The sequence below is a fragment of the Ambystoma mexicanum genome, chromosome 13, assembly GCF_040938575.1.
Source record: "Ambystoma mexicanum isolate Mex_15411 chromosome 13, UKY_AmexF1_1, whole genome shotgun sequence".
In the NCBI taxonomy this organism is placed as follows: domain Eukaryota; kingdom Metazoa; phylum Chordata; class Amphibia; order Caudata; family Ambystomatidae; genus Ambystoma; species Ambystoma mexicanum.
The window spans coordinates 631893822-631963731 of record NC_090938.1 but is presented as its reverse complement, the minus strand read 5'-3'; the positions used below and the strand labels follow the sequence as shown (position 1 = coordinate 631963731).

The following is a 69910-nucleotide window of genomic DNA, read 5'->3' as shown; positions in this document are numbered from 1 at the left end:
CCCAGTAAAAAGCCAACACCTGCTGATTAAACAATGTTTGCCATACAATGCATCGTGTGTATTTAGCAGTCTTGTTGACCTGCCCTATGGCAGACAAAAATGTCTTCATGTCTAAAATTCTGTCATCTTCAGTTGGCTGTCAATACTTATAGCAGTGCTGGGCATATCAATGGGCCCCACTTAGGCCAGAAGTTCTATGGCAGAGCTGGCATCAGAACCCATAGTGGCTAGCTTATTGTGCACAGTTTCTATGTCACAAGCATATAAAGCTCCTGCAATTAATGAATCTAGCTCCCTAGCTACGCGCACTCTAGTGATGGGCCATAGAAATGGACTCCATTTGTAGCAGCTTGGTAGTACTAAGGAAACATTGCCTCATGATAAATCTATGTCTAAGTGTATCACTGTAATTATGGAGGTGTGCATTACCAGTCTACCTATTGTGACTTGGAGAATACTCTTCTTCAAGTGGGATATCTACCATATACAATATTAACTTTAGCCACAAACACCATACTACTATCCGGCAGTGGCTGTTTCATCACATTAAACAAATTCATTTAGTCAAGTTATAGTCCATAAAATCTTGGCGAGAACACTCGCTGCAGTTCTTGGTCAGAAAAACATCACATTAGACAAATTAAACAAATGGTATCCATTCAGTGACAAAAGATGCCTGACAATGTGCCAGGCCAGTACGCTAGCAATTCCATGTGGATACTCATTTGTAGCGCTTTTCCAAAGAATTATTCCAAATGTCTACAATCAAAAGGTGACTCTTTGCATTAGTGTGCTGGAGACAGCTGTCCCCACAAAACATGAAACTGGTTGGTTTAACAAAAACCGTGTCACACTCTGTGTCATAAAATCAAACATCAAGTCAGTCATGGTTTCATTTACCTGCCTTAAGCTGGCTGTAAAAGTATCCAGTGTTTCAAAGATTACCATTTCAAATTATAGCTCATACACTTGGCAGCATTACTTCAATTAAGAATCTTAACCTACGCACAGGTGACTTTGATGTGCGCACTCATCTTATCTCAAAAGAAATTACGCTCCTGCTTGCATAATTCTGCTGCCCCAACAGTTCATAAATCATTCTCCTGCCTACGTGCAATGTAGAATATTTTTTTTTCTTCAAAAAACAAAACATCTCTGGTTAAAGCAATTCAGTTGGAAGAGTAAAACCATTTCGTTTTTTTTCAGATTCATCTCAACAGTGCATTTAAAAACCATTTTTCAATGTGTTAGCATTCAATTGCTGTGTCACACAGCTGTATGTGGTGCCTGATGTTACAGTCCACCACTCATTGTCCATAGTCCATTAAACAAGAAAGGGCAAAACATGTCAATTAAGTTATTTCCAGCAACTGAGTCATTTGAATGTGTAGCATCAAATACTTGATAATTAGCCAAGTCTGCATCGTGCCAGTTCAGCAAGAGTTATTACTCTGTTGGACACTTCTCACAGGTTGCAGCAGCATTGAGTGCGGTGCAGGGCACGTTTAAAGTTGAAATAGCATGTCGCAGTGGCTCGCTTTCTCTGAGAATGCGTCTGACCCTTCTTTGATCAGTGTCACCCGGCATTTGCACACGTCTACCCCCCAATCTATTTCTTGGTTATTTGCCTAGGCAAAATACAAACAGAAATGTTAGGATTTCATCAAAAGTTCAATATCATTATTCTTCATGTTAGGATGTCATCAAAACTTCAATATCAGCGTTATCCACCCCTTCCCATAATACCACCCCCATCTTCAAAAAGTCTCATCAGGTAACTACACACTTTATCATTGCTACTGCAATTATTTATCACCCTGCTGCATGTTTCTGGGGGCTTATTTACACTCAACCATACGGGGTGTAACTGCCTAATCACAAACTCATTTGTGCAATGCAATCATAGTTGGTCAATGGTACCTCAGACTGATCTGTGCTTTTACAAAGCCATATAGTAAGTACCCAGATCGCACAATGCTTTTCTTTTTCACCAAAGCGATCACAAATGCCAGGCGCCAACTTGCTTCCAGTGTCTCATGATCTTGATTTAGTTTGCCCTGCTGGCATCACTCCATTTTTCAAAGGTAAAGTCTTTCAGTCCAATACCGCCTACAGTTGTACAAGCAGCAGCTTTGTTTATTCTTCATACAGGCAGTGTCTTTCAGGCCTCTGGTTTTTTTCACTTGTCATTTTTTCAAAGGGTGTTTGCTGTTTCTTGAACCACCCCTTTGAGTGCGATAGTCTAAGTCAGTTTCTTTTGTTGCTTCAACAAATCATTCATTCTTGCACTAAGCCGTGTGGCTTCTGGATCATGGCTAATGTGCAGTGTTCATGTTATACTCCAAAGCCCCGCTCTGCATGTTGTCTCTTGCAAAACGGCTAAGCACTTTTGTCAGTTTTGCTTCCATCTGGAATGCCATAATGTCTTTGTCAGTTACTCCATCCCCTGGCAATGTAGCTTGCAGTTTGCCAGATGTGTATTTTCTCTTCTCAAAGCGCCTAGAGGTCTCTTCTCCAGTGCACAGCGCTTTACTTCAGTTCACATCACATGGAGCATTGGAATGCAGCTTGCACAGTAATAGCGTTTCACTTCACTTCACATCACATCACATGGGAATGCGGTTTGCACAGTAATGTCTGTTGGAATGGGCAGCTGTCTTTTCTTGGCCCATTCACAGATGCATAGGTAAATGTTCAGATGTGATGTGCCCGTCTGCCATCCTGCATGAAGCCTTTGCTCCGTACCACAGTTTACTGGGCAAATTCTTTACTTCTGAACAGCTCTCTCTTTGCTCCCCCTTCCTCAGGAATGCAGGCATTGTTTATCTTTCGTGTGCACCTGGCAGCGCCATGAGCACGCAGCTTATCTCTTTTGCCTATAACTCTTATACTGTGGCGGCTTCAATGGGAAGCACTCGTTTCAGACAGTTCATCCAGATTAACTCTTTCTTGTACTGTTTCTGCTTTTGTTTGCCTTCACGCACCTCGCCCAAGACAGCTTCAAGGCACAAGCTCTGCACACACAGCAAGACTCTTGTTTTCAAAAGCGGCACTTTTCTTGTCATCAGATTCTACTCCATGTAATTTTGCAAAATGTCAAAGCGTCTTTTTTTTGCCTGTTTTAACCTGATTAATGTTCCATTTAAAACCATACGTTTTTTTCTTGTAATGTGCGATCTTTCAAGAGAACTCACAACCCATTAAATCTTTGTGCTATCTTATCACACACAGATGTCAATTCTGTTGTACCATTGCCAAACTATAACCACTCAGTTCAGTGCATTTAAAAAATAAAAATGCCATATTTAGTGCAGCTCCCTGCACGTTTTCCTGCAAGAGCAACCCACACTCTATTACTTGTGGGCTGTTTAATGTGTCAACAACATTTTTTCACCATGTATCACAGTCAACAGGTTACTATTTCCAAATCATACATCACTTATAAGGCAACAGCACAAATCCATGGCATAGCATGGGATCAAAAATACTCCAGGGGCAATTTAGAAAAATATAAATTGTTTTTTCCCCCAAACCACTGCAAACTGATTCTGCAAATTCAAATCAATACACAAGAATCGAAAATCCAAATAACATTCACTCACTTTCCTTTTTAAGTGAGTCTCTCACCCATTAAAAGCATGGCACAGCTTAAAATGCAATATAACCATTTTAGTGTGTTTCCTTTAAAACAGAATTCGCCACCACCAGCACATGGAATTTTACAGTTGCCAAAAGAAAAACAAACCCTTTAGGCTCTCAGCACAGATGTTACTCATTCTCCTAAGCATGGCTCCTCATTATTCAGGAATGCCAACATTCAAAAGCATACATCAAAAAAGCGAACATTCGCCTCCGAACATTACAGCCCCCACTCGCTGGCACACTGGGGCTGAGTCAATGGTTAAATCACTATTCATAATTTGCATGTCAAATCCCTGCAATTATTTTTTCCCTGCCCTCATGACAGAATAGAGATGAGAACTCCGTCTCACTATGCATTCCAAATTACAACTTTAAACTGGGGAAACCGCATGATAAAATTCTTTTCTAATTGAGCATACATCTTTCTTAACCATTCATCAGAGTGCTTTAAACAAAGCCATTTCCCGCTCGTTTATCGCCTTGTACTCCCTGGCACCAATCCCATGCAATAAGTCAGTCACGACTGATTTACTGAAGGGAGTCTTAACCACACAAGCTATCGGCCACGGCAAGCCGACACAACATTGCTGCCTTTTTGAAGTCTCAGAGCTGCAGTGAGACCACCAAGGAAATGCGACAGCCTGCTCCCCACTCTACACTGTGTTCTCTCACACCATTTGTCATGTCAGCATGGCACTGCTCTTCACAAATCCCACAAAGCTGCCACCAAATGTCTTGATATGGGCAAAATCTTCCTCGGGGCCAGCCCTTTGAGAGCAAAAATACCCAATTCAGCCCAAAATACAGGTTCTATTGTGCTGAGCAGTGATCTCATGCTAGTGACAAATGACACTTTCAAAGTTTTAGCATATTTATTCTAAGCAGTGAATTTCATATACATTTGGGATTCAAGTTAAAGAATATTACAAAGCATAAACTTAGACCAATGCAAAATATAGTGAAACATGGAACTTAGATAAACATAGAGAAACATAGAGAAATATAGAGAAACATAGAGAAACACAGTCTTACGTCCCTTTAATCAGCACTGGGAGACCTTGGCTTTTCATAAACTAGCTGTAAAAACAAGCCCCGCTCAGAAAAACAATGCTGGAGGACACCGTGAGAGCCAATTCCGGGCACTTGACCGTGCATGAATCAAGTCCACAGGACGATCTCCCCCCGAGTCATGTGTGCATGGATATTTTATAATCTCTTGCTGTCAGTCACCATGACGCACAGTTCCAGAACTTTCCCTGTGCAACTGGCTCATGGAAAAAACCCAACTCTCTCTGAGAGGCACCCTGCTCGCTCCTACCCCTCCCTGGTTCCCATCTGCGCTGGCTGAGGAATGTCTTATCAGTACCTTCCCAGAGAAAAGGAAGATTAGCTTGGAGCCAGGGCTACCGTTAGTGAGGCTGAATATTCTAAGGGAAGCAGGGATGTATTAACCCCATCTGCAAGCTCTAAAAGGCATGCACTCATAGCTTAGTGTTTATAGCGCTTAAGACTGGCTATCTAAGCGCTATATAGGTGCCATGATGTTCCAAACACTCCAAAAATACCTATTAGCTACATAGCTAGGGTCCCTCCCCCTGCCTGTCTATCAACAATGCATAATGTGACCTATTTCATACTAGGCCTGCATATCCCTTGTAGCTCACTACTGCATAATGGAAGTGCTACAACAGACTACTGTCAGCATTTTTAGCACATACTTTGAATACACTATTGGCTTTCAGCGGCTAATGCTGTCATCTAAAGCCCTGATTGGCAAGGTTGCAATTTCGTGTATCACTACAGCCAGCTAGCAGGACTAGCAATGCTGACTTTGAGAGGGAGATGATGAATGGTGGTCTATGGTGAGATGGCTTAGGTTAGCCATCAGGGATAGCAATGCTGACTTTGAGGGTGGAGAGGATGAATGGTGGTCTGTGGTGGGATGGCTTAGGCTAGCTAGTAGGACTAGCAATGCTGACGTTGAGAGTGGAGATGAAAGGTGGTCTTTTGTGAGGTGGCTTAGGCTAGTTAACAGGGCTAGCAATGCTTACTTTGAGAGGGGAGGTGATGAATGGTGGTCTGTAGTGGGGTGGCTTAGGCTAGCTAGCAGGGCTAGCAATGCTGACTTTGAAGGGGAGATGATGAATGGTGGTCTATGGTGAGATGACTTAGGCTAGCTAGGAGGGCTAGCAACGCTGACTTTGAGGGCAGAGAGGATGAATTGTGGTCTGTGGTGAGATGGCTTAGGCTAGCTAGTAGGACTAGCAATGCTGATGTTGAGGGTGGAGTTGAATGGTGGTCTGTGGTGAGGTGGCTTAGGCTAGCTAGTAGGACTAGCAATGCTGACGTTGAGGGTGGAGATGAAAGGTGGTCTTTTGTGAGGTGGCTTAGGCTAGTTAGCAGGGCTAGAAATGCTGACTTTGAGAGGGGAGATGATGAATGGTGGTCTATGGTGAGATGGCTTAGGCCAGCTAGCAGGGCTAGCAATGCTGACTTTGAGAGGGGAGATGATGAATGGTGGTCTATGGTGAGATGGCTTAGGTTAGCCTTCAGGGCTAGCAATGCTGACTTTGAGGGTGAAGAGGATGAATGGTGGTCTGTGGTGAGATGGCTTAGGCTAGCTAGTAGGACTAGCAATGCTGACGTTGAGGGTGGAGATGAAAGGTGGTCTTTTGTGAGGTAGCTTAGGCTAGTTAACAGGGCCTGCAATGCTTACTTTGAGAGGGGAGGAGATGAATGGTGGTCTGTAGTGGGGTGGCTTAGGCTAGCTAGCAGGGCTAGCAAAGCTGACTTCGAGAGTGTAGATGATGAATGGTGGTCTATGGTGAGGTGGCTTAGGCTAGCTAGCAGGGCTAGCAATGCTGAGTTTGAGAGGGGAGATGATGAATGGTGGTCTATGATGAGATGACTTAGGCTCGCTAGGAGGGCTAGCAACGCTGACTTTGAGGGCAGAGAGGATGAATGGTGGTCTGTGGTGACATGGCTTAGGCTAGCTAGTAGGACTAGCAATTCTGATGTTGAGGGTGGAGTTGAATGGTGGTCTGTGGTGAGGTGGCTCAGGCTAGCTAGCATGGCTAGCAATGCTGACTTTGAGAGGGGAGATGACGAATGGTGGTCTATAGCCAGATGGCTTATGCTAGTTAGCAGGGCTAGAAATGCTGACTTTGAGAGGGGAGATGATGAATGGTGGTCAATGGTCAGATGGCTTAATCTAGTTAGCATTGCTAGCAATGCTGACTTTGAGAGGGGGAGATGATGAATGGTGGTCTATGGTGAGGTGGCTTAGGCTAGCTAGCAGGACTAGCAATGCTGACCTTGAGAGGGGAGATGATGAATGACGGTCTGTGGTGAGGCGGATTAGGCTAGCTAGCAGGGCTAGCAATTCTGACTTTCAGAGGGGAGATGATGAATGGTGGCCTATGGTGAGGTGGTTTAGGCTAGCTAGCAGGGCTAGCAATGCTGACTTTGAGGATGGAGATGATGAATGGTGGTCTATGGTGAGATGGCTTAGGCTAGTTAGCAGGGCTAGCAATGCTTATTTTGAGAGGGGAGATGACGAATGGTGGTCTGTGGTGAGGCGGCTTAGGCTAGCTAGCAATGCTAGCAATTGTGACTTTGAGAGGGGAGATGATGAATGGTGGTCTATGGTGAGGTGGCTTAGGCTAGCTAGCAGGGCTAGCAATGCTGACTTTGAGCGTGGAGATGATGAATGGTGGTCTATGGTGAGGTGGCCTGCTGACTTTGGGAGGGGAGATGATGAATGGTGGTCTATGGTGAGATGGCTTAGGCTAGCTAGCAGGGCTAGCACTGCTGATTTGAGCGTGGAGACGATGCATGGTGGTCTATGGTGAGGTGGCTTAGGCTAGCTAGCAAGGCTAGCAATGCTGACTTTGAGAGAGGAGGTGATGAATGATGGTCTGTGGTGAGGCGGATTAGTCTAGCTAGCTGGGCTAGCAATTCTGACTTTCAGAGGGGAGATGATGAATGGTGGCCTATTGTGAGGTGGCTTAGGCTAGGTAGCAGGGCTAGCAATGCTGACCCTGAGGGTGGAGGTGATGAATGGTTGTCTATGGTGAGATGGCTTATGGTAGTTAGCAGGGCTAGCAATGCTTATTTTGAGAGGGGAGATGACGAGTGGTGGTCTGTGGTGAGGCGGCTTAGGCTAGCTAGCAATGCTAGCAATTGTGACTTTGAGAGGGGAGATGATGAATGGTGGTCTATGGTGAGGTGGCTTAGGCTAGCTAGCAGGGCTAGCAATGCTGACTTTGAGAGGGAAGATGATGAAAGGTGGTCTATGGTGAGATGGCTTAGGCTAGCTAGCAGGGCTAGCACTGCTGATTTGGGCGTGGAGACGATGCATGGTGGTCTATGGTGAGGTGGCTTAGGCTAGCTAGCAGGGCTAGCAATGCTGACTTTGAGAGAGGAGATGATGAATGATGTTCTGTGGTGAGGCGGATTAGTCTAGCTAGCAGGGCTAGCAATTCTGACTTTCAGAGGGGAGATGATGAATGATGGCCTATGGTGAGGTGGCTTAGGCTAGGTAGCAGGGCTAGCAATGCTGACCTTGAGGGTGGAGATGATGAATGGTGGTCTATGGTGAGATGGCTTAGGCTAGTTAGCAGGGCTAGCAATGCTTATTTTGAGAGGGGAGATGACGAATGGTGGTCTGTGGTGAGGCGGTTTAGGCTAGCTAGCAATGCTAGCTATCGTGACTTTGAGAGGGGAGATGATGAATGGTGGTCTATGGTGAGGTGGCTTAGGCTAGCTAGCAGGGCTAGCAATGCTGACTTTGAGGGTGGAGATGATGAATGGTGGTCTATGGTGAGATGGCTTAGGCTAGTTAGCAGGGCTAGCAATGCTTACTTTGAGAGGGGAGGTCATGAATGGTGGTCTGTAGTGGGGTGGCTTAGGCTTGCTAGCAGGCCTAGCAATGCTGACTTCGAGAGGGTAGATGATGAATGGTGGTCTATGGTGAGATGGCTTAGGCTAGCTAGCAGGGCTAGCAATGCTGACTTTGAGAGGGGAGATGATAAATGGTGGTCTGTGGTGAGATGGCTTAGGTTAGCCATCAGGGCTAGCAATGCTGACGTTGAGGGTGGAGAGGATGAATGGTGGTCTGTGGTGAGATGGCTTAGGCTAGCTAGTAGGACTAGCAATGCTGATGTTGAGGGTGGAGATGAAAGGTGGTCTTTGGTGAGGTGGCTTAGGCTAGTTAATAGGGGTAGCAATGCTTACTTTGAGAGGGGAGGTGATGATTGGTGGTCTGTAGTGGGGTGGCTAAGGCTTGCTAGCAGGGCTAGCAATGCTGACTTCGAGAGTGTAGATGATGAATGGTGGTCTATGGTGAGATGGCTTAGGCTAGCTAGCAGGGCTAGCAATTGTGACTTTGAGAGGGGAGATGATGAATGGTGGTCTGTAGTGGGGTGGCTTAGGCTTGCTAGCAGGGCTAGCAATGCTGACTTCGAGAGTGTAGATGATGAATGGTGGTCTATGGTGAGATGGCTTAGGCTAGCTAGCAGGACTAGCAATGCTGACCTTGAGTGGGGAGGTGATGAATGGTGGTCTATGGTGAGATGACTTAGGCTAGCTAGGAGGGCTAGCAATGCTGACTTTGAGGGCGGAAGGGAATGAATGGTGGTCTCTGGTGAGATGGCTTAGGCTAGCTAGTAGGAATAGCAATGCAGATGTTGAGGGTGGAGTTGAATGGTGGTCTGTGGTGAGGTGGCTTAGGCTAGCTAGCAGGGCTAGCAATGCTGACTTTGAGAGGGGAGATGACGAATGGTGGTCTATAGCCAGATGGCTTATGCTAGTTAGCAGGGCTAGAAATGCTGACTTTGAGAGGGGAGATGATGAATGGTGGTCAATGGTCTATTGGCTTAATCTAGTTAGCATGGCTAGCAATACTGACCTTGAGAGGGGAGGTGATGAATGGTGGTCTGTGGTGAGGCACTTAGGCTAGCTAGCAGGGCTAGCAATGCTGACTTTGAGAGGGTAGGTGATGAATGTTGGTCTGTGGTGAGGTGTCTTAGGCTAGCTAGCAGGGCTAGCAATGCTGACTTTGAGAGTGGAGATGATGAATGATGGTCTGTGGTGAGGCAGATTAGGCTAGCTAGCTAGGCTAGCAATTCTGACTTTGAGAGGGGAGATGATGAATGGTGGCCTATGGTGAGGTGGCTTAGGCTAGCTAGCAGGGCTAGCAATGCTGACTTTGAGAGTGTAGGTGATGAATGGTGGTCTGTGGTGAGGTCTCTTAGGCTAGCTAGCAGGGCTAGCAATGCTGACTTCGAGCGTGGAGATGATGAATGGTGGTCTATGGTGAGATGGATTATGCTAGCTAGCAGGGCTAGCACTGCTGATTTGAGCGTGGAGATGATGCATGGTGGTCTATGGTGAGGTGGCTTAGGCTAGCTAGCAGGGCTAGCACTGCTGATTTGAGCGTGGAGATGATGCATGGTGGTCTATGGTGAGGTGGCTTAGGCTAGCTAGCAGGGCTAGCAATGCTGACTTTGAGAGAGGAGATGATGAATGATGTTATGTGGTGAGGCGGTTTAGGCTAGCTAGCAGGGCTAGCAATTCTGACTTTGAGAGTGTAGGTGATGAATGGTGGTCTGTGGTGAGGTCTCTTAGGCTAGCTAGCAGGGCTAGCAATGCTGACTTCGAGCGTGGAGATGATGAATGGTGGTCTATGGTGAGATGGATTATGCTAGCTAGCAGGGCTAGCACTGCTGATTTGAGCGTGGAGATGATGCATGGTGGTCTATGGTGAGGTGGTTTAGGCTAGCTAGCAGGGCTACCACTGCTGATTTGAGCGTGAAGATGATGCATGGTGGTCTATGGTGAGGTGGCTTAGGCTAGCTAGCAGGGCTAGCAATGCTGACTTTGAGAGAGGAGATGATGAATGATGGTATGTGGTGAGGCGGTTTAGGCTAGCTAGCAGGGCTAGCAATTCTGACTTTGAGAGGGGAGATGATGAATGGTGGCCTATGGTGAGGTGGCTTAGGCTAGCTAGCAGGGCTAGCAATGCTGACTTTGAGGTTGGAGATGATGAATGGTGGTCTATGGTGAGATGGCTTAGGCTAGTTAGCATGGCTAGCAATGATTTCTTTGAGAGGGGAGATGAAGAATGGTGGTCTGTGGTGAGGCGGCTTAGGCTAGCTAGCAGGGCTAGGAATTGTGACTTTGAGAGGGGAGATGATGAATGGTGGTCTATGGTGAGGTGGCTTAGGATAGCTAGCAGGGCTAGCAATGCTGACTTTGGGGGTGGAGATGATGAATGGTGGTCTATGGTGAGATGGCCTAGGCTAGTTAGCTGGGCTAGCAATGCTTACTTTGAGAGGGGAGGTGATGAATGGTGGTCTGTAGTGGGGTGGCTTAGGCTTGCTAGCAGGGCTAGCAATGCTGACTTCGAGAGGGTAGATGATGAATGGTGGTCTGTGGTTAGGTGGCTTACACTAGCTAGCAGGGCTAGCAATGCTGACCTTGAGAGGGGAGGTGATGAATGGTGGTCTGTGGAGAGGCACCTAGGCTACCTAGCAGGGCCAGCAATGCTGACTTTGAGAGGGGAGGTGATGAATGGTGGTCTGTGGTGAGGTGGCTTAGGCTAGCTAGCAGGGCTAGCAATGCTGACTTTGAGCGTGGAGATGATGAATGGTGGTCTATGGTGAGGTGGCCTGCTGACTTTGAGAGGGGAGATGATGAATGGTGGTCTGTAGTGGGGTGGCTTAGGCTTGCTAGCAGGGCTAGCAATGCTGACTTCGAGAGGGTAGATGATGAATGGTGGTCTATGGTGAGATGGCTTAGGCTAGCTAGCAGGGCTAGCAATGCTGACTTTGAGGGTGGAGATGATGAATGGTGTTCTGTGGTGAGGCGCTTAGGCTAGCTAGCAGGGCTAGCAATGCAGACTTTGAAAGGGGGGTGATGAAAGGTGGTCTGTGGTTAGGTGGCTTACACTAGCTAGCAGAGCTAGCAATGCTGTCCTTGAGAGGGGAGGTGATGAATGGTGGTCTGTGGAGAGGCACTTAGGCTACCTAGCAGGGCCAGCAATGCTGACTTTGAGAGGGGAGGTGATGAATGGTGGTCTGTGGTGAGGTGGCTTAGGCTAGCTAGCAGGCCTAGCAATGCTGACTTTGAGCGTGGAGATGATGAATGGTGGTCTATGGTGAGGTGGCCTGCTGACTTTGAGAGGGGAGATGATGAATGATGGTCTGTGGTGAGGCGGATTAGGCTAGCTAGCAGGGCAAGCAATTCTGACTTTGAGAGGGGAGATGATGAATGGTGGCCTATAATGAGGTGGCTTAGGCTAGCTAGCAGGGCTTGCAATGCTGACATTGAGGGTGGGGATGATGAATGCTGGTCTATGGTGAGATGGCTTAGGCTAGTTAGCAGGGCTAGCAATGCTTACTTTGAGAGGGGAGAACACGAATGGTGGTCTGTGGTGAGGCAGCTTAGGCTAGCTAGCAGGGCTAGTAATTGTGACTTTGAGAGGGGAGATGATGAATGGTGATCTATCATGAGGTGGCTTAGGCTAGCTAGCAGGGCTAGCCATTCTGACTTTGAGAGGGGAGATGATGAATGCTGGTCTATGGTGAGATGGCTTAGTTTAGCCATCAAGGCTAGCAATGCTGACTTTGAGGGTGGAGAGGATGAATGGTGGTCTATGGTGAGGTGCTTAGGCTAGCTAGCAGGACTAGCAATGCTTACTTTGAGAGGGGAGGTGATGAATGGTGGTCTGTAGTGGGGTGGCTTAGGCTTGCTAGCAGGCCTAGCAATGCTGACTTCGAGAGGGTAGATGATGAATGGTGGTCTATGGTGAGATGGTTTAGGCCAGCTAGCAGGACTAGCAATGCTGACTTTGAGAGGGAGATGATGAATGGTGGTCTATGGTGAGATGGCTTAGGTTAGCCATCAGGGATAGCAATGCTGACTTTGAGGGTGGAGAGGATGAATGGTGGTCTGTGGTGGGATGGCTTAGGCTAGCTAGTAGGACTAGCAATGCTGACGTTGAGAGTGGAGATGAAAGGTGGTCTTTTGTGAGGTGGCTTAGGCTAGTTAACAGGGCTAGCAATGCTTACTTTGAGAGGGGAGGTGATGAATGGTGGTCTGTAGTGGGGTGGCTTAGGCTAGCTAGCAGGGCTAGCAATGCTGACTTCGAGAGTGTAGATGATGAATGGTGGTCTATGGTGAGATGGCTTAGGCTAGCTAGCAGGGCTAGCAATGCTAACTTTGAAGGGGAGATGATGAATGGTGGTCTATGGTGAGATGACTTAGGCTAGCTAGGAGGGCTAGCAACGCTGACTTTGAGGGCAGAGAGGATGAATGGTGGTCTGTGGTGAGATGGCTTAGGCTAGCTAGTAGGACTAGCAATGCTGATGTTGAGGGTGGAGTTGAATGGTGGTCTGTGGTGAGGTGGCTTAGGCTAGCTAGTAGGACTAGCAATGCTGACGTTGAGGGTGGAGATGAAAGGTGGTCTTTTGTGAGGTGGCTTAGGCTAGTTAGCAGGGCTAGAAATGCTGACTTTGAGAGGGGAGATGATGAATGGTGGTCTATGGTGAGATGGCTTAGGCCAGCTAGCAGGGCTAGCAATGCTGACTTTGAGAGGGGAGATGATGAATGGTGGTCTATGGTGAGATGGCTTAGGTTAGCCTTCAGGGCTAGCAATGCTGACTTTCAGGGTGAAGAGGATGAATGGTGGTCTGTGGTGAGATGGCTTAGGCTAGCTAGTAGGACTAGCAATGCTGACGTTGAGGGTGGAGATGAAAGGTGGTCTTTTGTGAGGTAGCTTAGGCTAGTTAACAGGGCCTGCAATGCTTACTTTGAGAGGGGAGGAGATGAATGGTGGTCTGTAGTGGGGTGGCTTAGGCTAGCTAGCAGGGCTAGCAAAGCTGACTTCGAGAGTGTAGATGATGAATGGTGGTCTATGGTGAGGTGGCTTAGGCTAGCTAGCAGGGCTAGCAATGCTGAGTTTGAGAGGGGAGATGATGAATGGTGGTCTATGATGAGATGACTTAGGCTAGCTAGGAGGGCTAGCAACGCTGACTTTGAGGGCAGAGAGGATGAATGGTGGTCTGTGGTGACATGGCTTAGGCTAGCTAGTAGGACTAGCAATTCTGATGTTGAGGGTGGAGTTGAATGGTGGTCTGTGGTGAGGTGAATTAGGCTAGCTAGCATGGCTAGCAATGCTGACTTTGAGAGGGGAGATGACGAATGGTGGTCTATAGCCAGATGGCTTATGCTAGTTAGCAGGGCTAGAAATGCTGACTTTGAGAGGGGAGATGATGAATGGTGGTCAATGGTCAGATGGCTTAATCTAGTTAGCATTGCTAGCAATGCTGACTTTGAGAGGGGGAGATGATGAATGGTGGTCTATGGTGAGGTGGCTTAGGCTAGCTAGCAGGACTAGCAATGCTGACCTTGAGAGGGGAGATGATGAATGACGGTCTGTGGTGAGGCGGATTAGGCTAGCTAGCAGGGCTAGCAATTCTGACTTTGAGAGGGGAGATGATGAATGGTGGCCTATGGTGAGGTGGCTTAGGCTAGCTAGCAGGGCTAGCAATGCTGACTTTGAGGTTGGAGATGATGAATGGTGGTCTATGGTGAGATGGCTTAGGCTAGTTAGCAGGGCTAGCAATGATTTCTTTGAGAGGGGAGATGAAGAATGGTGGTCTGTGGTGAGGCGGCTTAGGCTAGCTAGCAGGGCTAGCAATTGTGACTTTGAGAGGGGAGATGATGAATGGTGGTCTATGGTGAGGTGGCTTAGGATAGCTAGCAGGGCTAGCAATGCTGACTTTGGGGGTGGAGATGATGAATGGTGGTCTATGGTGAGATGGCCTAGGCTAGTTAGCTGGGCTAGCAATGCTTACTTTGAGAGGGGAGGTGTTGAATGGTGGTCTGTAGTGGGGTGGCTTAGGCTTGCTAGCAGGGCTAGCAATGCTGACTTCGAGAGGGTAGATGATGAATGGTGGTCTGTGGTTAGGTGGCTTACACTAGCTAGCAGGGCTAGCAATGCTGACCTTGAGAGGGGAGGTGATGAATGGTGGTCTGTGGAGAGGCACCTAGGCTACCTAGCAGGGCCAGCAATGCTGACTTTGAGAGGGGAGGTGATGAATGGTGGTCTGTGGTGAGGTGGCTTAGGCTAGCTAGCAGGGCTAGCAATGCTGACTTTGAGCGTGGAGATGATGAATGGTGGTCTATGGTGAGGTGGCCTGCTGACTTTGAGAGGGGAGATGATGAATGGTGGTCTGTAGTGGGGTGGCTAAGGCTTGCTAGCAGGGCTAGCAATGCTTACTTTGAGAGGGGAGGTGATGAATGGTGGTCTGTAGTGGGGTGGCTTAGGCTTGCTAGCAGGGCTAGCAATGCTGACTTCGAGAGGGTAGATGATGAATGGTGGTCTATGGTGAGATGGCTTAGGCTAGCTAGCAGGGCTAGCAATGCTGACTTTGAGGGTGGAGATGATGAATGGTGTTCTGTGGTGAGGCGCTTAGGCTAGCTAGCAGGGCTAGCAATGCAGACTTTGAAAGGGGGGTGATGAAAGGTGGTCTGTGGTTAGGTGGCTTACACTAGCTAGCAGAGCTAGCAATGCTGACCTTGAGAGGGGAGGTGATGAATGGTGGTCTGTGGAGAGGCACTTAGGCTACCTAGCAGGGCCAGCAATGCTGACTTTGAGAGGGGAGGTGATGAATGGTGGTCTGTGGTGAGGTGGCTTAGGCTAGCTAGCAGGCCTAGCAATGCTGACTTTGAGCGTGGAGATGATGAATGGTGGTCTATGGTGAGGTGGCCTGCTGACTTTGAGAGGGGAGATGATGAATGGTGGTCTATGGTGAGATGGCTTAGGCTAGCTAGCAGGGCTAGCAATGCTGACTTTGAGAGAGGAGATGATGAATGATGGTCTGTGGTGAGGCGGATTAGGCTAGCTAGCAGGGCAAGCAATTCTGACTTTGAGAGGGGAGATGATGAATGGTGGCCTATAATGAGGTGGCTTAGGCTAGCTAGCAGGGCTTGCAATGCTGACATTGAGGGTGGGGATGATGAATGCTGGTCTATGGTGAGATGGCTTAGGCTAGTTAGCAGGGCTAGCAATGCTTACTTTGAGAGGGGAGAACACGAATGGTGGTCTGTGGTGAGGCAGCTTAGGCTAGCTAGCAGGGCTAGTAATTGTGACTTTGAGAGGGGAGATGATGAATGGTGATCTATCATGAGGTGGCTTAGGCTAGCTAGCAGGGCTAGCCATTCTGACTTTGAGAGGGGAGATGATGAATGCTGGTCTATGGTGAGATGGCTTAGTTTAGCCATCAAGGCTAGCAATGCTGACTTTGAGGGTGGAGAGGATGAATGGTGGTCTATGGTGAGGTGCTTAGGCTAGCTAGCAGGACTAGCAATGCTTACTTTGAGAGGGGAGGTGATGAATGGTGGTCTGTAGTGGGGTGGCTTAGGCTTGCTAGCAGGCCTAGCAATGCTCACTTCGAGAGGGTAGATGATGAATGGTGGTCTATGGTGAGATGGTTTAGGCCAGCTAGCAGGACTAGCAATGCTGACTTTGAGAGGGAGATGATGAATGGTGGTCTATGGTGAGATGGCTTAGGTTAGCCATCAGGGATAGCAATGCTGACTTTAAGGGTGGAGAGGATGAATGGTGGTCTGTGGTGGGATGGCTTAGGCTAGCTAGTAGGACTAGCAATGCTGACGTTGAGAGTGGAGATGAAAGATGGTCTTTTGTGAGGTGGCTTAGGCTAGTTAACAGGGCTAGCAATGCTTACTTTGAGAGGGGAGGTGATGAATGGTGGTCTGTAGTGGGGTGGCTTAGGCTAGCTAGCAGGGCTAGCAATGCTGACTTTGAAGGGGAGATGATGAATGGTGGTCTATGGTGAGATGACTTAGGCTAGCTAGGAGGGCTAGCAACGCTGACTTTGAGGGCAGAGAGGATGAATGGTGGTCTGTGGTGAGATGGCTTAGGCTAGCTAGTAGGACTAGCAATGCTGATGTTGAGGGTGGAGTTGAATGGTGGTCTGTGGTGAGGTGGCTTAGGCTAGCTAGTAGGACTAGCAATGCTGACGTTGAGGGTGGAGATGAAAGGTGGTCTTTTGTGAGGTGGCTTAGGCTAGTTAGCAGGGCTAGAAATGCTGACTTTGAGAGGGGAGATGATGAATGGTGGTCTATGGTGAGATGGCTTAGGCCAGCTAGCAGGGCTAGCAATGCTGACTTTGAGAGGGGAGATGATGAATGGTGGTCTATGGTGAGATGGCTTAGGTTAGCCTTCAGGGCTAGCAATGCTGACTTTGAGGGTGAAGAGGATGAATGGTGGTCTGTGGTGAGATGGCTTAGGCTAGCTAGTAGGACTAGCAATGCTGACGTTGAGGGTGGAGATGAAAGGTGGTCTTTTGTGAGGTAGCTTAGGCTAGTTAACAGGGCCTGCAATGCTTACTTTGAGAGGGGAGGAGATGAATGGAGGTCTGTAGTGGGGTGGCTTAGGCTAGCTAGCAGGGCTAGCAAAGCTGACTTCGAGAGTGTAGATGATGAATGGTGGTCTATGGTGAGGTGGCTTAGGCTAGCTAGCAGGGCTAGCAATGCTGAGTTTGAGAGGGGAGATGATGAATGGTGGTCTATGATGAGATGACTTAGGCTCGCTAGGAGGGCTAGCAACGCTGACTTTGAGGGCAGAGAGGATGAATGGTGGTCTGTGGTGACATGGCTTAGGCTAGCTAGTAGGACTAGCAATTCTGATGTTGAGGGTGGAGTTGAATGGTGGTCTGTGGTGAGGTGGCTTAGGCTAGCTAGCATGGCTAGCAATGCTGACTTTGAGAGGGGAGATGACGAATGGTGGTCTATAGCCAGATGGCTTATGCTAGTTAGCAGGGCTAGAAATGCTGACTTTGAGAGGGGAGATGATGAATGGTGGTCAATGGTCAGATGGCTTAATCTAGTTAGCATTGCTAGCAATGCTGACTTTGAGAGGGGGAGATGATGAATGGTGGTCTATGGTGAGGTGGCTTAGGCTAGCTAGCAGGACTAGCAATGCTGACCTTGAGAGGGGAGATGATGAATGACGGTCTGTGGTGAGGCGGATTAGGCTAGCTAGCAGGGCTAGCAATTCTGACTTTCAGAGGGGAGATGATGAATGGTGGCCTATGGTGAGGTGGTTTAGGCTAGCTAGCAGGGCTAGCAATGCTGACTTTGAGGATGGAGATGATGAATGGTGGTCTATGGTGAGATGGCTTAGGCTAGTTAGCAGGGCTAGCAATGCTTATTTTGAGAGGGGAGATGACGAATGGTGGTCTGTGGTGAGGCGGCTTAGGCTAGCTAGCAATGCTAGCAATTGTGACTTTGAGAGGGGAGATGATGAATGGTGGTCTATGGTGAGGTGGCTTAGGCTAGCTAGCAGGGCTAGCAATGCTGACTTTGAGCGTGGAGATGATGAATGGTGGTCTATGGTGAGGTGGCCTGCTGACTTTGGGAGGGGAGATGATGAATGGTGGTCTATGGTGAGATGGCTTAGGCTAGCTAGCAGGGCTAGCACTGCTGATTTGAGCGTGGAGACGATGCATGGTGGTCTATGGTGAGGTGGCTTAGGCTAGCTAGCAAGGCTAGCAATGCTGACTTTGAGAGAGGAGGTGATGAATGATGGTCTGTGGTGAGGCGGATTAGTCTAGCTAGCTGGGCTAGCAATTCTGACTTTCAGAGGGGAGATGATGAATGGTGGCCTATGGTGAGGTGGCTTAGGCTAGGTAGCAGGGCTAGCAATGCTGACCCTGAGGGTGGAGGTGATGAATGGTTGTCTATGGTGAGATGGCTTAGGGTAGTTAGCAGGGCTAGCAATGCTTATTTTGAGAGGGGGGATGACGAGTGGTGGTCTGTGGTGAGGCGGCTTAGGCTAGCTAGCAATGCTAGCAATTGTGACTTTGAGAGGGGAGATGATGAATGGTGGTCTATGGTGAGGTGGCTTAGGCTAGCTAGCAGGGCTAGCAATGCTGACTTTGAGAGGGAAGATGATGAAAGGTGGTCTATGGTGAGATGGCTTAGGCTAGCTAGCAGGGCTAGCACTGCTGATTTGGGCGTGGAGACGATGCATGGTGGTCTATGGTGAGGTGGCTTAGGCTAGCTAGCAGGGCTAGCAATGCTGACTTTGAGAGAGGAGATGATGAATGATGTTCTGTGGTGAGGCGGATTAGTCTAGCTAGCAGGGCTAGCAATTCTGACTTTCAGAGGGGAGATGATGAATGATGGCCTATGGTGAGGTGGCTTAGGCTAGGTAGCAGGGCTAGCAATGCTGACCTTGAGGGTGGAGATGATGAATGGTGGTCTATGGTGAGATGGCTTAGGCTAGTTAGCAGGGCTAGCAATGCTTATTTTGAGAGGGGAGATGACGAATGGTGGTCTGTGGTGAGGCGGCTTAGGCTAGCTAGCAATGCTAGCTATCGTGACTTTGAGAGGGGAGATGATGAATGGTGGTCTATGGTGAGGTGGCTTAGGCTAGCTAGCAGGGCTAGCAATGCTGACTTTGAGGGTGGAGATGATGAATGGTGGTCTATGGTGAGATGGCTTAGGCTAGTTAGCAGGGCTAGCAATGCTTACTTTGAGAGGGGAGGTCATGAATGGTGGTCTGTAGTGGGGTGGCTTAGGCTTGCTAGCAGGCCTAGCAATGCTGACTTCGAGAGGGTAGATGATGAATGGTGGTCTATGGTGAGATGGCTTAGGCTAGCTAGCAGGGCTAGCAATGCTGACTTTGAGAGGGGAGATGATAAATGGTGGTCTGTGGTGAGATGGCTTAGGTTAGCCATCAGGGCTAGCAATGCTGACGTTGAAGGTGGAGAGGATGAATGGTGGTCTCTGGTGAGATGGCTTAGGCTAGCTAGTAGGACTAGCAATGCTGACGTTGAGGGAGGAGATGAAAGGTGGTCTTTTGTGAGGTGGCTTAGGCTAGTTAACAGGTCTAGCAATGCTTACTTTGAGAGGGGAGGTGATGAATGGTGGTCTGTAGTGGGGTGGCTTAGGCTAGTTAGCAGGGCTAGCAATGCTGACTTCGAGAGTGTAGATGATGAATGGTGGTCTATGGTGAGATGGCTTAGGCTAGCTAGCAGGGCTAGCAATGCTGACTTTGAGAGGGGAGATGATGAATGATGGTCTATGGTGAGATGACTTAGGCTAGCTAGGAGGGCTAGCAATGCTGACTTTGAGGGCAGAGAGGATGAATGGTGGTCTGTGGTGAGATGGCTTAGGCTAGCTAGTAGGACTAGCAATGCTGATGTTGAGGGTGGAGTTGAATGGTGTTCTGTGGTGAGGTGGCTTAGGCTAGTTAACAGGTCTAGCAATGCTTACTTTGAGAGGGGAGGTGATGAATGGTGGTCTGTAGTGGGGTGGCTTAGGCTAGCTAGCAGGGCTAGCAATGCTGACTTCGAGAGTGTAGATGATGAATGGTGGTCTATGGTGAGATGGCTTAGGCTAGCTAGCAGGGCTAGCAATGCTGACTTTGAGAGGGGAGATGATGAATGATGGTCTATGGTGAGATGACTTAGACTAGCTAGGAGGGCTAGCAATGCTGACTTTGAGGGCAGAGAGGATGAATGGTGGTCTGTGGTGAGATGGCTTAGGCTAGCTAGTAGGACTAGCAATGCTGATGTTGAGGGTGGAGTTGAATGGTGGTCTGTGGTGAGGTGGCTTAGGCTAGCTAGCAGGGCTAGCAATGCTGACTTTTAGAGGGGAGATGATGAATGGTAGTCTATAGTGAGGTGGCTTAGGCTAGCTAGCAGGGCTAGCAACGCTGACTTTGAGGGTGGAGATGATGAATGGTGGTCTATGGTGAGCCCATGCAGTATCATCAGACATTGTTTGTGCAGGCAAAAACAGTGTATTCCCAGGAGGAGTAAGGGGGTGTGACCACATAGGTTATATCAAAGTGGGCCTGGTTATTTGCATCGTCAAAAAAGGTCAAAAGTGAAATCACATTGCTAATCCCCTGAAAAGGTGCTGCCTTCCTGTGCATCATCAGAAGAACTGCTGGCACCGCATGCTGTTAATCACTAGAGATGGGTATTTATGATTGGTACAATTCTTTTTTCTGTGATATAAATCCAGGCACTAAATGATTACCATGGACCCAAGATAAAAATGCTGATCACAGGAAAAAGAAACACATATCCGCCCAGAAGGTGGAATTGAACCACTCTGTCGCTAAACAGCTACAGGTTTGAAGCCTGCACCCCAGGCCACTGAGGCTCATCCGGGCAGTGGTGGAGCAGAACAACACCATATATATGTCACCTGTAAACAGTATCTCTAACTAATAGAGTGGGAAAGAAGCCTTTTGAACTGAATTAAACTGGGTTTCTGCTTCAGGTTTAGGACACCATTATTGATAACCTTAACTGTCCTGCTTTGATAGAAACAAATCAAGGAAAACGACGCCACTACTTGTATGTAAATCACTGCATGGACTTCTGGGTAACTTGGAAGGAGCTGCTGCTTCCTTGTATAATGTGGTCAAAGTACAGGCAATATGTTCTTCACATGTGGCGATGCTGGCAGCGCCTTGAAATCCCTGATGCTGATCCGTGGAATTATCTATGAACTGATTTATGTTTAGTATTAGTAGAGCACAGAGTTCACCACCAGGGTGGCCTCTTGGCACTTAGAGTGTATTGTACATAATGCATTTACAGGAATTATAACGTGTACACCTATCTGGGGAGCAGTAGTGGCTGCACAGGGGCGGGGGAGGTTGACAATCGCATGATCATTAGAGGAGGGGGAGCAGACTGGAGAAATCAGGGGAGCAGGGCTGGGGCTCCCCATTCAGTGGCAGCTATCTGCTGTTTTTGCTCTTTAAGCGCACACGCATCACGTTCTCCTCACTGTTTTTTTCAGCATTTTTAACTAGAAATGTTGAGCACAGGGTAATAATAATTTCTTCTTTGTATCGCTCTTTAGCCAAAAGCGCTTCACAGAGATCAAGTTTATAAAACGATTTTTGCCCAATCGAAATTTGTGTTCATTTTATCGACCTCGGAATGATGAGAGGCGGAGCTGACCTTCCAGGGATTCACAGCAGCTTCCTGCAAATTGCAGCAGCGAGCGCTCAACCTGCTGAGCTATCTCACCAGCTGCCCAGTACATGGGGAACGGTAGTGATATTACCGCTAAAACACTAGAGGTGGTGGAAGGAAGAATGAGAGGCAAGTGGGCAATGTGAGGCAAGGCTGTGAATATACATTATCCCGTTAGATTCCACACACACCCAGCTGAGTGTCCTCGAGCCACCGCTGTGGGTGCTGCTGGGGGTGGAAGGGTGAACACCTGCTGGAGATCTTCAGTAGAGTGCAGAACTGCATTGAGGAGGTGCAGGAAGTCAAATGCCCTCAGGGTAAAGGGGTTCCTTCCACTTGAGAGCAAAGCAAAGGGCCTACATCTGGAAGCCGTGCAAGGCGATACTGGAGTTTTGAGGCAATGCTGACTTTGAGAGCGGGAGATGATGAATGGCCGTCTATGGTGAGGTGGCTTAGGCTAGCTAGCAGGACTAGCAATGCTGACCTTGAGAGGGGAGGTGATGAATGTTGTTCTGTGGTGAGGCGAGGCGCTTAGGCTAGCTTGCAGGGCTAGCAATGCTGACTTTGAGAGGGGAGGTGATGAATGGTGGTCTGTGGTGAGGTGGCTTACGCTAGCTAGCAGGGCTAGCAATGTTGACCTTGAGAGGGGAGGTGATGAATGGTGGTCTGTGGTGAGGCACTTAGGCTAGCTAGCAGGGCTGGCAATGCTGATTTTGAGAGGGGAGGTGATGAATGGTGGTCTGTGGTGAGGTGGCTTAGGCTAGCTAGCAGGGCTAGCAATGCTGACTTTGAGAGGGGAGATGATAAATGGTGGTCTGTGGTGAGATGGCTTAGGTTAGCCATCAGGGCTAGCAATGCTGACGTTGAAGGTGGAGAGGATGAATGGTGGTCTCTGGTGAGATGGCTTAGGCTAGCTAGTAGGACTAGCAATGCTGACGTTGAGGGAGGAGATGAAAGGTGGTCTTTTGTGAGGTGGCTTAGGCTAGTTAACAGGTCTAGCAATGCTTACTTTGAGAGGGGAGGTGATGAATGGTGGTCTGTAGTGGGGTGGCTTAGGCTAGTTAGCAGGGCTAGCAATGCTGACTTCGAGAGTGTAGATGATGAATGGTGGTCTATGGTGAGATGGCTTAGGCTAGCTAGCAGGGCTAGCAATGCTGACTTTGAGAGGGGAGATGATGAATGATGGTCTATGGTGAGATGACTTAGGCTAGCTAGGAGGGCTAGCAATGCTGACTTTGAGGGCAGAGAGGATGAATGGTGGTCTGTGGTGAGATGGCTTAGGATAGCTAGTAGGACTAGCAATGCTGATGTTGAGGGTGGAGTTGAATGGTGTTCTGTGGTGAGGTGGCTTAGGCTAGTTAACAGGTCTAGCAATGCTTACTTTGAGAGGGGAGGTGATGAATGGTGGTCTGTAGTGGGGTGGCTTAGGCTAGCTAGCAGGGCTAGCAATGCTGACTTCGAGAGTGTAGATGATGAATGGTGGTCTATGGTGAGATGGCTTAGGCTAGCTAGCAGGGCTAGCAATGCTGACTTTGAGAGGGGAGATGATGAATGATGGTCTATGGTGAGATGACTTAGACTAGCTAGGAGGGCTAGCAATGCTGACTTTGAGGGCAGAGAGGATGAATGGTGGTCTGTGGTGAGATGGCTTAGGCTAGCTAGTAGGACTAGCAATGCTGATGTTGAGGGTGGAGTTGAATGGTGGTCTGTGGTGAGGTGGCTTAGGCTAGCTAGCAGGGCTAGCAATGCTGACTTTTAGAGGGGAGATGATGAATGGTAGTCTATAGTGAGGTGGCTTAGGCTAGCTAGCAGGGCTAGCAACGCTGACTTTGAGGGTGGAGATGATGAATGGTGGTCTATGGTGAGCCCATGCAGTATCATCAGACATTGTTTGTGCAGGCAAAAACAGTGTATTCCCAGGAGGAGTAAGGGGGTGTGACCACATAGGTTATATCAAAGTGGGCCTGGTTATTTGCATCGTCAAAAAAGGTTAAAAGTGAAATCACATTGCTAATCCCCTGAAAAGGTGCTGCCTTCCTGTGCATCATCAGAAGAACTGCTGGCACCGCATGCTGTTAATCACTAGAGATGGGTATTTATGATTGGTACAATTCTTTTTTCTGTGATATAAATCCAGGCACTAAATGATTACCATGGACCCAAGATAAAAATGCTGATCACAGGAAAAAGAAACACATATCCGCCCAGAAGGTGGAATTGAACCACTCTGTCGCTAAACAGCTACAGGTTTGAAGCCTGCACCCCAGACCACTGAGGCTCATCCGGGCAGTGGTGGAGCAGAACAACACCATATATATGTCACCTGTAAACAGTATCACTAACTAATAGAGTGGGAAAGAAGCCTTTTGAACTGAATTAAACTGAGTTTCTGCTTCAGGTTTAGGACACCATTATTGATAACCTTAACTGTCCTGCTTTGATAGAAACAAATCAAGGAAAACGACGCCACTACTTGTATGTAAATCACTGCATGGACTTCTGGGTAACTTGGAAGGAGCTGCTGCTTCCTTGTATAATGTGGTCAAAGTACAGGCAATATGTTCTTCACATGTGTCGATGCTGGCAGCGCCTTGAAATCCCTGATGCTGATCCGTGGAATTATCTATGAACTGATTTATGTTTAGTATTAGTAGAGCACAGAGTTCACCACCAGGGTGGCCTCTTGGCACTTTGTGTGTATTGTACATAATGCATTTACAGGAATTATAACGTGTACACCTATCTGGGGAGCAGTAGTGGCTGCACAGGGGCGGGGGAGGTTGACAATCGCATGATCATTAGAGGAGGGGGAGCAGACTGGAGAAATCAGGGGAGCAGGGCTGGGGCTCCCCATTCAGTGGCAGCTATCTGCTGTTTTTGCTCTTTAAGCGCACACGCATCACATTCTCCTCACTGTTTTTTTCAGCATTTTTATCTAGAAATGTTGAGCACAGGGTAATAATAATTTCTTCTTTGTATCGCTCTTTAGCCAAAAGCGCTTCACAGAGATCAAGTTTATAAAACGATTTTTGCCCAATCGAAATTTGTGTTCATTTTATCGACCTCGGAATGATGAGAGGCGGAGCTGACCTTCCAGGGATTCACAGCAGCTTCCTGCAAATTGCAGCAGCGAGCGCTCAACCTGCTGAGCTATCTCACCAGCTGCCCAGTACATGGGGAACGGTAGTGATATTACCGCTAAAACACTAGAGGTGGTGGAAGGAAGAATGAGAGGCAAGTGGGCAATGTGAGGCAAGGCTGTGAATATACATTATCCCGTTAGATTCCACACACACCCAGCTGAGTGTCCTCGAGCCACCGCTGTGGGTGCTGCTGGGGGTGGAAGGGTGAACACCTGCTGGAGATCTTCAGTAGAGTGCAGAACTGCATTGAGGAGGTGCAGGAAGTCAAATGCCCTCAGGGTAAAGGGGTTCCTTCCACTTGAGAGCAAAGCAAAGGGCCTACATCTGGAAGCCGTGCAAGGCGATACTGGAGTTTTGAGGCAATGCTGACTTTGAGAGCGGGAGATGATGAATGGCCGTCTATGGTGAGGTGGCTTAGGCTAGCTAGCAGGACTAGCAATGCTGACCTTGAGAGGGGAGGTGATGAATGTTGTTCTGTGGTGAGGCGAGGCGCTTAGGCTAGCTTGCAGGGCTAGCAATGCTGACTTTGAGAGGGGAGGTGATGAATGGTGGTCTGTGGTGAGGTGGCTTACGCTAGCTAGCAGGGCTAGCAATGTTGACCTTGAGAGGGGAGGTGATGAATGGTGGTCTGTGGTGAGGCACTTAGGCTAGCTAGCAGGGCTGGCAATGCTGATTTTGAGAGGGGAGGTGATGAATGGTGGTCTGTGGTGAGGTGGCTTAGGCTAGCTAGCAGGGCTAGCAATGCTGACTTTGAGCATTGAGATGATGAATGGTGGTCTATGGTGAGGTGGGCTGTTGACTTTGAGAGGGGAGATGATGAATGGTGTCTATGGTGAGATGGCTTAGGCTAGCTAGCAGGGCTAGCACTGCTGATTTGAGCGTGGAGATGATGCATGGTGGTCTATGGTGAGGTGGCTTAGGCTAGCTAGCAGGGCTAGCAATGCTGACTTTGAGAGAGGAGATGATGAATGATGGTCTGTGGTGAGGCGGATTAGGCTAGCTAGCAGGGCTAGCAATTCTGACTTTCAGAGGGGAGATGATGAATGGTGGCCTATGGTGAGGTGGCTTAGGCTAGCTGGCAGAGCTAGCAATGCTGACTTTGAGGTTGGAGATGATGAATGGTGGTCTATGGTGAGATGGCTTAGGTTAGTTAGCAGGGCTAGCAATGCTGACTTTGAGGGTGGAGATGATGAATGGTGGTCTATGGTGAGCCCATGCAGTATCAGCAGACATTGTGCAGGCAAAAACAATGTATTCCCAGGAGGAGTAAGGGGTGTGACCACATAGGTTATATCAAAGGGGGCCTGGTTATTTGCATCGTCAAAAAGGTTAAAAGTGAAATCACATTCCTAATCCCCCGAAAAGGTGCTGCCTTCCTGTGCATCATAAGAAGAACTGCTGGCACCGCATGCTGTTAATCACTAGAGATGGGTATTTCTGATTGGTACAATTCTTTTTCCTGTGATATAAATCCAGGCACTAAATGATTACTATAGACTCAATAAGATAAAAAATACACATCATAGGAAACAGAGAAACATAACTGTCCAGAAGGTGGAATTGAACCACTCTGTTGCTAAACAGCTACAGGTTTGAAGCCTGCACCCCAGACCACTGAGGGTCATCCGGGCAGTGGCGAAGAGAACAGCACCATATATATGTCACCTGCAAACAGTATCTCTCACTAATAGAGTCGGAAAGAAGCAGTTTGAACTGAATTAAACCGAGTTTCTGCTTCAGGCCAGGGGACATCCATTATTGATAACCTTAACTGTCCTGCCTTGAGAGAAAAAAAATCAAGGAAAACGACGCCACTACTTGTATGTAAATCACTGCATGGACTTCTGGGTAACTTGGAAGGAGCTGCAGCTTCCTTGTATAATGTGGTCAAAGTACAGGCAATACGTTCTTCACATGTGGCGATGCTGGCAGCGCTTTGAAATCCCTGAGCTTTTCCGTGGAATTATCTATCAACTGATTTATTTTTAGTATTAGTAGAGCGCAGAGTTCACCACCAGGGTGGCCTCTTGGCACTTTGAGTGTATTGTACATAATGCATTTACAGGAATTATAACGTGTAAACCTATCTGGGGAGCAGTAGAGGCTGTACAGGGGTGGGGGATGTTGACCATCGCATGAACATTAGAGGAGGGGGAGGAGACTGGAGAAATCAGGGGAGCAGGGCTGGGGCTCCCCATTCAGTTGCAGCTATCTGCTCGTTTTGCGCTTTAAGTGCACACGCATCACGTTCTCCTCACTGTTTTTTTCCTGCATTTTTTACTAGAAATGGTGAGCACACTGTAATAATAATGTCTTCTTTGTGTCGCTCTTTAGCCAAAAGCGCTTTACAGAGATCAAGTTTATAAAATTATTTTTGCCCAATCGAAACTCGTGTTCATTTTATCGACCTCGGAATGATGAGAGGCGGAGCTGATCTTGCTGAGATTCACACCAGCTACCTGCAAATTGCAGCAGCGAGCACTCAACCTGCTGAGCTATTTTACGTTCTGCCCAGTACATGGGGAACGGTAGTTATATTGCCGCTAAAACACTAGAGGTGGTGGAAGGAAGAATGAGAGACGAGTGGGCAATGTGGGGCAAGGCTGTGAATATACATCATCCCGTTAGATTCCACACACACCCGGCTGAGTGTCCTCGCGCCACCGCTGTGGGTGCTGCTGGGGGTGGAAGGGTGAACACCTGCTGGGGATCTTCAGTAGAGTGCAGAGCTGCATTGAGGAGGTGCAGGAAGTCAAATGCCATCAGGGTAAAGGGGTTCCTTCCACTTGAGAACAAAGCAAAGGGCTTACATCTGGAAGCGGTGCAAGGCGATGCTGGAGTTTTGAGGGACTGCTGACTTTGAGAGGTTAGATGATGAATGGTGGTCTGTGGTGAGGTGGCTTAGGCTAGCTAGCAGGGCTAGCCATGCTGACTTTGAGAGGGGAGATGATGAATGGTGGTCTATGGTGAGGTGGCTTAGGCTAGCTAGCAGTGCTAGCAATGCTAACCTAGAGAGGGGGAGGTGATGAATGGTGTTCTGTGGTGAGGTGCTTAGGCTAGCTAGCAGGGCTAGCAATGCTGACAATGAGAGGGGGTCTGATGAATGGTGGTCTGTGTGATAGGTGGCTTAGGCTAGTTAGCAGGACTAGCAATGCTGACTTTGAGAGGGGAGATGATGAATGGTGGTCTGTGGTCAGATGGCTTACGCTAGCTAGCAGGGCTGGCAATGCTGACTTTGAGGGTGCAGATGATGAAGGGTGGTCTATGGTGAGGTGGCTTAGGCTAGCTAGCAGGCCTAGCAATGCTGACTTTGAGAGGGTAGATGATGAATAGTGGTCTATGGTGAGGCTGCTTAGGCTAGCTAGCAGGGCTAGCAATGCTAACTTTGAGAGAAGAGATGATGAATGGTGGTCTATGGCGAGGCTGCTTAGGCTTGCTAGCAGGGGTAGCAATGCTTTGGGAGGGGAGACGATGAAGGGTGGTCTATAGTGAGATGGCTTAGGCCAGCTAGCAGGGCTAGCAATGCTGATTTAGAGAGAAGAGATGATGAATGGTGGTCTATGGTCAGATGGCTTACGCTAGTTAGCAGGGCTAGCAATGCTGACTTTGAGAGGGGAGATGATGAATGGTGGTCTACGGTGAGATGGTTTATGCTAGCTAGCAGGGCTAGCAATGCTGACTTTGAGGCTGGAGATGATGAATGGTGGTCTGTGGTGATGTGGCTTAGGCTATCTAGCAGGGCTAGCATTGCTGACTTTGAGAGGGGAGGTGATGAATGGTGGTCTGTAGTGAGGTGGTTTAGGATTGCTAGCAGGGCTAGCAATGCTTTGAGACGGGAGATGCAGAATGGTGGTCTATGGTGGGATAGCTTAGGCTAGCTAGCAGGAATAGCAATGCTAACTTTGAGAGGGGAGGTGATGAATGGTGGTCTGAGGTGAGGTGGCTTAGGCTAGCTAGAAGGGCTAGCAATGCTGACTTTGAGAAGGGAGATGATGAATGTTGGTCTATGGTGAGGTGGCTTAGGCTATCTAGCAGGGCTAGCAATGCTGACTTTGAGAGGGGATGTGATGAATGGTGGTCTGAGGTGAGGTTGCTTAGGCTAGCTAGCAGGGCTAGCAATGCTGGCTTTGAGGCTGGAGATGATGAATAGTGGTCAGTGGTGAGGTGGCTTAGGGTATCTAGCAGGGCTAGCAGTGCTGACTTTGAGGGTGGAGATGATGAATGGTGGTCTATGGTGAGATGGCTTAGGCTAGTTAGCAGGGCTAGCAATGCTGACTTTGAGGGTGGAGATGATGAATGGTGGTCTATGGTGAGATGGCTTAGGCTAGTTAGCAGGGCTAGCAATGCTTACTTTGAGAGGGGAGGTGATGAATGGTGGTCTGTAGAGGGGTGGCTTAGGCTTGCTAGCAGGCCTAGCAATGCTGACTTCGAGAGGGTAGATGATGCATGGTGGTCTATGGTGAGATGGCTTAGGCCAGCTAGCAGGGCTAGCAATGCTGACTTTGAGAGGGGAGATGATGAATGGTGGTCTATGGTGAGATGGCTTAGGTTAGCCATCAGGGCTAGCAATGCTGACTTTGAAGGTGGAGAGGATGAATGGTGGTCTCTGGTGAGATGGCTTAGGCTAGCTAGTAGGACTAGCAATGCTGATGTTGAGGGTGGAGATGAAAGGTGGTCTTTTTGTGAGGTGGCTTAGGCTAGTTAACAGGTCTAGCACTGCTTACTTTGAGAGGGGAGGTGATGAATGGTGGTCTGTAGTGGGGTGGCTTAGGCTAGCTAGCAGGGCTAGCAATTGTGACTTTGAGAGGGGAGAGGGTGAATCGTTTTCTATGGTGAGGTGGCTTAGGATAGCTAGCAGGGCTAGCAATGCTGACTTTGAGCGTGGAGATGATGAATGGTGGTCTATGGTGAGATGGCTTAGGCTAGCTAGCAGGGCTAGCACTGCTGATTTGAGCGTGGAGATGATGCATGGTGGTCTATGGTGAGTTGGCTTAGGCTAGTTAGCAGGGCTAGCAATGCTGACTTTGAGAGAGGAGATGATGAATGATTTGCTGTGGTGAGGCGGATTAGGCTAGCTAGCAGGGCTAACAATTCTGACTTTCAGAGGGGAGATGATGAATGTTGGCCTATGGTGAGGTGGCTTAGGCTAGCTAGCAGGGCTAGCAATGCTGACATTGAGGTTGGAGATGATGAATGGTGGTCTATGGTGAGATGGCTTAGGCTAGTTAGCAGGGCTAGCAATGCTTTCTTTGAGAGGGGAGATGATGAATGGTGGTCTGTGGTGAGATGGCTTAGGCTAGCTAGCAGGGCTAGCACTGCTGATTTGAGCGTGGAGATAATGCATGGTGGTCTATGGTGAGTTGGCTTAGGCTAGTTAGCAGGGCTAGCAATGCTGACTTTGAGAGAGGAGATGATGAATGATGGGCTGTGGTGAGGCGGATTAGGCTAGCTAGCAGGGCTAACAATTCTGACTTTCAGAGGGGAGATGATGAATGTTGGCCTATGGTGAGGTGGCTTAGGCTAGCTAGCAGGGCTAGCAGTGCTGACATTGAGGTTGGAGATGATGAATGGTGGTCTATGGTGAGATGGCTTAGGCTAGTTAGCAGGGCTAGCAATGCTTTCTTTGAGAGGGGAGATGATGAATGGTGCTCTGTGGTGAGGCGGCTTAGGCTAGCTAGCAGGGCTAGCAATTGTGACTTTGAGAGGGGAGATGATGAATGGTGGTCTATGGTGAGGTGGTTTAGGATAGCTAGCAGGGCTAGCAATGCTGACTTTGAGGGTGGAGATGATGAATGGTGGTCTATGGTGAGATGGCCTAGGCTAGTTAGCAGGGCTAGCAATGCTTACTTTGAGAGGGGAGGTGATGAATGGTGGTCTATGGTTAGATGGCTTAGGCTAGCTAACAGGGCTAGCAATGCTGACTTTGAGGGTGGAGATGATGAATGATGGTCTGTGGTGAGATGGCTTAGGCTAGCTAGTAGGACTAGCAATGCTGATGTTGAGGGTGGAGTTGAATGGTGGTCTGTGGTGAGGTGGCTTAGGCTAGCTAGCAGGGCTTGCAATGCTGACTTTTAGAGGGGAGATGATGAATGGTAGTCTATAGTGAGGTGGCTTAGGCTAGCTAGCAGGGCTAGCAACGCTGACTTTGAGGGTGGAGATGATGAATGGTGGTCTATGGTGAGCCCATGCAGTATCATCAGACATTGTTTGTGCAGGCAAAAACAGTGTATTCCCAGGAGGAGTAAGGGGGTGTGACCACATAGGTTATATCAAAGGGGGCCTGGTTATTTGCATTGTCAAAAAAAGTTAAAAGTGAAATCACATTGCTAATCCCCTGAAAAGGTGCTGCCTTCCTGTGCATCATCAGAAGAACTGCTGGCACCGCATGCTGTTAATCACTAGAGATGGGTATTTATGATTGGTACAATTCTTTTTTCTGTGATATAAATCCAGGCACTAAATGATTACCATGGACCCAAGATAAAAATGCTGATCACAGGAAAAAGAAACACATATCCGCCCAGAAGGTGGAATTGAACCACTCTGTCGCTAAACAGCTACAGGTTTGAAGCCTGCACCCCAGACCACTGAGGCTCATCCGGGCAGTGGTGGAGCAGAACAGCACCATATATATGTCACCTGTAAACAGTATCTCTCACTAATAGAGTGAGAAAGAAGCCGTTTGAACTGAATTAAACTCAGTTTCTGCTTCAGGTTTGGGGACATCCATTATTGATAACCTTAACTGTCCTGATTTGATAGAAAAAAATCAAGGAAAACGACGCCACTACTTGTATGTAAATCACTGCATGGACTTCTGGGTAACTTGGAAGGAGCTGCAGCTTCCTTGTATGATGTGCTCAAAGTACAGGCAATACATTCTTCACATGTGGCGATGCTGGCAGTGCTTTGAAATCCCTGAGCTGATCCGTGGAATTATCTATGAACTGATTTATGTTTAGTATTAGTAGAGCGCAGAGTTCACCACCAGGGTGGCCTCTTGGCACTTTGAGTGTATAGTACATAATGCATTTGCAGGAATTATAACGTGTACACCTATCTGGGGAGCAGTAGAGGCTGTACGAGGGTGGGGGAGGTTGACAATCGCATGATCATTAGAGGAGGGGGAGCAGACTGGAGAAATCAGGGGAGCAGGGCTGGGGCTCCCCATTCAGTGGCAGCTATCTGCTGTTTTTGCTCTTTAAGTGCACACGCATCACGTTCTCCTCACTGTTTTTTTTCAGCATTTTTTACTAGAAATGGTGAGTACAGGGTAATAATAATTTCTTCTTTGTGTCGCTCTTTAGCCAAAAGCGCTTCACAGAGATCAAGTTTATAAAATGATTTTTGCCCAATCGAAATTCGTGTTCATTTTATCGAGCTCGGAATGATGAGAGGCGGAGCTGACCTTCCTGGGATTCACACCAGCTTCCTGCAAATTGCAGCAGCGAGCGCTCAACCTGCTGAACTATCTTACCAGCTGCCCAGTACATGGGGAACGGTAGTGATATTACCGCTAAAACACTAGAGGTGGTGGAAGGAAGAATGAGAGACGAGTGGGCAATGTGGGGCAAGGCTGTGAATATACATTATCCCGGTAGATTCCACACACACCCAGCTGAGTGTCCTCGAGCCACCGCTGTGGGTGTTGCTAGGGGTGGAAAGGTGAACACCTGCTGGGGATCTTCAGTAGAGTGCAGAGCTGCATTGAGGAGGTGCAGGAAGTCAAATGCCCTCAGGGTAAAGGGGTTCCTTCCACTTGAGAGCAAAGCAGAGGGCCTACATCTGGAAGCCGTGCAAGGCGATATTGCAGTTTTGAGGCAATGCTGACTTTGAGAGGGGGAGATGATGAATGGTGGTCTATGGTGAGGTGGCTTAAGCTAGCTAGCAGGACTAGCAATGCTGACCTTGAGAGGGCAGGTGATGAATGGTGTTCTGTGGTGAGGCGCTTAGGTTAGCTAGCAGGGCTAGCCATGCAGACTTTGAGAGGGGAGGTGATGAATGGTGGTCTGTGGTTAGGTGGCTTACACTAGCTAGCAGGGCTAGCAATGCTGACCTTGAGAGGGGAGGTGATGAATGGTGGTCTGTGGAGAGGCACTTAGGCTACCTAGCAGGGCCAGCAATGCTGACTTTGAGAGGGGAGGTGATGAATGGTGGTCTGTGGTGAGGTGGCTTAGGCTAGCTAGCAGGGCTAGCAATGCTGACTTTGAGCGTGGAGATGATGAATGGTGGTCTATGGTGAGGTGGCCTGCTGACTTTGAGAGGGGAGATGATGAATGATGGTCTGTGGTGAGGCGGATTAAGCTAGCTAGCAGGACTAGCAATTCTGACTTTGAGAGGGGAGATGATGAATGGTGGCCTATGGTGAGGTGGCTTAGGCTAGCTAGCAGGGCTAGCAATGCTGACTTTGAGGGTGGGGATGATGAATGCTGGTCTATGGTGAGATGGGTTAGGCTAGTTAGCAGGGCTAGCAATGCTTACTTTGAGAGGGGAGAACACGAATGGTGGTCTGTGGTTAGCCAGCTTAGGCTAGCTAGCAGGTCTAGTAATTGTGACTTTGAGAGGGGAGATGATGAATGGTGATCCATCGTGAGGTGGCTTAGGCTAGCTAGCAGGGCTAGCCATTCTGACTTTGATAGGGGAGATGATGAATGGTGCTCTATGGTGAGATGGCTTAGTTTCGCCATCAAGGCTAGCAATGCTGACTTTGAGGGTGGAAAGGATGAATGGTGGTCTATGGTGAGGTGGCTTAAGCTAGCTAGCAGGACTAACAATGCTGACCTTGAGAGGGCAGGTGATGAATGGTGTTCTGTGGTGAGGGGCTTAGGCTAGCTAGCAGGGCTAGCAATACTGACCTTGAGAGGGGAGGTGATGAATGGTGGTCTGTGGTGAGGCACTTAGGCTAGCTAGCAGGGCTAGCAATGCTGACTTTGAGAGGGTAGGTGATGAATGGTGGTCTGTGGTGAGGTGTCTTAGGCTAGCTAGCAGGGCTAGCAATGCTGATCTCGAGCGTGGAGATGATGAATGGTAGTCTATGGTGAGGTGGCCTGCTGACTTTGAGGGTGGAGATGATGAATGGTGGTCTATGGTGAGATGGCTTAGGCTAGTTAGCAGGGCTAGCAATGCTTACTTTGAGAGAGGAGATGATGAATGGTGGTCTGTGGTGAGGCGGCTTAGGCTAGCTAGCAGGGCTAGCAATTGTGACTTTGAGAGGGGAGATGATGAATGGTGGTCTATGGTGAGGTGGCTTAGGATAGCTAGCAGGGCTAGCATTGCTGACTTTGAGGGTGGAGATGATGAATGGTGGTCTATGGTGAGATGGCTTAGGCTAGTTAGCAGGGCTAGCAATGCTTACTTTGAGAGTGGAGATGACGAATGGTGGTCTGTGGTGAGGCGGCTTAGGCTAGCTAGCAGGGCTAGCAATTGTGACTTTGAGAGGGGAGATGATGAATGGTGGTCTATGGTGAGGTGGCTTAGGATAGCTAGCAGGGCTAGCCATGCAGACTTTGAGAGGGGAGGTGATGAATGGTGGTCTGTGGTTAGGTGGCTTACACTAGGTAGCAGGGCTAGCAATGCTGACCTTGAGAGGGGAAGTGATGAATGGTGGTCTGTGGAGTGGTACTTAGGCTACCTAGCAGGGCCAGCAATGCTGACTTTGAGAGGGGAGGTGATGAATGGTGGTCTGTGGTGAGGTGGCTTAGGCTAGCTAGCAGGGCTAGCAATGCTGACTTTGAGCGTGGAGATGATGAATGGTGGTCTATGGGGAGGTGGCCTGCTGACTTTGAGAGGGGAGATGATGAATGGTGGTCTATGGTGAGATGGCTTAGGCTAGTTAGCAGGGCTAGCAATGCTTACTTTGAGAGTGGAGATGACGAATGGTGGTCTGTGGTGAGGCGGCTTAGGCTAGCTAGCAGGGCTAGCAATTGTGACTTTGAGAGGGGAGATGATGAATGGTGGTCTATGGTGAGGTGGCTTAGGATAGCTAGCAGGGCTAGCATTGCTGACTTTGAGGGTGGAGATGATGAATGGTGGTCTATGGTGAGATGGCTTAGGCTAGTTAGCAGTGCTAGCAATGCTTACTTTGGGAGGGGAGAACACGAATGGTGGTCTGTGGTGAGGCAGCTTAGGCTAGCTAGCAGGGCTAGTAATTGTGACTTTGAGAGGGGAGATGATGAATGGTGATCTATCGTGAGGTGGCTTAGGCTAGCTAGCAGGGCTAGCCATTCTGACTTTGAGAGGGGAGATGATGAATGGTGCTCTATGGTGAGATGGCTTAGGTTAGCCAACAGGGCTAGCAGCGCTGACTTTGAGGGTGGAGAGGATGAATGGTGGTCTGTGGTGAGATGGCTTAGGCTAGCTAGTATGACTAGCAATGCTGATGTTGAGGGTGGAGATGAAAGGTGGTCTTTGGTGAGGTGGCTTAGGCTAGTTAATAGGGGTAGCAATGCTTACTTTGAGAGGGGAGGTGATGAATGGTGGTCTGTAGTGGGGTGGCTAAGGCTTGCTAGCAGGGCTAGCAATGCTGACTTCGAGAGTGTAGATGATGAATGGTGGTCTATGGTGAGATGGCTTAGGCTAGCTAGCAGGGCTAGCAATTGTGACTTTGAGAGGGGAGATGATGAATGGTGGTCTGTAGTGGGGTGGCTTAGGCTTGCTAGCAGGGCTAGCAATGCTGACTTCGAGAGTGTAGATGATGAATGGTGGTCTATGGTGAGATGGCTTAGGCTAGCTAGCAGGACTAGCAATGCTGACCTTGAGTGGGGAGGGGATGAATGGTGGTCTATGGTGAGATGACTTAGGCTAGCTAGGAGGGCTAGCCATGCTGACTTTGAGGGCGGAGAGGATGAATGGTGGTCTCTGGTGAGATGGCTTAGGCTAGCTAGTAGGAATAGCAATGCAGATGTTGAGGGTGGAGTTGAATGGTGGTCTGTGGTGAGGTGGCTTAGGCTAGCTAGCAGGGCTAGCAATGCTGACTTTGAGAGGGGAGATGACGAATGGTGGTCTATAGCCAGATGGCTTATGCTAGTTAGCAGGGCTAGAAATGCTGACTATGAGAGGGGAGATGATGAATGGTGGTCAATGGTCTATTGGCTTAATCTAGTTAGCATGGCTAGCAATACTGACCTTGAGAGGGGAGGTGATGAATGGTGGTCTGTGGTGAGGCACTTAGGCTAGCTAGCAGGGTTAGCAATGCTGACTTTGAGAGGGTAGGTGATGAATGGTGGTCTGTGGTGAGGTGTCTTAGGCTAGCTAGCAGGGCTAGCAATGCTGACTTTGAGAGTGGAGATGATGAATGATGGTCTGTGGTGAGGCAGATTAGGCTAGCTAGCAGGGCTAGCAATTCTGACTTTGAGAGGGGAGATGATGAATGGTGGCCTATGGTGAGGTGGCTTAGGCTAGCTAGCAGGGCTAGCAATGCTGACTTTGAGAGGGGAGATGATGAATGGTGATCTATGGTGAGGTGGCTTAGTCTAGCTAGCAGGGCTACCAATGCTGACTTTGAGATGGGAGATGATGAATGGTGGTCTATGGTGAGATGGCTTAGTTTAGCCATCAGGGCTAGCAATGCTTACGTTGAGAGGGGAGAACACGAATGGTGGTCTGTGGTGAGCCATCTTAGGCTAGCTAGCAGGGCTAGTAATTGTGACTTTGAGAGGGGAGATGATGAATGGTGATCTATCGTGAGGTGGCTTAGGCTAGCTAGCAGGGCTAGCCATTCTGACTTTGATAGGGGAGATGATGAATGGTGCTCTATGGTGAGATGGCTTAGTTTCGCCATCAAGGCTAGCAATGCTGACTTTGAGGGTGGAAAGGATGAATGGTGGTCTATGGTGAGGTGGCTTATGCTAGCTAGCAGGACTAACAATGCTGACCTTGAGAGGGCAGGTGATGAATGGTGTTCTGTGGTGAGGGGCTTAGGCTAGCTAGCAGGGCTAGCAATACTGACCTTGAGAGGGGAGGTGATGAATGGTGGTCTGTGGTGAGGCACTTAGGCTAGCTAGCAGGGCTAGCAATGCTGATCTCGAGCGTGGAGATGATGAATGGTGGTCTATGGTGAGGTGGCCTGCTGACTTTGAGGGTGGAGATGATGAATGGTGGTCTATGGTGAGATGGCTTAGGCTAGTTAGCAGGGCTAGCAATGCTTACTTTGAGAGTGGAGATGACGAATGGTGGTCTGTGGTGAGGCGGCTTAGGCTAGCTAGCAGGGCTAGCAATTGTGACTTTGAGAGGGGAGATGATGAATGGTGGTCTATGGTGAGGTGGCTTAGGATAGCTAGCAGGGCTAGCATTGCTGACTTTGAGGGTGGAGATGATGAATGGTGGTCTATGGTGAGATGGCTTAGGCTAGTTAGCAGGGCAAGCAATGCTTACTTTGAGAGTGGAGATGACGAATGGTGGTCTGTGGTGAGGCGGCTTAGGCTAGCTAGCAGGGCTAGCAATTGTGACTTTGAGAGGGGAGATGATGAATGGTGGTCTATGGTGAGGTGGCTTAGGATAGCTAGCAGGGCTAGCCATGCAGACTTTGAGAGGGGAGGTGATGAATGGTGGTCTGTGGTTAGGTGGCTTACACTAGGTAGCAGGGCTAGCAATGCTGACCTTGAGAGGGGAAGTGATGAATGGTGGTCTGTGGAGTGGTACTTAGGCTACCTAGCAGGGCCAGCAATGCTGACTTTGAGAGGGGAGGTGATGAATGGTGGTCTGTGGTGAGGTGGCTTAGGCTAGCTAGCAGGGCTAGCAATGCTGACTTTGAGCGTGGAGATGATGAATGGTGGTCTATGGTGAGGTGGCCTGCTGACTTTGAGATGGGAGATGATGAATGGTGGTCTATGGTGAGATGGCTTAGGCTAGCTAGCAGGGCTAGCAATGCTGACTTTGAGAGAGGAGATGATGAATGATGGTCTGTGGTGAGGCGGATTAGGCTCGCTAGCAGGGCTAGCAATTCTGACTTTGAGAGGGGAGATGATGAATGGTGGCCTATGGTGAGGTGGCTTAGGCTAGCTAGCAGGGCTAGCAATGCTGACTTTGAGGGTGGGGATGATGAATGCTGGTCTATGGTGAGATGGCTTAGGCTAGTTAGCAGTGCTAGCAATGCTTACTTTGGGAGGGGAGAACACGAATGGTGGTCTGTGGTGAGGCAGCTTAGGCTAGCTAGCAGGGCTAGTAATTGTGACTTTGAGAGGGGAGATGATGAATGGTGATCTATCGTGAGGTGGCTTAGGCTAGCTAGCAGGGCTAGCCATTCTGACTTTGGGAGGGGAGATGATGAATGGTGCTCTATGGTGAGATGGCTTAGGTTAGCCAACAGGGCTAGCAGCGCTGACTTTGAGGGTGGAGAGGATGAATGGTGGTCTGTGGTGAGATGGCTTAGGCTAGCTAGTAGGACTAGCAATGCTGATGTTGAGGGTGGAGATGAAAGGTGGTCTTTGGTGAGGTGGCTTAGGCTAGTTAATAGGGGTAGCAATGCTTACTTTGAGAGGGGAGGTGATGAATGGTGGTCTGTAGTGGGGTGGCTAAGGCTTGCTAGCAGGGCTAGCAATGCTGACTTCGAGAGTGTAGATGATGAATGGTGGTCTATGGTGAGATGGCTTAGGCTAGCTAGCAGGGCTAGCAATTGTGACTTTGAGAGGGGAGATGATGAATGGTGGTCTGTAGTGGGGTGGCTTAGGCTTGCTAGCAGGGCTAGCAATGCTGACTTCGAGAGTGTAGATGATGAATGGTGGTCTATGGTGAGATGGCTTAGGCTAGCTAGCAGGACTAGCAATGCTGACCTTGAGTGGGGAGGTGATGAATGGTGGTCTATGGTGAGATGACTTAGGCTAGCTAGGAGGGCTAGCAATGCTGACTTTGAGGGCGGAGAGGATGAATGGTGGTCTCTGGTGAGATGGCTTAGGCTAGCTAGTAGGAATAGCAATGCAGATGTTGAGGGTGGAGTTGAATGGTGGTCTGTGGTGAGGTGGCTTAGGCTAGCTAGCAGGGCTAGCAATGCTGGCTTTGAGAGGGGAGATGACGAATGGTGGTCTATAGCCAGATGGCTTATGCTAGTTAGCAGGGCTAGAAATGCTGACTTTGAGAGGGGAGATGATGAATGGTGGTCAATGGTCTATTGGCTTAATCTAGTTAGCATGGCTAGCAATACTGACCTTGAGAGGGGAGGTGATGAATGGTGGTCTGTGGTGAGGCACTTAGGCTAGCTAGCAGGGCTAGCAATGCTGACTTTGAGAGGGTAGGTGATGAATGGTGGTCTGTGGTGAGGTGTTTTAGGCTAGCTAGCAGGGCTAGCAATGCTGACTTTGAGAGTGGAGATGATGAATGATGGTCTGTGGTGAGGCAGATTAGGCTAGCTAGCAGGGCAAGCAATTCTGACTTTGAGAGGGGAGATGATGAATGGTGGCCTATGGTGAGGTGGCTTAGGCTAGCTAGCAGGGCTAGCAATGCTGACTTTGAGAGGGGAGATGATGAATGGTGATCTATGGTGAGGTGGCTTAGGCTAGCTAGCAGGGCTACCAATGCTGACTTTGAGAGGGGAGATGATGAATGGTGGTCTATGGTGAGATGGCTTAGTTTAGCCATCAGGGCTAGCAATGCTGACTTTGAGGGTGGAGACGATGAATGGTGGTCTATGGTGAGGTGGCTTAGGCTAGCTAGCAGGACTAGCAATGCTGACCTTGAGAGGGCAGGTGATGAATGGTGTTCTGTGGTGAGGGGCTTAGGCTATCTAGCAGGGCTAGCAATACTGACCTTGAGAGGGGAGGTGATGAATGGTGGTCTGTGGTGAGGCACTTAGGCTAGCTAGCAGGGCTAGCAATGCTGACTTTGAGAGTGTAGGTGATGAATGGTGGTCTGTGGTGAGGTCTCTTAGGCTAGCTAGCAGGGCTAGCAATGCTGACTTCGAGCGTGGAGATGATGAATGGTGGTCTATGGTGAGATGGATTATGCTAGCTAGCAGGGCTAGCATTGCTGATTTGAGCGTGGAGATGATGCATGGTGGTCTATGGTGAGGTGGCTTAGGCTAGCTAGCAGGACTAGCAATGCTGATCTTGAGAGGGGAGGTGATGAATGGTGTTCTGTGGTGAGGGGCTTAGGCTATCTAGCAGGGCTAGCAATACTGACCTTGAGAGGGGAGGTGATGAATGGTGGTCTGTGGTGAGGCACTTAGGCTAGCTAGCAGGACTAGCAATGCTGACTTTGAGAGTGTAGGTGATGAATGATGTTATGTGGTGAGGTGGTTTAGGCTAGCTAGCAGGGCTAGCAATTCTGACTTTGAGAGGGGAGATGATGAATCGTGGCCTATGGTGAGGTGGCTTTGGCTAGCTAGCAGGGCTACCAATGCTGACTTTGAGAGGGGAGATGATGAATGGTGGTCTATGGTGAGATGGCTTAGTTTAGCCATCAGGGCTAGCAATGCTGACTTTGAGGGTGGAGACGAATAATGGTGGTCTATGGAGAGGTGGCTTAGGCTAGCTAGCAGGACTAGCAATGCTGAACTTGAGAGGGCAGGTGATGAATGGTGTTCTGTGGTGAGGGGCTTAGGCTATCTAGCAGGGCTAGCAATGCTGACTTTGAGAGGGTAGGTGATGAATGGTGGTCTGTGGTGAGGTGTTTTAGGCTAGCTAGCAGGGCTAGCAATGCTGACTTTGAGAGTGGAGATGATGAATGATGGTCTGTGGTGAGGCAGATTAGGCTAGCTAGCAGGGCAAGCAATTCTGACTTTGAGAGGGGAGATGATGAATGGTGGCCTATGGTGAGGTGGCTTAGGCTAGCTAGCAGGGCTAGCAATGCTGACTTTGAGAGGGGAGATGATGAATGGTGATCTATGGTGAGGTGGCTTAGGCTAGCTAGCAGGGCTACCAATGCTGACTTTGAGAGGGGAGATGATGAATGGTGGTCTATGGTGAGATGGCTTAGTTTAGCCATCAGGGCTAGCAATGCTGACTTTGAGGGTGGAGACGATGAATGGTGGTCTATGGTGAGGTGGCTTAGGCTAGCTAGCAGGACTAGCAATGCTGACCTTGAGAGGGCAGGTGATGAATGGTGTTCTGTGGTGAGGGGCTTAGGCTATCTAGCAGGGCTAGCAATACTGACCTTGAGAGGGGAGGTGATGAATGGTGGTCTGTGGTGAGGCACTTAGGCTAGCTAGCAGGGCTAGCAATGCTGACTTTGAGAGTGTAGGTGATGAATGGTGGTCTGTGGTGAGGTCTCTTAGGCTAGCTAGCAGGGCTAGCAATGCTGACTTCGAGCGTGGAGATGATGAATGGTGGTCTATGGTGAGATGGATTATGCTAGCTAGCAGGGCTAGCATTGCTGATTTGAGCGTGGAGATGATGCATGGTGGTCTATGGTGAGGTGGCTTAGGCTAGCTAGCAGGACTAGCAATGCTGATCTTGAGAGGGCAGGTGATGAATGGTGTTCTGTGGTGAGGGGCTTAGGCTATCTAGCAGGGCTAGCAATACTGACCTTGAGAGGGGAGGTGATGAATGGTGGTCTGTGGTGAGGCACTTAGGCTAGCTAGCAGGAATAGCAATACTGACTTTGAGAGTGTAGGTGATGAATGATGTTATGTGGTGAGGCGGTTTAGGCTAGCTAGCAGGGCTAGCAATTCTGACTTTGAGAGGGGAGATGATGAATCGTGGCCTATGGTGAGGTGGCTTTGGCTAGCTAGCAGGGCTACCAATGCTGACTTTGAGAGGGGAGATGATGAATGGTGGTCTATGGTGAGATGGCTTAGTTTAGCCATCAGGGCTAGCAATGCTGACTTTGAGGGTGGAGACGAATAATGGTGGTCTATGGAGAGGTGGCTTAGGCTAGCTAGCAGGACTAGCAATGCTGAACTTGAGAGGGCAGGTGATGAATGGTGTTCTGTGGTGAGGGGCTTAGGCTATCTAGCAGGGCTAGCAATACTGACCTTGAGAGGGGAGGTGATGAATGGTGGTCTGTGGTGTGGCACTTAGGCTAGCAGGCAGGGCTAGCAATGCTGACTTTGAGAGTGTAGGTGATGAATGGTGGTCTGTGGTGAGGTCTCTTAGGCTAGCTAGCAGGGCTAGCAATGCTGACTTCGAGCTTGGAGATGATGAATGGTGGTCTATGGTGAGGTGGCCTGCTGACTTTGAGAGGGGAGATGATGAATGGTGGTCTATGGTGAGATGGATTATGCTAGCTAGCAGGGCTAGCACTGCTGATTTGAGCGTGGAGATGATGCATGGTGGTCTATGGTGAGGTGGCTTAGGCTAGCTAGCAGGGCTAGCACTGCTGATTTGAGCGTGAAGATGATGCATGGTGGTCTATGGTGAGGTGGCTTAGGCTAGCTAGCAGGGCTAGCAATGCTGACTTTGAGAGAGGAGATGATGAATGATGGTATGTGGTGAGGCGGTTTAGGCTAGCTAGCAGGGCTAGCAATTCTGACTTTGAGAGGGGAGATGATGAATGGTGGCCTATGGTGAGGTGGCTTAGGCTAGCTAGCAGGGCTAGCAATGCTGACTTTGAGGTTGGAGATGATGAGTGGTGGTCTATGGTGAGATGGCTTAGGCTAGCTAGCAGGGCTAGCAATGCTGAACTTGAGAGGGGAGATGAAGAATGGTGGTCTGTGGTGAGGCGGCTTAGGCTATCTAGCAGGGCTAGCAATACTGACCTTGAGAGGGGAGGTGATGAATGGCGGTCTGTGGTGTGGCACTTAGGCTAGCAGGCAGGGCTAGCAATGCTGACTTTGAGAGTGTAGGTGATGAATGGTGGTCTGTGGTGAGGTCTCTTAGGCTAGCTAGCAGGGCTAGCAATGCTGACTTCGAGCGTGGAGATGATGAATGGTGGTCTATGGTGAGGTGGCCTGCTGACTTTGAGAGGGGAGATGATGAATGGTGGTCTATGGTGAGATGGATTATGCTAGCTAGCAGGGCTAGCACTGCTGATTTGAGCGTGGAGATGATGCATGGTGGTCTATGGTGAGGTGGCTTAGGCTAGCTAGCAGGGCTAGCACTGCTGATTTGAGCGTGAAGATGATGCATGGTGGTCTATGGTGAGGTGGCTTAGGCTAGCTAGCAGGGCTAGCAATGCTGACTTTGAGAGAGGAGATGATGAATGATGGTATGTGGTGAGGCGGTTTAGGCTAGCTAGCAGGGCTAGCAATTCTGACTTTGAGAGGAGGGTGATGAATGGTGGCCTATGGTGAGGTGGCTTAGGCTAGCTAGCAGGGCTAGCAATGCTGACTTTGAGGTTGGAGATGATGAATGGTGGTCTATGGTGAGATGGCTTAGGCTAGTTAGCAGGGCTAGCAATGATTTCTTTGAGAGGGGAGATGAAGAATGGTGGTCTGTGGTGAGGCGTCTTAGGCTAGCTAGCAGGGCTAGCAATTGTGACTTTGAGAGGGGAGATGATGAATGGTGGTCTATGGTGAGGTGGCTTAGGATAGCTAGCAGGGCTAGCAATTCTGACTTTGGGGGTGGAGATGATGAATGGTGGTCTATGGTGAGATGGCCTAGGCTAGTTAGCTGGGCTAGCAATGCTTGCTTTGAGAGGGGAGGTGATGAATGGTGGTCTGTAGTGGGGTGGCTTAGGCTTGCTAGCAGGGCTAGCAATGCTGACTTCGAGAGGGTAGATGATGAATGGTGGTCTGTGGTTAGGTGGCTTACACTAGCTAGCAGGGCTAGCAATGCTGACCTTGAGAGGGGAGGTGATGAATGGTGGTCTGTGGAGAGGCACCTAGGCTACCTAGCAGGGCCAGCAATGCTGACTTTGAGAGGGGAGGTGATGAATGGTGGTCTGTGGTGAGGTGGCTTAGGCTAGCTAGCATGGCTAGCAATGCTGACTTTGAGCGTGGAGATGATGAATGGTGGTCTATGGTGAGGTGGCCTGCTGACTTTGAGAGGGGAGATGATGAATGGTGGTCTGTAGTGGGGTGGCTAAGGCTTGCTAGCAGGGCTAGCAATGCTTACTTTGAGAGGGGAGGTGATGAATGGTGGTCTGTAGTGGGGTGGCTTAGGCTTGCTAGCAGGGCTAGCAATGGTGACTTCGAGAGGGTAGATGATGAATGGTGGTCTATGGTGAGATGGCTTAGGCTAGCTAGCAGGGCTAGCAATGCTGACTTTGAGGGTGGAGATGATGAATGGTGTTCTGTGGTGAGGCGCTTAGGCTAGCTAGCAGGGCTAGCAATGCAGACTTTGAGAGGGGGGTGATGAAAGGTGGTCTGTGGTTAGGTGGCTTACACTAGCTAGCAGAGCTAGTAATGCTGACCTTGAGAAGGGAGGTGATGAATGGTGGTCTGTGGAGAGGCACTTAGGCTACCTAGCAGGGCCAGCAATGCTGACTTTGAGAGGGGAGGTGATGAATGGTGGTCTGTGGTGAGGTGGCTTAGGCTAGCTAGCAGGCCTAGCAATGCTGACTTTGAGCGTGGAGATGATGAATGGTGGTCTATGGTGAGGTGGCCTGCTGACTTTGAGAGGGGAGATGATGAATGGTGGTCTATGGTGAGATGGCTTAGGCTAGCTAGCAGGGCTTGCAATGCTGACTTTGAGAGAGGAGATGATGAATGATGGTCTGTGGTGAGGCGGATTAGGCTAGTTAGCAGGGCTAGCAATGCTTACTTTGAGAGGGGAGAACACGAATGGTGGTCTGTGGTGAGGCAGCTTAGGCTATCTAGCAGGGCTAGTAATTGTGACTTTGAGAGGGGAGATGATGAATGGTGATCTATCATGAGGTGGCTTAGGCTAGCTAGCAGGGCTAGCCATTCTGACTTTGAGAGGGGAGATGATGAATGGTGGTCTATGGTGAGATGGCTTAGTTTAGCCATCAAGGCTAGCAATGCTGACTTTGAGGGTGGAGAGGATGAATGGTGGTCTATGGTGAGGTGCTTAGGCTAGCTAGCAGGACTAGCAATGCTTACTTTGAGAGGGGAGGTGATGAATGGTGGTCTGTAGTGGGGTGGCTTAGGCTTGCTAGCAGGCCTAGCAATGCTGACTTCGAGAGGGTAGATGATGAATGGTGGTCTATGGTGAGATGGTTTAGGCCAGCTAGCAGGACTAGCAATGCTGACTTTGAGAGGGAGATGATGAATGGTGGTCTATGGTGAGATGGCTTAGGTTAGCCATCAAGGATAGCAATGCTGACTTTGAGGGTGGAGAGGATGAATGGTGGTCTGTGGTGGGATGGCTTAGGCTAGCTAGTAGGACTAGCAATGCTGACGTTGAGGGTGGAGATGAAAGGTGGTCTTTTGTGAGGTGGCTTAGGCTAGTTAACAGGGCTAGCAATGCTTACTTTGAGAGGGGAGGTGATGAATGGTGGTCTGTAGTGGGGTGGCTTAGGCTAGCTAGCAGGGCTAGCAATGCTGACTTCGAGAGTGTAGATGATGAATGGTGGTCTATGGTGAGATGGCTTAGGCTAGCTAGCAGGGCTAGCAATGCTGACTTTGAGAGGGGAGATGATGAATGGTGGTCTATGGTGAGATGACTTAGGCTAGCTAGGAGGGCTAGCAACGCTGACTTTGAGGGCGGAGAGGATGAATGGTGGTCTGTGGTGAGATGGCTTAGGCTAGCTAGTAGGACTAGCAATGCTGATGTTGAGGGTGGAGTTGAATGGTGGTCTGTGGTGAGGTGGCTTAGGCTAGCTAGTAGGACTAGCAATGCTGACGTTGAGGGTGGAGATGAAAGGTGGTCTTTTGTGAGGTGGCTTAGGCTAGTTAGCAGGGCTAGAAATGTTGACTTTGAGAGGAAAGATGATGAATGGTGGTCTATGGTGAGATGGCTTAGGCCAGCTAGCAGGGCTAGCAATGCTGACTTTGAGAGGGGAGATGATGAATGGTGGTCTATGGTGAGATGGCTTAGGTTAGCCTTCAGGGCTAGCAATGCTGACTTTGAGGGTGAAGAGGATGAATGGTGGTCTGTGGTGAGATGGCTTAGGCTAGCTAGTAGGACTAGCAATGCTGACGTTGAGGGTGGAGATGAAAGGTGGTCTTTTGTGAGGTGGCTTAGGCTAGTTAACAGGGCCTGCAATACTTACTTTGAGAGGGGAGGTGATGAATTGTGGTCTGTAGTGGGGTGGCTTAGGCTAGCTAGCAGGGCTAGCAAAGCTGACTTCGAGAGTGTAGATGATGAATGGTGGTCTATGGTGAGGTGGCTTAGGCTAGCTAGCAGGGCTAGCAATGCTGAGTTTGAGAGGGGAGATGAAGAATGGTGGTCTATGATGAGATGACTTAGGCTAGATAGGAGGGCTAGCAACGCTGACTTTGAGGGCAGAGAGGATGAATGGTGGTCTGTGGTGAGATGGCTTAGGCTAGCTAGTAGGACTAGCAATGCTGATGTTGAGGGTGGAGTTGAATGGTGGTCTGTGGTGAGGTGGCTTAGGCTAGCTAGCAGGGCTAGCAATGCTGACTTTGAGAGGGGAGATGACGAATGGTGGTCTATAGCCAGATGGCTTATGCTAGTTAGCAGGGCTAGAAATGCTGACTTTGAGAGGGGAGATGATGAATGGTGGTCAATGGTCAGATGGCTTAATCTAGTTAGCATTGCTAGCAATGCTGACTTTGAGAGGGGGAGATGATGAATGGTGGTCTATGGTGAGGTGGCTTAGGCTAGCTAGCAGGACTAGCAATGCTGACCTTGAGAGGGGAGATGATGAATGATGGTCTGTGGTGAGGCGGATTAGGCTAGCTAGCAGGGCTAGCAATTCTGACTTTCAGAGGGGAGATGATGAATGTTGGCCTATGGTGAGGTGGTTTAGGCTAGCTAGCAGGCCTAGCAATGCTGACTTTGAGGATGGAGATGATGAATGGTGGTCTATGGTGAGATGGCTTAGGCTAGTTAGCAGGGCTAGCAATGCTTATTTTGAGAGGGGAGATGACGAATGGTGGTCTGTGGTGAGGCGGCTTAGGCTAGCTAGCAATGCTAGCAATTGTGACTTTGAGAGGGGAGATGATGAATGGTGGTCTATGGTGAGGTGGCTTAGGCTAGCTAGCAGGGCTAGCAATGCTGACTTTGAGCGTGGAGATGATGAATGGTGGTCTATGGTGAGGTGGCCTGCTGACTTTGGGAGGGGAGATGATGAATGGTGGTCTATGGTGAGATGGCTTAGGCTAGCTAGCAGGGCTAGCACTGCTGATTTGAGCGTGGAGACGATGCATGGTGGTCTATGGTGAGGTGGCTTCGGCTAGCTAGCAGGGCTAGCAATGCTGACTTTGAGAGAGGAGGTGATGAATGATGGTCTGTGGTGAGGCGGATTAGTCTAGCTAGCTGGGCTAGCAATTCTGACTTTCAGAGGGGAGATGATGAATGGTGGCCTATGGTGAGGTGGCTTAGGCTAGGTAGCAGGGCTAGCAATGCTGACCCTGAGGGTGGAGGTGATGAATGGTTGTCTATTGTGAGATGGCTTAGGCTAGTTAGCAGGGCTAGCAATGCTTATTTTGAGAGGGGAGATGACGAATGGTGGTCTGTGGTGAGGCGGCTTAGGCTAGCTAGCAATGCTAGCAATTGTGACTTTGAGAGGGGAGATGATGAATGGTGGTCTATGGTGAGGTGGCTTAGGCTAGCTAGCAGGGCTAGCAATGCTGACTTTGAGAGGGGAGATGATGAAAGGTGGTCTATGGTGAGATGGCTTAGGCTTGCTAGCAGGGCTAGCACTGCTGATTTGAGCATGGAGACGATGCATGGTGGTCTATGGTGAGGTGGCTTAGGCTAGCTAGCAGGGCTAGCAATGCTGACTTTGAGAGAGGAGATGATGAATGATGTTCTGTGGTGAGGCGGATTAGTCTAGCTAGCAGGGCTAGCAATTCTGACTTTCAGAGGGGAGATGATGAATGATGGCCTATGGTGAGGTGGCTTAGGCTAGGTAGCAGGGCTAGCAATGCTGACCTTGAGGGTGGAGATGATGAATGGTGGTCTATGGTGAGATGGCTTAGGCTAGTTAGCAGGGCTAGCAATGCTTATTTTGAGAGGGGAGATGACGAATGGTGGTCTGTGGTGAGGCGGCTTAGGCTAGCTAGCAATGCTAGCTATCGTGACTTTGAGAGGGGAGATGATGAATGGTGGTCCATGGTGAGGTGGCTTAGGCTAGCTAGCAGGGCTAGCAATGCTGACTTTGAGGGTGGAGATGATGAAAGGTGGTCTATGGTGAGATGGCTTAGGCTAGTTAGCAGGGCTAGCAATGCTTACTTTGAGAGGGGAGGTCATGAATGGTGGTCTGTAGTGGGGTGGCTTAGGCTTGCTAGCAGGCCTAGCAATGCTGACTTCGAAAGGGTAGATGATGAATGGTGGTCTATGGTGAGATGGCTTAGGCCAGCTAGCAGGGCTAGCAATGCTGACTTTGAGAGGGGAGATGATGAATGGTGGTCTATGGTGAGATGGCTTAGGTTAGCCATCAGGGCTAGCAATGCTGACTTTGAAGGTGGAGAGGATGAATGGTGGTCTCTGGTGAGATGGCTTAGGCTAGCTAGTAGGACTAGCAATGCTGACGTTGAGGGAGGAGATGAAAGGTGGTCTTTTGTGAGGTGGCTTAGGCTAGTTAACAGGTCTAGCAATGCTTACTTTGAGAGGGGAGGTGATGAATGGTGGTTTTGTAGTGGGGTGGCTTATGCTAGCTAGCAGGGCTAGCAATGCTGACTTCGAGAGTGTAGATGATGAATGGTGGTCTATGGTGAGATGGCTTAGGCTAGCTAGCAGGGCTAGCAATGCTGACTTTGAGAGGGGAGATGATGAATGATGGTCTATGGTGAGATGACTTAGGCTAGCTAGGAGGGCTGGCAATGCTGACTTTGAGGGCAGAGAGGATGAATGGTGGTCTGTGGTGAGATGGCTTAGGCTAGCTAGCAGGGCTAGCAATGCTGACTTTTAGAGGGGAGATGATGAATGGTAGTCTATAGTGAGGTGGCTTAGGCTAGCTAGCAGGGCTAGCAACGCTGACTTTGAGGGTGGAGATGATGAATGGTGGTCTATGGTGAGCCCATGCAGTATCATCAGACATTGTTTGTGCAGGCAAAAACAGTGTATTCCCAGGAGGAGTAAGGGGGTGTGACCACATAGGTTATATCAAAGTGGGCCTAGTTATTTGCATCGTCAAAAAAGGTTAAAAGTGAAATCACATTGCTAATCCCCTGAAAAGGTGCTGCCTTCCTGTGCATCATCAGAAGAACTGCTGGCACCGCATGCTGTTAATCACTAGAGATGGGTATTTAAGATTGGTACAATTCTTTTTTCTGTGATATAAATCCAGGCACTAAATGATTACCATGGACCCAAGATAAAAATGCTGATCACAGGAAAAAGAAACACATATCCGCCCAGAAGGTGGAATTGAACCACTCTGTCGCTAAACAGCTACAGGTTTGAAGCCTGCACCCCAGACCACTGAGGCTCATCCGGGCAGTGGTGGAGCAGAACAACACCATATATATGTCACCTGTAAACAGTATCTCTAACTAATAGAGTGGGAAAGAAGCCTTTTGAACTGAATTAAACTGAGTTTCTGCTTCAGGTTTAGGACACCATTATTGATAACCTTAACTGTCCTGCTTTGATAGAAACAAATCAAGGAAAACGACGCCACTACTTGTATGTAAATCACTGCATGGACTTCTGGGTAACTTGGAAGGAGCTGCTGCTTCCTTGTATAATGTGGTCAAAGTACAGGCAATATGTTCTTCACATGTGGCGATGCTGGCAGCGCCTTGAAATCCCTGATGCTGATCCGTGGAATTATCTATGAACTGATTTATGTTTAGTATTAGTAGAGCACAGAGTTCACCACCAGGGTGGCCTCTTGGCACTTTGTGTGTATTGTACATAATGCATTTACAGGAATTATAACGTGTACACCTATCTGGGGAGCAGTAGAGGCTGTACAAGGGTGGGGGAGGTTGACAATCGCATGATCATTAGAGGAGGGGGAGCAGACTAGAGAAATCAGGGGAGCAGGGCTGGGGCTCCCCATTCAGTGGCAGCTATCTGCTGTTTTTGCTCTTTAAGCGCACACGCATCACGTTCTCCTCACTGTTTTTTTCAGCATTTTTAACTAGAAATGTTGAGCACAGGGTAATAATAATTTCTTCTTTGTATCGCTCTTTAGCCAAAAGCGCTTTACAGAGATCAAGTTTATAAAACGATTTTTGCCCAATCGAAATTTGTGTTCATTTTATCGACCTCGGAATGATGAGAGGCGGAGCTGACCTTCCAGGGATTCACAGCAGCTTCCTGCAAATTGCAGCAGCGAGCGCTCAACCTGCTGAGCTATCTCACCAGCTGCCCAGTACATGGGGAACGGTAGTGATATTACCGCTAAAACACTAGAGGTGGTGGAAGGAAGAATGAGAGGCAAGTGGGCAATGTGAGGCAAGGCTGTGAATATACATTATCCCGTTAGATTCCACACACACCCAGCTGAGTGTCCTCGAGCCACCGCTGTGGGTGCTGCTGGGGTGGAAGGGTGAACACCTGCTGGAGATCTTCAGTAGAGTGCAGAACTGCATTGAGGAGGTGCAGGAAGTCAAATGCCCTCAGGGTAAAGGGGTTCCTTCCACTTGAGAGCAAAGCAAAGGGCCTACATCTGGAAGCCGTGCAAGGCGATACTGGAGTTTTGAGGCAATGCTGACTTTGAGAGTGTAGGTGATGAATGGTGGTCTGTGGTGAGGTCTCTTAGGCTAGCTAGCAGGGCTAGCAATGCTGACTTCGAGCGTGGAGATGATGAATGGTGGTCTATGGTGAGATGGATTATGCTAGCTAGCAGGGCTAGCATTGCTGATTTGAGCGTGGAGATGATGCATGGTGGTCTATGGTGAGGTGGCTTAGGCTAGCTAGCAGGACTAGCAATGCTGATCTTGAGAGGGCAGGTGATGAATGGTGTTCTGTGGTGAGGGGCTTAGGCTATCTAGCAGGGCTAGCAATACTGACCTTGAGAGGGGAGGTGATGAATGGTGGTCTGTGGTGAGGCACTTAGGCTAGCTAGCAGGGCTAGCAATGCTGACTTTGAGAGTGTAGGTGATGAATGATGTTATGTGGTGAGGCGGTTTAGGCTAGCTAGCAGGGCTAGCAATTCTGACTTTGAGAGGGGAGATGATGAATCGTGGCCTATGGTGAGGTGGCTTTGGCTAGCTAGCAGGGCTACCAATGCTGACTTTGAGAGGGGAGATGATGAATGGTGGTCTATGGTGAGATGGCTTAGTTTAGCCATCAGGGCTAGCAATGCTGACTTTGAGGGTGGAGACGATGAATGGTGGTCTATGGAGAGGTGACTTAGGCTAGCTAGCAGGACTAGCAATGCTGAACTTGAGAGGGCAGGTGATGAATGGTGTTCTGTGGTGAGGGGCTTAGGCTATCTAGCAGGGCTAGCAATACTGACCTTGAGAGGGGAGGTGATGAATGGTGGTCTGTGGTGTGGCACTTAGGCTAGCTAGCAGGGCTAGCAATGCTGACTTTGAGAGTGTAGGTGATGAATGGTGGTCTGTGGTGAGGTCTCTTATTCTAGCTAGCAGGGCTAGCAATGCTGACTTCGAGCGTGGAGATGATGAATGGTGGTCTATGGTGAGGTGGCCTGCTGACTTTGAGAGGGGAGATGATGAATGGTGGTCTATGGTGAGATGGATTATGCTAGCTAGCAGGGCTAGCACTGCTGATTTGAGCGTGGAGATGATGCATGGTGGTCTATGGTGAGGTGGCTTAGGCTAGCTAGCAGGGCTAGCACTGCTGATTTGAGCGTGAAGATGATGCATGGTGGTCTATGGTGAGGTGGCTTAGGCTAGCTAGCAGGGCTAGCAATGCTGACTTTGAGAGAGGAGATGATGAATGATGGTATGTGGTGAGGCGGTTTAGGCTAGCTAGCAGGGCTAGCAATTCTGACTTTGAGAGGGGAGATGATGAATGGTGGCCTATGGTGAGGTGGCTTAGGCTAGCTAGCAGGGCTAGCAATGCTGACTTTGAGGTTGGAGATGATGAGTGGTGGTCTATGGTGAGATGGCTTAGGCTAGCTAGCAGGGCTAGCAATGCTGAACTTGAGAGGGGAGATGAAGAATGGTGGTCTGTGGTGAGGCGGCTTAGGCTATCTAGCAGGGCTAGCAATACTGACCTTGAGAGGGGAGGTGATGAATGGTGGTCTGTGGTGTGGCACTTAGGCTAGCAGGCAGGGCTAGCAATGCTGACTTTGAGAGTGTAGGTGATGAATGGTGGTCTGTGGTGAGGTCTCTTAGGCTAGCTAGCAGGGCTAGCAATGCTGACTTCGAGCGTGGAGATGATGAATGGTGGTCTATGGTGAGGTGGCCTGCTGACTTTAAGAGGGGAGATGATGAATGGTGGTCTATGGTGAGATGGATTATGCTAGCTAGCAGGGCTAGCACTGCTGATTTGAGCGTGGAGATGATGCATGGTGGTCTATGGTGAGGTGGCTTAGGCTAGCTAGCAGGGCTAGCACTGCTGATTTGAGCGTGAAGATGATGCATGGTGGTCTATGGTGAGGTGGCTTAGGCTAGCTAGCAGGGCTAGCAATGCTGACTTTGAGAGAGGAGATGATGAATGATGGTATGTGGTGAGGCGGTTTAGGCTAGCTAGCAGGGCTAGCAATTCTGACTTTGAGAGGGGAGATGATGAATGGTGGCCTATGGTGAGGTGGCTTAGGCTAGCTAGCAGGGCTAGCAATGCTGACTTTGAGGTTGGAGATGATGAATGGTGGTCTATGGTGAGATGGCTTAGGCTAGTTAGCAGGGCTAGCAATGATTTCTTTGAGAGGGGAGATGAAGAATGGTGGTCTGTGGTGAGGCGTCTTAGGCTAGCTAGCAGGGCTAGCAATTGTGACTTTGAGAGGGGAGATGATGAATGGTGGTCTATGGTGAGGTGGCTTAGGATAGCTAGCAGGGCTAGCAATTCTGACTTTGGGGGTGGAGATGATGAATGGTGGTCTATGGTGAGATGGCCTAGGCTAGTTAGCTGGGCTAGCAATGCTTGCTTTGAGAGGGGAGGTGATGAATGGTGGTCTGTAGTGGGGTGGCTTAGGCTTGCTAGCAGGGCTAGCAATGCTGACTTCGAGAGGGTAGATGATGAATGGTGGTCTGTGGTTAGGTGGCTTACACTAGCTAGCAGGGCTAGCAATGCTGACCTTGAGAGGGGAGGTGATGAATGGTGGTCTGTGGAGAGGCACCTAGGCTACCTAGCAGGGCCAGCAATGCTGACTTTGAGAGGGGAGGTGATGAATGGTCGTCTGTGGTGAGGTGGCTTAGGCTAGCTAGCAGGGCTAGCAATGCTGACTTTGAGCGTGGAGATGATGAATGGTGGTCTATGGTGAGGTGGCCTGCTGACTTTGAGAGGGGAGATGATGAATGGTGGTCTGTAGTGGGGTGGCTAAGGCTTGCTAGCAGGGCTAGCAATGCTTACTTTGAGAGGGGAGGTGATGAATGGTGGTCTGTAGTGGGGTGGCTTAGGCTTGCTAGCAGGGCTAGCAATGCTGACTTCGAGAGGGTAGATGATGAATGGTGGTCTATGGTGAGATGGCTTAGGCTAGCTAGCAGGGCTAGCAATGCTGACTTTGAGGGTGGAGATGATGAATGGTGTTCTGTGGTGAGGCGCTTAGGCTAGCTAGCAGGGCTAGCAATGCAGACTTTGAGAGGGGGGTGATGAAAGGTGGTCTGTGGTTAGGTGGCTTACACTAGCTAGCAGAGCTAGTAATGCTGACCTTGAGAAGGGAGGTGATGAATGGTGGTCTGTGGAGAGGCACTTAGGCTACCTAGCAGGGCCAGCAATGCTGACTTTGAGAGGGGAGGAGATGAATGGTGGTCTGTGGTGAGGTGGCTTAGGCTAGCTAGCAGGCCTAGCAATGCTGACTTTGAGCGTGGAGATGATGAATGGTGGTCTATGGTGAGGTGGCCTGCTGACTTTGAGAGGGGAGATGATGAATGGTGGTCTATGGTGAGATGGCTTAGGCTAGCTAGCAGGGCTTGCAATGCTGACTTTGAGAGAGGAGATGATGAATGATGGTCTGTGGTGAGGCGGATTAGGCTAGTTAGCAGGGCTAGCAATGCTTACTTTGAGAGGGGAGAACACGAATGGTGGTCTGTGGTGAGGCAGCTTAGGCTATCTAGCAGGGCTAGTAATTGTGACTTTGAGAGGGGAGATGATGAATGGTGATCTATCATGAGGTGGCTTAGGCTAGCTAGCAGGGCTAGCCATTCTGACTTTGAGAGGGGAGATGATGAATGGTGGTCTATGGTGAGATGGTTTAGTTTAGCCATCAAGGCTAGCAATGCTGACTTTGAGGGTGGAGAGGATGAATGGTGGTCTATGGTGAGGTGCTTAGGCTAGCTAGCAGGACTAGCAATGCTTACTTTGAGAGGGGAGGTGATGAATGGTGGTCTGTAGTGGGGTGGCTTAGGCTTGGTAGCAGGCCTAGCAATGCTGACTTCGAGAGGGTAGATGATGAATGGTGGTCTATGGTGAGATGGTTTAGGCCAGCTAGCAGGACTAGCAATGCTGACTTTGAGAGGGAGATGATGAATGGTGGTCTATGGTGAGATGGCTTAGGTTAGCCATCAGGGATAGCAATGCTGACTTTGAGGGTGGAGAGGATGAATGGTGGTCTGTGGTGGGATGGCTTAGGCTAGCTAGTAGGACTAGCAATGCTGACGTTGAGGGTGGAGATGAAAGGTGGTCTTTTGTGAGGTGGCTTAGGCTAGTTAACAGGGCTAGCAATGCTTACTTTGAGAGGGGAGGTGATGAATGGTGGTCTGTAGTGGGGTGGCTTAGGCTAGCTAGCAGGGCTAGCAATGCTGACTTCGAGAGTGTAGATGATGAATGGTGGTCTATGGTGAGATGGCTTAGGCTAGCTAGCAGGGCTAGCAATGCTGACTTTGAGAGGGGAGATGATGAATGGTGGTCTATGGTGAGATGACTTAGGCTAGCTAGGAGGGCTAGCAACGCTGACTTTGAGGGCGGAGAGATGAATGGTGGTCTGTGGTGAGATGGCTTAGGCTAGCTAGTAGGACTAGCAATGCTGATGTTGAGGGTGGAGTTGAATGGTGGTCTGTGGTGAGGTGGCTTAGGCTAGCTAGTAGGACTAGCAATGCTGACGTTGAGGGTGGAGATGAAAGGTGGTCTTTTGTGAGGTGGCTTAGGCTAGTTAGCAGGGCTAGAAATGCTGACTTTGAGAGGAAAGATGATGAATGGTGGTCTATGGTGAGATGGCTTAGGCCAGCTAGCAGGGCTAGCAATGCTGACTTTGAGAGGGGAGATGATGAATGGTGGTCTATGGTGAGATGGCTTAGGTTAGCCTTCAGGGCTAGCAATGCTGACTTTGAGGGTGAAGAGGATGAATGGTGGTCTGTGGTGAGATGGCTTAGGCTAGCTAGTAGGACTAGCAATGCTGACGTTGAGGGTGGAGATGAAAGGTGGTCTTTTGTGAGGTGGCTTAGGCTAGTTAACAGGGCCTGCAATACTTACTTTGAGAGGGGAGGTGATGAATTGTGGTCTGTAGTGGGGTGGCTTAGGCTAGCTAGCAGGGCTAGCAAAGCTGACTTCGAGAGTGTAGATGATGAATGGTGGTCTATGGTGAGGTGGCTTAGGCTAGCTAGCAGGGCTAGCAATGCTGAGTTTGAGAGGGGAGATGAAGAATGGTGGTCTATGATGAGATGACTTAGGCTAGATAGGAGGGCTAGCAACGCTGACTTTGAGGGCAGAGAGGATGAATGGTGGTCTGTGGTGAGATGGCTTAGGCTAGCTAGTAGGACTAGCAATGCTGATGTTGAGGGTGGAGTTGAATGGTGGTCTGTGGTGAGGTGGCTTAGGCTAGCTAGCAGGGCTAGCAATGCTGACTTTGAGAGGGGAGATGACGAATGGTGGTCTATAGCCAGATGGCTTATGCTAGTTAGCAGGGCTAGAAATGCTGACTTTGAGAGGGGAGATGATGAATGGTGGTCAATGGTCAGATGGCTTAATCTAGTTAGCATTGCTAGCAATGCTGACTTTGAGAGGGGGAGATGATGAATGGTGGTCTATGGTGAGGTGGCTTAGGCTAGCTAGCAGGACTAGCAATGCTGACCTTGAGAGGGGAGATGATGAATGATGGTCTGTGGTGAGGCGGATTAGGCTAGCTAGCAGGGCTAGCAATTCTGACTTTCAGAGGGGAGATGATGAATGTTGGCCTATGGTGAGGTGGTTTAGGCTAGCTAGCAGGCCTAGCAATGCTGACTTTGAGGATGGAGATGATGAATGGTGGTCTATGGTGAGATGGCTTAGGCTAGTTAGCAGGGCTAGCAATGCTTATTTTGAGAGGGGAGATGACGAATGGTGGTCTGTGGTGAGGCGGCTTAGGCTAGCTAGCAATGCTAGCAATTGTGACTTTGAGAGGGGAGATGATGAATGGTGGTCTATGGTGAGGTGGCTTAGGCTAGCTAGCAGGGCTAGCAATGCTGACTTTGAGCGTGGAGATGATGAATGGTGGTCTATGGTGAGGTGGCCTGCTGACTTTGGGAGGGGAGATGATGAATGGTGGTCTATGGTGAGATGGCTTAGGCTAGCTAGCAGGGCTAGCACTGCTGATTTGAGCGTGGAGACGATGCATGGTGGTCTATGGTGAGGTGGCTTCGGCTAGCTAGCAGGGCTAGCAATGCTGACTTTGAGAGAGGAGGTGATGAATGATGGTCTGTGGTGAGGCGGATTAGTCTAGCTAGCTGGGCTAGCAATTCTGACTTTCAGAGGGGAGATGATGAATGGTGGCCTATGGTGAGGTGGCTTAGGCTAGGTAGCAGGGCTAGCAATGCTGACCCTGAGGGTGGAGGTGATGAATGGTTGTCTATGGTGAGATGGCTTAGGCTAGTTAGCAGGGCTAGCAATGCTTATTTTGAGAGGGGAGATGACGAATGGTGGTCTGTGGTGAGGCGGCTTAGGCTAGCTAGCAATGCTAGCAATTGTGACTTTGAGAGGGGAGATGATGAATGGTGGTCTATGGTGAGGTGGCTTAGGCTAGCTAGCAGGGCTAGCAATGCTGACTTTGAGAGGGGAGATGATGAAAGGTGGTCTATGGTGAGATGGCTTAGGCTTGCTAGCAGGGCTAGCACTGCTGATTTGAGCATGGAGACGATGCATGGTGGTCTATGGTGAGGTGGCTTAGGCTAGCTAGCAGGGCTAGCAATGCTGACTTTGAGAGAGGAGATGAAGAATGATGTTCTGTGGTGAGGCGGATTAGTCTAGCTAGCAGGGCTAGCAATTCTGACTTTCAGAGGGGAGATGATGAATGATGGCCTATGGTGAGGTGGCTTAGGCTAGGTAGCAGGGCTAACAATGCTGACCTTGAGGGTGGAGATGATGAATGGTGGTCTATGGTGAGATGGCTTAGGCTAGTTAGCAGGGCTAGCAATGCTTATTTTGAGAGGGGAGATGACGAATGGTGGTCTGTGGTGAGGCGGTTTAGGCTAGCTAGCAATGCTAGCTATCGTGACTTTGAGAGGGGAGATGATGAATGGTGGTCTATGGTGAGGTGGCTTAGGCTAGCTAGCAGGGCTAGCAATGCTGACTTTGAGGGTGGAGATGATGAAAGGTGGTCTATGGTGAGATGGCTTAGGCTAGTTAGCAGGGCTAGCAATGCTTACTTTGAGAGGGGAGGTCATGAATGGTGGTCTGTAGTGGGGTGGCTTAGGCTTGCTAGCAGGCCTAGCAATGCTGACTTCGAAAGGGTAGATGATGAATGGTGGTCTATGGTGAGATGGCTTAGGCCAGCTAGCAGGGCTAGCAATGCTGACTTTGAGAGGGGAGATGATGAATGGTGGTCTATGGTGAGATGGCTTAGGTTAGCCATCAGGGCTAGCAATGCTGACTTTGAAGGTGGAGAGGATGAATGGTGGTCTCTGGTGAGATGGCTTAGGCTAGCTAGTAGGACTAGCAATGCTGACGTTGAGGGAGGATATGAAAGGTGGTCTTTTGTGAGGTGGCTTATGCTAGTTAACAGGTCTAGCAATGCTTACTTTGAGAGGGGAGGTGATGAATGGTGGTCTATAGTGGGGTGGCTTAGGCTAGCTAGCAGGGCTAGCAATGCTGACTTCGAGAGTGTAGATGATGAATGGTGGTCTATGGTGAGATGGCTTAGGCTAGCTAGCAGGGCTAGCAATGCTGACTTTGAGAGGGGAGATGATGAATGATGGTCTATGGTGAGATGACTTAGGCTAGCTAGGAGGGCTAGCAATGCTGACTTTGAGGGCAGAGAGGATGAATGGTGGTCTGTGGTGAGATGGCTTAGGCTAGCTAGCAGGGCTAGCAATGCTGACTTTTAGAGGGGAGATGATGAATGGTAGTCTATAGTGAGGTGGTTTAGGCTAGCTAGCAGGGCTAGCAACGCTGACTTTGTGGGTGGAGATGATGAATGGTGGTCTATGGTGAGCCCATGCAGTATCATCAGACATTGTTTGTGCAGGCAAAAACAGTGTATTCCCAGGAGGAGTAAGGGGGTGTGACCACATAGGTTATATCAAAGTGGGCCTGGTTATTTGCATCGTCAAAAAAGGTTAAAAGTGAAATCACATTGCTAATCCCCTGAAAAGGTGCTGCCTTCCTGTGCATCATCAGAAGAACTGCTGGCACCGCATGCTGTTAATCACTAGAGATGGGTATTTATGATTGGTACAATTCTTTTTTCTGTGATATAAATCCAGGCACTAAATGATTACCATGGACCCAAGATAAAAATGCTGATCACAGGAAAAAGAAACACATATCCGCCCAGAAGGTGGAATTGAACCACTCTGTCGCTAAACAGCTACAGGTTTGAAGCCTGCACCCCAGACCACTGAGGCTCATCCGGGCAGTGGTGGAGCAGAACAACACCATATATATGTCACCTGTAAACAGTATCTCTAACTAATAGAGTGGGAAAGAAGCCTTTTGAACTGAATTAAACTGAGTTTCTGCTTCAGGTTTAGGACACCATTATTGATAACCTTAACTGTCCTGCTTTGATAGAAACAAATCAAGGAAAACGACGCCACTACTTGTATGTAAATCACTGCATGGACTTCTGGGTAACTTGGAAGGAGCTGCTGCTTCCTTGTATAATGTGGTCAAAGTACAGGCAATATGTTCTTCACATGTGGCGATGCTGGCAGCGCCTTGAAATCCCTGATGCTGATCCGTGGAATTATCTATGAACTGATTTATGTTTAGTATTAGTAGAGCACAGAGTTCACCACCAGGGTGGCCTCTTGGCACTTTGTGTGTATTGTACATAATGCATTTACAGGAATTATAACGTGTACACCTATCTGGGGAGCAGTAGAGGCTGTACAAGGGTGGGGGAGGTTGACAATCGCATGATCATTAGAGGAGGGGGAGCAGACTAGAGAAATCAGGGGAGCAGGGCTGGGGCTCCCCACTCAGTGGCAGCTATCTGCTGTTTTTGCTCGTTAAGCGCACACGCATCACGTTCTCCTCACTGTTTTTTTCAGCATTTTTAACTAGAAATGTTGAGCACAGGGTAATAATAATTTCTTATTTGTATCGCTCTTTAGCCAAAAGCGCTTTACAGAGATCAAGTTTATAAAACGATTTTTGCCCAATCGAAATTTGTGTTCATTTTATCGACCTCGGAATGATGAGAGGCGGAGCTGACCTTCCAGGGATTCACAGCAGCAGCGAGCGCTCAACCTGCTGAGCTATCTCACCAGCTGCCCAGTACATGGGGAACGGTAGTGATATTACCGCTAAAACACTAGAGGTGGTGGAAGGAAGAATGAGAGGCAAGTGGGCAATGTGAGGCAAGGCTGTGAATATACATTATCCCGTTAGATTCCACACACACCCAGCTGAGTGTCCTCGAGCCACCGCTGTGGGTGCTGCTGGGGTGGAAGGGTGAACACCTGCTGGAGATCTTCAGTAGAGTGCAGAACTGCATTGAGGAGGTGCAGGAAGTCAAATGCCCTCAGGGTAAAGGGGTTCCTTCCACTTGAGAGCAAAGCAAAGGGCCTACATCTGGAAGCCGTGCAAGGCGATACTGGAGTTTTGAGGCAATGCTGACTTTGAGAGCGGGAGATGATGAATGGCCGTCTATGGTGAGGTGGCTTAGGCTAGCTAGCAGGACTAGCAATGCTGACCTTGAGAGGGGAGGTGATGAATGGTGTTCTGTGGTGAGGCGAGGCGCTTAGGCTAGCTTGCAGGGCTAGCAATGCTGACTTTGAGAGGGGAGGTGATGAATGGTGGTCTGTGGTGAGGTGGCTTACGCTAGCTAGCAGGGCTAGCAATGTTGACCTTGAGAGGGGAGGTGATGAATGGTGGTCTGTGGTGAGGCACTTAGGCTAGCTAGCAGGGCTGGCAATGCTGATTTTGAGAGGGGAGGTGATGAATGGTGGTCTGTGGTGAGGTGGCTTAGGCTAGCTAGCAGGGCTAGCAATGCTGACTTTGAGCGTTGAGATGATGAATGGTGGTCTATGGTGAGGTGGGCTGCTGACTATGAGAGGGGAGATGATGAATGGTGGTCTATGGTGAGATGGCTTAGGCTAGCTAGCAGGGCTAGCACTGCTGATTTGAGCGTGGAGATGATGCATGGTGGTCTATGGTGAGATGGCTTAGGCTAGCTAGCACGGCTAGCACTGCTGATTTGAGCGTGGAGATGATGCATGGTGGTCTATGGTGAGGTGGCTTAGGCTAGCTAGCAGGGCTAGCAATTCTGACTTTCAGAGGGGAGATGATGAATGGTGGCCTATGGTGAGGTGGCTTAGGCTAGCTGGCAGGGCTAGCAATGCTGACTTTGAGGTTGGAGATGATGAATGGTGGTCTATGGTGAGATGGCTTAGGTTAGTTAGCAGGGCTAGCAATGCTGACTTTGAGGGTGGAGATGATGAATGGTGGTCTATGGTGAGCCCATGCAGTATCAGCAGACATTGTGCAGGCAAAAACAATGTATTCCCAGGAGGAGTAAGGGGTGTGACCACATAGGTTATATCAAAGGGGGCCTGGTTATTTGCATCGTCAAAAAGGTTAAAAGTGAAATCACATTCCTAATCCCCCGAAAAGGTGATGCCTTCCTGTGCATCATCAGAAGAACTGCTGGCACCGCATGCTGTTAATCACTAGAGATGGGTATTTATGATTGGTACAATTCTTTTTTCTGTGATATAAATCCAGGCACTAAATGATTACTATAGACTCAATAAGATAAAAAATACACATCATAGGGAACAGAGAAACATAACTGTCCAGAAGGTGGAATTGAACCACTCTGTTGCTAAACAGCTACAGGTTTGAAGCCTGCACCCCAGACCACTGAGGGTCATCCGGGCAGTGGCGAAGAGAACAGCACCATATATATGTCACCTGCAAAAAGTATCTCTCACTAATAGAGTCGGAAAGAAGCAGTTTGAACTGAATTAAACCGAGTTTCTGCTTCAGGCCAGGGGACATCCATTATTGATAACCTTAACTGTCCTGCCTTGAGAGAAAAAAAATCAAGGAAAACGACGCCACTACTTGTATGTAAATCACTGCATGGACTTCTGGGTAACTTGGAAGGAGCTGCAGCTTCCTTGTATAATGTGGTCAAAGTACAGGCAATACGTTCTTCACATGTGGCGATGCTGGCAGCGCTTTGAAATCCCTGAGCTTTTCCGTGGAATTATCTATCAACTGATTTATTTTTAGTATTAGTAGAGCGCAGAGTTCACCACCAGGGTGGCCTCTTGGCACTTTGAGTGTATTGTACATAATGCATTTACAGGAATTATAACGTGTAAACCTATCTGGGGAGCAGTAGAGGCTGTACAGGGGTGGGGGATGTTGACCATCGCATGAACATTAGAGGAGGGGGAGGAGACTGGAGAAATCAGGGGAGCAGGGCTGGGGCTCCCCATTCAGTTGCAGCTATCTGCTCGTTTTGCGCTTTAAGTGCACACGCATCACGTTCTCCTCACTGTTTTTTTCCTGCATTTTTTACTAGAAATGGTGAGCACAGTGTAATAATAATGTCTTCTTTGTGTCGCTCTTTAGCCAAAAGCGCTTTACAGAGATCAAGTTTATAAAATTATTTTTGCCCAATCGAAACTCGTGTTCATTTTATCGACCTCGGAATGATGAGAGGCGGAGCTGATCTTGCTGAGATTCACACCAGCTACCTGCAAATTGCAGCAGCGAGCACTCAACCTGCTGAGCTATTTTACGTTCTGCCCAGTACATGGGGAACGGTAGTTATATTGCCGCTAAAACACTAGAGGTGGTGGAAGGAAGAATGAGAGACGAGTGGGCAATGTGGGGCAAGGCTGTGAATATACATCATCCCGTTAGATTCCACACACACCCGGCTGAGTGTCCTCGCGCCACCGCTGTGGGTGCTGCTGGGGGTGGAAGGGTGAACACCTGCTGGGGATCTTCAGTAGAGTGCAGAGCTGCATTGAGGAGGTGCAGGAAGTCAAATGCCATCAGGGTAAAGGGGTTCCTTCCACTTGAGAACAAAGCAAAGGGCTTACATCTGGAAGTGGTGCAAGGTGATGCTGGAGTTTTGAGGGACTGCTGACTTTGAGAGGTTAGATGATGAATGGTGGTCTGTGGTGAGGTGGCTTAGGCTAGCTAGCAGGGCTAGCCATGCTGACTTTGAGAGGGGAGATGATGAATGGTGGTCTATGGTGAGGTGGCTTAGGCTAGCGAGCAGTGCTAGCAATGCTAACCTTGAGAGGGGGAGGTGATGAATGGTGTTCTGTGGTGAGGTGCTTAGACTAATTAGCAGGGCTAGCAATGCTGACAATGAGAGGGGATCTGATGAATGGTGGTCTGTGTGATAGGTGGCTTAGGCTAGTTAGCAGGACTAGCAATGCTGACTTTGAGAGGGGAGATGATGAATGGTGGTCTGTGGTCAGATGGCTTACGCTAGCTAGCAGGGCTGGCAATGCTGACTTTGAGGGTGCAGATGATGAAGGGTGGTCTATGGTGAGGTGGCTTAGGCTAGCTAGCAGGGCTAGCAATGCTGACTTTGAGATGGTAGATGATGAATAGTGGTCTATGGTGGGGCTGCTTAGGCTAGCTAGCAGGGCTAGCAATGCTAACTTTGAGAGAAGAGATGATGAATGGTGGTCTATGGCGAGGCTGCTTAGGCTTGCTAGCAGGGGTAGCAATGCTTTGGGAGGGGAGATGATGAATGGTGGTCTATGGTGAGATGGCTTAGGCTAGCTAGCAGGGCTAGCAATGCTGACTTTGAGAGGGGATCTGATGAATGGTGGTCTATGGTGAGGTGGCTTAGGCTAGCTAGCAGGGCTAGCAATGCTGACTTTGAGAGGGGAGATGATGAATGGTGGTCTACGGTGAGATGGTTTATGCTAGCTAGCAGGGCTAGCAATGCTGACTTTGAGGCTGGAGATGATGAATGGTGGTCTGTGGTGAGGTGGCTTAGGGTATCTAGCAGGGCTAGCATTGCTGACTTTGAGAGGGGAGGTGATGAATGGTGGTCTGTGGTGAGGTGGCTTAGGCTAGCTAGCAGGGCTAGCAATGCTGACTTTGAGAGGGGAGATGATGAATGGTGATCTATGGTGAGGTGGCTTAGGCTAGCTAGCAGGGCTACCAATGCTGACTTTGAGAGGGGAGATGATGAATGATGGTCTATGGTGAGATGGCTTAGTTTAGCCATCAGGGATAGCAATGCTGACTTTGAGGGTGGAGATGATGAATGGTGGTCTATGGTGAGGTGGCTTAGGCTAGCTAGCAGGACTAGCAATGCTGACCTTGAGAGGGCAGGTGGTGAATGGTGTTCTGTGGTGAGGGGCTTAGGCTATCTAGCAGGGCTAGCAATACTGACCTTGATAGGGGAGGTGATGAATGGTGGTCTGTAGTGAGGCACTTAGGCTAGCTAGCAGGGCTAGCAATGCTGACTTTGAGAGTGTAGGTGATGAATGGTGGTCTGTGGTGAGGTCTCTTAGGCTAGCTAGCAGGGCTAGCAATGCTGACTTCGAGCGTGGAGATGATGAATGGTGGTCTATGGTGAGATGGATTATGCTAGCTAGCAGGGCTAGCACTGCTGATTTGAGCGTGGAGATGATGCATGGTGGTCTATGGTGAGGTGGCTTAGGCTAGCTAGCAGGGCTAGCGCTGCTGATTTGAACGTGGAGATGATGCATGGTGGTCTATGGTGAGGTGGCTTAGGCTAGCTAGCTGGGCTAGCAATGCTGACTTTGAGAGAGGAGATGATGAATGATGTTATGTGGTGAGGCGGTTTAGGCTAGCTAGCAGGGCTAGCAATTCTGACTTTGAGAGGGGAGATGATGAATCATGGCCTATGGTGAGGTGGCTTTGGCTAGCTAGCAGGGCTACCAATGCTGACTTTGAGAGGGGAGATGATGAATGGTGGTCTATGGTGAGATGGCTTAGTTAAGCCATCAGGGCTAGCAATGCTGACTTTGAGGGTGGAGACGATGAATGGTGGTCTACGGTGAGATGGTTTATGCTAGCTAGCAGGGCTAGCAATGCTGACTTTGAGGCTGGAGATGATGAATGGTGGTCTGTGGTGAGGTGGCTTAGGGTATCTAGCAGGGCTAGCATTGCTGACTTTGAGAGGGGAGGTGATGAATGGTGGTCTGTGGTGAGGTGGCTTAGGCTAGCTAGCAGGGCTAGCAATGCTGACTTTGAGAGGGGAGATGATGAATGGTGATCTATGGTGAGGTGGCTTAGGCTAGCTAGCAGGGCTACCAATGCTGACTTTGAGAGGGGAGATGATGAATGATGGTCTATGGTGAGATGGCTTAGTTTAGCCATCAGGGATAGCAATGCTGACTTTGAGGGTGGAGACGATGAATGGTGGTCTATGGTGAGGTGGCTTAGGCTAGCTAGCAGGACTAGCAATGCTGACCTTGAGAGGGCAGGTGGTGAATGGTGTTCTGTGGTGAGGGGCTTAGGCTATCTAGCAGGGCTAGCAATACTGACCTTGATAGGGGAGGTGATGAATGGTGGTCTGTAGTGAGGCACTTAGGCTAGCTAGCAGGGCTAGCAATGCTGACTTTGAGAGTGTAGGTGATGAATGGTGGTCTGTGGTGAGGTCTCTTAGGCTAGCTAGCAGGGCTAGCAATGCTGACTTCGAGCGTGGAGATGATGAATGGTGGTCTATGGTGAGATGGATTATGCTAGCTAGCAGGGCTAGCACTGCTGATTTGAGCGTGGAGATGATGCATGGTGGTCTATGGTGAGGTGGCTTAGGCTAGCTAGCAGGGCTAGCGCTGCTGATTTGAACGTGGAGATGATGCATGGTGGTCTATGGTGAGGTGGCTTAGGCTAGCTAGCTGGGCTAGCAATGCTGACTTTGAGAGAGGAGATGATGAATGATGTTATGTGGTGAGGCGGTTTAGGCTAGCTAGCAGGGCTAGCAATTCTGACTTTGAGAGGGGAGATGATGAATCATGGCCTATGGTGAGGTGGCTTTGGCTAGCTAGCAGGGCTACCAATGCTGACTTTGAGAGGGGAGATGATGAATGGTGGTCTATGGTGAGATGGCTTAGTTAAGCCATCAGGGCTAGCAATGCTGACTTTGAGGGTGGAGACGATGAATGGTGGTCTATGGAGAGGTGGCTTAGGCTAGCTAGCAGGACTAGCAATGCTGAATTTGAGAGGGCAGGTGATGAATGGTGTTCTGTGGTGAGGGGCTTAGGCTATCTAGCAGGGCTAGCAATACTGACCTTGAGAGGGGAGGTGATGAATGGTGGTCTGTGGTGTGGCACTTAGGCTAGCTAGCAGGGCTAGCAATGCTGACTTTGAGGCTGGAGATGATGAATAGTGGTCAGTGGTGAGGTGGCTTAGGGTATCTAGCAGGGCTAGCAGTGCTGACTTTGAGGGTGGAGATGATGAATGGTGGTCTATGGTGAGATGGCTTAGGCTAGTTAGCAGGGCTAGCAATGCTGACTTTGAGGGTGGAGATGAAAGGTGGTCTTTTTGTGAGGTGGCTTAGGCTAGTTAACAGGTCTAGCACTGCTTACTTTGAGAGGGGAGGTGATGAATGGTGGTCTGTAGTGGGGTGGCTTAGGCTAGCTAGCAGGGCTAGCAATTGTGACTTTGAGAGGGGAGAGGGTGAATGGTTTTCTATGGTGAGGTGGCTTAGGATAGCTAGCAGGGCTAGCAATGCTGACTTTGAGCATGGAGATGATGAATGGTGGTCTATGGTGAGATGGCTTAGGCTAGCTAGCAGGGCTAGCACTGCTGATTTGAGCGTGGAGATGATGCATGGTGGTCTATGGTGAGTTGGCTTAGGCTAGTTAGCAGGGCTAGCAATGCTGACTTTGAGAGAGGAGATGATGAATGATGGGCTGTGGTGAGGCGGATTAGGCTAGCTAGCAGGGCTAACAATTCTGACTTTCAGAGGGGAGATGATGAATGTTGGCCTATGGTGAGGTGGCTTAGGCTAGCTAACAGGGCTAGCAATACTGACATTGAGGTTGGAGATGATGAATGGTGGTCTATGGTGAGATGGCTTAGGCTAGTTAGCAGGGCTAGCAATGCTTTCTTTGAGAGGGGAGATGATGAATGGTGGTCTGTGGTGAGATGGCTTAGGCTAGCTAGCAGGGCTAGCACTGCTGATTTGAGCGTGGAGATAATGCATGGTGGTCTATGGTGAGTTGGCTTAGGCTAGTTAGCAGGGCTAGCAATGCTGACTTTGAGAGAGGAGATGATGAATGATGGGCTGTGGTGAGGCGGATTAGGCTAGCTAGCAGGGCTAACAATTCTGACTTTCAGAGGGGAGATGATGAATGTTGGCCTATGGTGAGGTGGCTTAGGCTAGCTAGCAGGGCTAGCAATGCTGACATTGAGGTTGGAGATGATGAATGGTGGTCTATGGTGAGATGGCTTAGGCTAGTTAGCAGGGCTAGCAATGCTTTCTTTGAGAGGGGAGATGATGAATGGTGCTCTGTGGTGAGGCGGCTTAGGCTAGCTAGCAGGGCTAGCAATTGTGACTTTGAGAGGGGAGATGATGAATGGTGGTCTATGGTGAGGTGGTTTAGGATAGCTAGCAGGGCTAGCAATGCTGACTTTGAGGGTGGAGATGATGAATGGTGGTCTATGGTGAGATGGCCTAGGCTAGTTAGCAGGGCTAGCAATGCTTACTTTGAGAGGGGAGGTGATGAATGGTGGTCTATGGTGAGATGGCTTAGGCTAGCTAACAGGGCTAGCAATGCTGACTTTGAGGGTGGAGATGATGAATGATGGTCTGTGGTGAGATGGCTTAGGCTAGCTAGTAGGACTAGCAATGCTGATGTTGAGGGTGGAGTTGAATGGTGGTCTGTGGTGAGGTGGCTTAGGCTAGCTAGCAGGGCTTGCAATGCTGACTTTTAGAGGGGAGATGATGAATGGTAGTCTATAGTGAGGTGGCTTAGGCTAGCTAGCAGGGTTATCAACGCTGACTTTGAGGGTGGAGATGATGAATGGTGGTCTATGGTGAGCCCATGCAGTATCATCAGACATTGTTTGTGCAGGCAAAAACAGTGTATTCCCAGGAGGAGTAAGGGGTGTGACCACAGAGGTTATATCAAAGGGGGCCTGGTTATTTGCATTGTCAAAAAAAGTTAAAAGTGAAATCACATTGCTAATCCCCTGAAAAGGTGCTGCCTTCCTGTGCATCATCAGAAGAACTGCTGGCACTGCATGCTGTTAATCACTAGAGATGGGTATTTATGATTGGTACAATTCTTTTTTCTGTGATATAAATCCAGGCACTAAATGATTACCATGGACCCAAGATAAAAATGCTGATCACAGGAAAAAGAAACACATATCCGCCCAGAAGGTGGAATTGAACCACTCTGTCGCTAAACAGCTACAGGTTTGAAGCCTGCACCCCAGACCACTGAGGCTCATCCGGGCAGTGGTGGAGCAGAACAACACCATATATATGTCACCTGTAAACAGTATCTCTCACTAATAGAGTGAGAAAGAAGCCGTTTGAACTGAATTAAACTCAGTTTCTGCTTCAGGTTTGGGGACATCCATTATTGATAACCTTAACTGTCCTGACTTGATAGAAAAAAATCAAGGAAAACGACGCCACTACTTGTATGTAAATCACTGCATGGACTTCTGGGTAACTTGGAAGGAGCTGCAGCTTCCTTGTATGATGTGGTCAAAGTACAGGCAATACATTCTTCACATGTGGCGATGCTGGCAGTGCTTTGAAATCCCTGAGCTGATCCGTGGAATTATCTATGAACTGATTTATGTTTAGTATTAGTAGAGCGCAGAGTTCACCACCAGGGTGGCCTCTTGGCACTTTGAGTGTATTGTACATAATGCATTTGCAGGAATTATAACGTGTACACCTATCTGGGGAGCAGTAGAGGCTGTACGAGGGTGGGGGAGGTTGACAATCGCATGATCATTAGAGGAGGGGGAGCAGACTGGAGAAATCAGGGGAGCAGGGCTGGGGCTCCCCATTCAGTGGCAGCTATCTGCTGTTTTTGCTCTTTAAGTGCACACGCATCACGTTCTCCTCACTGTTTTTTTCAGCATTTTTTACTAGAAATGGTGAGCACAGGGTAATAATAATTTCTTCTTTGTGTCGCTCTTTAGCCAAAAGCGCTATCAAGTTTATAAAATGATTTTTGCCCAATCGAAATTCGTGTTCATTTTATCGAGCTCGGAATGATGAGAGGCGGAGCTGACCTTCCTGGGATTCACACCAGCTTCCTGCAAATTGCAGCAGCGAGCGCTCAACCTGCTGAACTATCTTACCAGCTGCCCAGTACATGGGGAACGGTAGTGATATTACCGCTAAAACACTAGAGGTGGTGGAAGGAAGAATGAGAGACGAGTGGGCAATGTGGGGCAAGGCTGTGAATATACATTATCCCGTTAGATTCCACACACACCCAGCTGAGTGTCCTCGAGCCACCGCTGTGGGTGTTGCTAGGGGTGGAAAGGTGAACACCTGCTGGGGATCTTCAGTAGAGTGCAGAGCTGCATTGAGGAGGTGCAGGAAGTCAAATGCCCTCAGGGTAAAGGGGTTCCTTCCACTTGAGAGCAAAGCAGAGGGCCTACATCTGGAAGCCGTGCAAGGCGATATTGGAGTTTTGAGGCAATGCTGACTTTGAGAGGGGGAGATGATGAATGGTGGTCTATGGTGAGGTGGCTTAAGCTAGCTAGCAGGACTAGCAATGCTGACCTTGAGAGGGCAGGTGATGAATGGTGTTCTGTGGTGAGGCGCTTAGGTTAGCTAGCAGGGCTAGCCATGCAGACTTTGAGAGGGGAGGTGATGAATGGTGGTCTGTGGTTAGGTGGCTTACACTAGCTAGCAGGGCTAGCAATGCTGACCTTGAGAGGGGAGGTGATGAATGGTGGTCTGTGGAGAGGCACTTAGGCTACCTAGCAGGGCCAGCAATGCTGACTTTGAGAGGGGAGGTGATGAATGGTGGTCTGTGGTGAGGTGGCTTAGGCTAGCTAGCAGGGCTAGCAATGCTGACTTTGAGCGTGGAGATGATGAATGGTGGTCTATGGTGAGATGGCTTAGGCTAGCTAGCAGGGCTAGCAATGCTGACTTTGAGAGAGGAGATGATGAATGATGGTCTGTGGTGAGGCGGATTAAGCTAGCTAGCAGGACTAGCAATTCTGACTTTGAGAGGGGAGATGATGAATGGTGGCCTATGGTGAGGTGGCTTAGGCTAGCTAGCAGGGCTAGCAATGCTGACTTTGAGGGTGGGGATGATGAATGCTGGTCTATGGTGAGATGGGTTAGGCTAGTTAGCAGGGCTAGCAATGCTTACTTTGAGAGGGGAGAACACGAATGGTGGTCTGTGGTGAGCCAGCTTAGGCTAGCTGGCAGGGCTAGTAATTGTGACTTTGAGAGGGGAGATGATGAATGGTGATCTATCGTGAGGTGGCTTAGGCTAGCTAGCAGGGCTAGCCATTCTGACTTTGATAGGGGAGATGATGAATGGTGCTCTATGGTGAGATGGCTTAGTTTCGCCATCAAGGCTAGCAATGCTGACTTTGAGGGTGGAAAGGATGAATGGTGGTCTATGGTGAGGTGGCTTAAGCTAGCTAGCAGGACTAACAATGCTGACCTTGAGAGGGCAGGTGATGAATGGTGTTCTGTGGTGAGGGGCTTAGGCTAGCTAGCAGGGCTAGCAATACTGACCTTGAGAGGGGAGGTGATGAATGGTGGTCTGTGGTGAGGCACTTAGGCTAGCTAGCAGGGCTAGCAATGCTGACTTTG

At 49.3% G+C, this 69910-nt stretch overlaps 8 non-coding genes across 8 annotated transcripts; all 8 read right to left on the bottom strand.

The window, feature by feature from the left end:
* Nucleotides 1-20770: 20770 nt before the first annotated feature.
* TRNASTOP-UCA (transfer RNA opal suppressor (anticodon UCA)) lies at nucleotides 20771-20857 on the bottom strand. Its single transcript has one exon. It is a non-coding gene; the product is annotated as a tRNA-Sec (tRNA).
* Nucleotides 20858-23875: 3018 nt separating this feature from the next.
* On the bottom strand, nucleotides 23876-23962 carry TRNASTOP-UCA (transfer RNA opal suppressor (anticodon UCA)). Its single transcript has one exon. It is a non-coding gene; the product is annotated as a tRNA-Sec (tRNA).
* Nucleotides 23963-26361: 2399 nt separating this feature from the next.
* TRNASTOP-UCA (transfer RNA opal suppressor (anticodon UCA)) lies at nucleotides 26362-26448 on the bottom strand. Its single transcript has one exon. It is a non-coding gene; the product is annotated as a tRNA-Sec (tRNA).
* Nucleotides 26449-31334: 4886 nt separating this feature from the next.
* On the bottom strand, nucleotides 31335-31421 carry TRNASTOP-UCA (transfer RNA opal suppressor (anticodon UCA)). The gene has a single exon. It is a non-coding gene; the product is annotated as a tRNA-Sec (tRNA).
* Nucleotides 31422-49067: 17646 nt separating this feature from the next.
* Nucleotides 49068-49154, bottom strand: TRNASTOP-UCA (transfer RNA opal suppressor (anticodon UCA)). Its single transcript has one exon. It is a non-coding gene; the product is annotated as a tRNA-Sec (tRNA).
* Nucleotides 49155-58470: 9316 nt separating this feature from the next.
* On the bottom strand, nucleotides 58471-58557 carry TRNASTOP-UCA (transfer RNA opal suppressor (anticodon UCA)). Its single transcript has one exon. It is a non-coding gene; the product is annotated as a tRNA-Sec (tRNA).
* Nucleotides 58558-60938: 2381 nt separating this feature from the next.
* Nucleotides 60939-61025, bottom strand: TRNASTOP-UCA (transfer RNA opal suppressor (anticodon UCA)). Its single transcript has one exon. It is a non-coding gene; the product is annotated as a tRNA-Sec (tRNA).
* Nucleotides 61026-67479: 6454 nt separating this feature from the next.
* Nucleotides 67480-67566, bottom strand: TRNASTOP-UCA (transfer RNA opal suppressor (anticodon UCA)). The gene has a single exon. It is a non-coding gene; the product is annotated as a tRNA-Sec (tRNA).
* Nucleotides 67567-69910: the final 2344 nt, after the last annotated feature.